The sequence below is a fragment of the Ornithodoros turicata genome, chromosome 9, assembly GCF_037126465.1.
Source record: "Ornithodoros turicata isolate Travis chromosome 9, ASM3712646v1, whole genome shotgun sequence".
NCBI lineage: Eukaryota > Metazoa > Arthropoda > Arachnida > Ixodida > Argasidae > Ornithodoros > Ornithodoros turicata.
In genome coordinates, this window is record NC_088209.1 from 10,212,650 (window position 1) to 10,276,399 (window position 63,750).

The following is a 63,750-nucleotide window of genomic DNA, read 5'->3' on the forward strand; positions in this document are numbered from 1 at the left end:
AAGTGAGACAATCTTTTATTTTTGCCTGAGAGACGCGCAGCGATTTTTTTTTTTTTTTGTCAGGCAGGGTGCATGAGGCTGCGGCCTTGCGCGCCCCACCCACGAGCACGCGACCTTCAACCTCTTCTTTGCTACATGTGTCCCGCTGACGGAGAAATCAATGACCACACTGCGTGAGCTTGTTGTAGTGTCCCCGGAGCATCACTTTACGTTTACCCAATGGTCTCCCAGTTCCGTCAGGCTCATTCAAACCGTGGGAGAGTACATGGGTTGCCTGTGCGCCCTTGACGAGAAGCCCCAGATCGACGAACATGGGTCCTGTGGACGTTCATTTTCAACGTCACCCCTGGATGGATGTAGGAAATTTATGGATACTTTTGCATATCCAAGGAATATCCGCTGGGCATGCATCATGAATCTGGACGTTACGACCAAACTTAGATATCCCCGAGACGTTGATGGTTGTCTGGGATATGGAGGAAAAAAAAAAAGAGAGAAACAAGTTGAAACGAAACATCAGTATTATTATGTACATTATGTATTATGATTATTATGTACATATTTCTATTCACTTAAAACCAAATAAGTAAACTAGTGATTCTCCGATGAAATGTTTTTATTCAGATACTTCAACGACAATGTAACTGCCCTCTTCCACAGCTTAATTTCATATCCAGAATGATGTCCACAAAGCTTTCGACCAAGTGTGTGTACATGTTGTGGGCAGCGGAGAACTTTTATCTGCTTCCTTTCTTCACACAAGCAACATACTTCTACACATTTCTGGTCGTAAAAGCTATGACTGATATTCACCAGTGTCGGGCACATCCGTAGGCGTTGTGTTCCATTGCGTGTGGGAGTAACTCCATAGCGTCTTGGAAAGCCACTCTTGTGTCAAAGACGTAATGCGAGCAGTGATGAATTAGGCGGACACGAATGTGCGGAAACGTATACTTCTTGCTCAACTTCTCTGTGACGAATGTCCTTCGAAGCGAAGATGACGACTTCGTTAACTCGAAAGGTGCTATGGCGAGAAAGAATATGTGACACAGAAGGCAAAATAGAAAAAAAAAAACAGCCTATCCATTTCGCTCTTTTATTATGAAGTGCGAAAGACTTAGCATTGAGGATGACTTTATTTCTTATTGGTGATACAATTTTCTTATTCGCAAACAAATCGATTTTTCAAAGGTCCAGAGTAAATAAAGTTATATAATTTGCAGTTTAATGGAATTCATGCTTTATGGCGGCGTCAATAAAACACAGAGTCCTTGTAGCAAGTTGCATGGCATCGAAACGAGTCGAATAGTCAAATAGTACATCACTTATTTGGCGGGACTATTTGCTGTCATTTTGCCGTTAGTAAAACGAAGGATGAACGTTTTAAAAACGAATCATCTGTATGAAGCATGAAATATATTTCCTTTGCAGTTTGAATTCAGTTTCCCAGATGACTTGATTGGGAGGATTATTCGGTAGAGCTCGAAACAGCACAATTTGAAAAGCTTCCACTAACGGTGTCCTCTTGACTGTTGTTATCCCACAACTTGATAGCTGCTTCCAAGATGTATGTTTTTGATTACATGGCAGATGTCGCTGAAATATGTGGGACCTCGTATTCCATTTGCCGCATTCATCTTCTCCTTTTTCGGATTGCTCTGTTTCGTGGTCTCTGGACCATGAATCGCCAAGCTGAGTTTCAACATCACACCATGCTGCACTGGTCTTTTTTTTTTCAACTGAGGCAATTTTGTGCTATCCACTTGTCCGCACTTCCACTGAATCTGGCTAAATACTGGAGCTTTCCATTTCTAACTCTTCCTTTTATAATCTTCTCTACTTTTGGTACTTCTGCCAATGATATCTTCATTGCTAAGGTCACGCAGGAGGTATGAATTAGGATGACCTATAAATGACTGTATCTCTTTGTTAACTGGTGTCTATATTTGGCAATCCTAACAAGATTTCGAACGTTGTAACATAGTCCCTTTGGGGCTCCAGTTGGAGTGGGGTAAAGTCCTTATCAGAAAATGTGCTCGTTTTCTTTGGTTACATCCATAGGTCTCGCAGAGCGACTCTTGTGCACTCGATTATTGTACGCCTTGATTATTTGGGGTATAATCTTCACATAACGTTTATGACCCTAATAAGTAAAGATTCAGTAAAGTCAGTAAAGACCGTTGCGAGCGTTTCACATGAGCGGCTTTATAAACAGAATTAGAGCTATAATTAGATATGCCTTTTCTTTTCAAGAACTCTTACACTACCTTGACAGTTCTTTTCCTCGATCACTATGTATCAGACGTGGAGTACCGATCCTCTTCAATGCAACTTTAAGTGCTTGAAGAATCTCAGAAGGTTTTTATTGCGAATGGGTACAGCAAGGAGGAGACGGGAAAAAGCATATATACGGAAAAAGAAATAGCGACAAGCATCATTTTGACCTTTTAGAGTTTGCATGTCTTTGTGGTCGACTTGAAATGATTCTTGCTTTATCATTAATGACGATACATTCTTCAGAACGTGAGGTACATTCACTATTCCATACAATTGTTTGACTGTTTCAGACATAGATTCAGAAGTTACCCGTCAAAAGAACTCGTTACAAGTTAAGTTACCTTGTGAAAAATGTAATTAAGTTAATAATGAAGTTCTTCCGCCTGAAATGTAACTCGCAGTTACTGGGTTACTCAAAACAAAGAACGAGTTACGTCCAAGTTACTTGAGAGTTGGGACAATAAAGAGCATTACAAAGGCGCAGTGCGCGTGAGCAGTTGAGTTCGACCTTGAGTTGCCTGCGGGGGAGTGCAACACGCTTAGATCGTTTTCGTTTATGTCCTACAATAGACCTCTCCCTGTTTGTAAACAAATGACGTCATAGTGTTCGACAGCGCCACAAATTTGGCATAATTGAACTATATGCTCGAAGCTATAGAGGTGAACAAGGTCGCGCCCAAAAGCGGACAGCGTTCTGGAGGGAATTACGATACGGTCCCTTAAAGGGACGCGACCCTCGTTGCTGCTTTTCTTTCAATGGGAGGCAGCGAGGACAGGTCCCTGCCTCTCTCCAGGAGGAAGTGCACTACGCGGTCAAGTGTAGTATGAAGGCGACGCTGTAAAGCAGGCCACTGCTTTCCCTATGACCATTTGCGGATGTCATGCGCGTAGAGACTACTAAGTGCCCCTCGGGGCAAGAGAGGAGGCAAGGCAGTCATGACAGCATTGACAATACCCATAACTTAAAAACCCGAGACTAGGAGACAAAAAAAAAAACGACAACGCAGACAATGTCTCAAGCGTTGACAAGTTAAGGACTGAGTACGCTCCCCTCTGGTAGACGGACTGACAATGTATGTAGACTCGTATCGCCATCCGCTGTTCTCACAAACACAGACCAACCACTAAGAAAACCAGCGATGCAACGAAGAGCACGGCCAGTGATGTTGAAATGGTGTAGGTTGTGAGGGACATGGTTGTAGCTCGTCGTATCATATGCTCTCTTTATGTACAAGAAAACAGCCGCTGTAAGCTCACCACAAAATCTAGCTTCTTCAATGTGAGCGGCCAAGTTTGTGATGCAGTCTGTCGAGTTCCGGGCCTTTCTGAAACCTGCCATTTCGGGAGGCAGCAAACGCCGGAACTCTAAGAACCACTCTATCCGGCCCAAGATAATCCTTTCCGTGATTCTATACAAGCAACTTGTAAGCCTGAAGGGCCGAAATGACGTCAACTCTCTAGGTGATTTTCCAGGCTTCAGGACTGGCACAAGTTGCGACATCTTCCATGACGGGGGGACAAAATCATGACTCCAAGAGTCAAGATTCAAAATTAAAGTGCGCGACGACGGTCCCAAGCAGCCTATAGCTTTATATGAGGCTCAATCGGGTCCTTGAGCTGACCGCTTCGTGGACAGCTGAATGGCAGCCTCCAATTCCTATATAGTGAAGTCACTGTCCATATATGAGTCTTATGTCATATATAGTTTCAGTCATATATCAGTCAGATGGCCGTGTAAAGTCAACAGCCCCATATACAGCTTGTGACGAGTCCCAAAGGAGGACCCAATAGGAGAGTCTGAGGACCAAATAGAAAGCCTACATAACTCTTCCTAAATATATTCTCCTAAATTATTTTGCGATATTTTCCTAAATGTCTTCCCAAATATTTCTTTTCTGTCTTTTTTTCAAATAAATTTTTCTGTCGTTCAATGATGAACGGCCAGTGCTCCAAACGGCATCATTTGTTCAATCGGGGAGCTTAGGCCGTTGGTGATCCGTCAGACATGCCCCGTAGGTGTGAATGGAGATAATGTAGAGCAGACTGCTCTCCATCTCTGCTTGGCTAGACGTTGAAGATGAGTGCGAATTAGTAATCGTAGCCTGCAAACCCCGTGATACTCCACAAAGCAACCTGATCTTCGCAGTCTGCTTTCCGCCCGACGACGTATTATCCGAAACCTTTCGAACTCAGCATCTACGCTGTAATATTTGATCGGGCACGATATCCTTCTTGTTGCAGCTGAAATGCTAGAAGAGAGCGCCTTGTTGAATTCGTCGAAAGTGGTGACATTCTGTAGAAGCTTCTCCTTCTTCTGTTCAAATACGTTCCGGTCTCTGACTCTTTCTTGTCGTGATCCGTCAAACATTGGGGAGTGAGAGTTACGTATAGGTATGTGATCCTTTCCTAGCGTACCTATAAATCCGTCCTCCAGTGCATGGGAGACGCCAGATCGGGAGAGCAGACTGTAATACTGAGGCAGCTTCAATAAGAGGGACCACGGACGTATGTCGGTGAGCCGTCATTTAACGCCACATGCTTTTGAATTAATGTGTTGTCGCAAAGAATCATCGACGACCTCTCCGAATTTTCATGGTCATTACGGTGATGAACTAAGCTATCGCTCTTCCACGTTTTCGGAAATGTCTCTTACGTGTTCTGGCGGGACGCAAGGGGAAATGCAATGCCTCGCGATGGGAAAAAATCGATTCACACGTGTCATCATGTAGACATTTTGCCCGAGAACGACATTATTCCTTAGTTTCGTTGAACTGATGAGGCAAAAGCTGCATATATTACAAGACGTTAGGATATTTATTGAAGTGTGTTCTCATCAGTCTATGAATGGGCTTGTGATGTGGTTTGTGTGAGCCTAAGCAGTGCACAGCTTATGCGAAAGCAAGAAGAGAAAGTCTAGGCTATTTTTCAAAACATTAAACAACTTCTGGGGACAATGTTGCGTTTTATAGTTCGGAAGAACATCATTCTCAGCATTGAATTATCATTTTGAGTCTTGGTCCCCAGTCAGGCTGCGGGCTGGTAGGGGTAGCCATTCGTGCAGCCAATCCCATAGCATATGCCTCTGATTGCAGTGTCCGGTCTCTGAAACACACAACCACGGGGAAGGAAACGTTACGTATTGTTGAACGAATTTCGCATAGGGCTAATTCCAGTGAATTTCGACCACGCAAGAAACCTGACCATCTCAATTTTTTTTTTTTTTTTTTTGTGTGTGGGGGGTGGATATATTCTTCAGGGGACGGGAAACGATGAAAAATGCGCCTATATTTAAGCTCCAACCTTCAGTAATTTTCCAGGGAGAGTGGGAGAAAGAAACTGGTCGAAATGTGACCCAGTCTTTTAGGGCTATTTTGGTTGCTTCTCAATTAAGAACTGTGCGGTTCTAAGAGCCACTTTTCTCTCACCTGCTCTCTACCACATGGACAACGCACTGTCTTCTTCACACCTATTTGTAACTGAAAGGTTTTTCGTAAAAACTAAATGGCAAGGTCGTAAGAAAACGCGAAGAACGCCGTTTTTCGGAACTTTATCCTGTACTGACGCCGTTTATCGGAAGAATAATGAAACCTACACCATTCGTTTCATCATTGCATGCCCTATCTGTTGATCAGTTAGGAGCAGATTGTAACAGTCATACAGATGGCATCGAGATTTAGCTATATTTCGGCCGGCGCTAGCAAAAAATGGCCATCAACAAGTTGCCGCAATTTTTTTATATGTTGCGCAGAAGCTTGAGCAAGTTTTGCTCCGTTCACCCCAGCTGGGTTAGCATTAGTCTATGCAGAGAGGAATGCGAATGCACGTACTGGGCAAACTCTGACCTTACCACGACAGCTGCCATCAGGAATTCCGAAGAGGGTATACCAACGCGAAATATCACAAGCATGTGCATGAAGTGATGGAAACTCCGAAGAATGTCTTACTGGGGATTGCGAACAGTGTCCAGGTCCAGAAGCACTTACTGTAGAAAGTCTGGGCATCCAACATGACCAAGAAATTGATTTCGCAATATGAGAGGACAGAGGTCTGCTGTGGAGGCCATTACCTGCGCGCGACTTCATTGAAGTAATTAGAAAGTGGGTTAGATCCTATACCTGCCATGACCACATCAGGAAGGTCCAGATAAGCGATTCGAAAGGAGAAATGTTCTCTAAGCCAGGACACGTTGTATTTCATTTCGACTTTTCAGAGAATTGGACAGTTATCCTGCCCAAGGAAGTCCAGGGGTGCCACTGGCACAAAACTCAAGTTTCGATATTCACATGTGTGGTTTTTACTTCAACTTCAACTAGCTGTTATGCTGTTGTATCCGACGACACCGGGCACGACAGCGCAGTAGCATTGCTTTCTCATTTGCATTTCAAGAAGAACAGATGGAGGACCACGGACTCCTGTATGGAAGGGCTTTATACATCTCTGATGGAGTCAGTGCACATTTGAAAAACATATTTCAGCACTATGAGCTGGGACGCAACACATTTGTAAAGAGGTTGTTTTTCTCAGCTCCAGGTGATGGAAAGAACGCCTGTGACGGAGTCGGAGGTGTTGTCAAACATGCTGCCACAACTTTCAACTAGTGCCCTCCTGCAACGGAAGTAATAACAAGCGCGTGTGCGTTCACTAGCGCCGTGTCGAGACATGTCGAAAGCGTGACTTTATTGCACCTTCCCTCGGAATATGTGAAAACCTTCAGGCAACAAAAAGAAGATGAGTGGAAGAATGCACGCCCAGTGTTCGGCCTTCGTTCTCATTACGTGTGGGAAAAGGAAAGTGAGGCTCCCAACAGTGTAAAGTTGAAGAAGACTCAAGCAGATATCCCAGCATTGTAAACTAGCCTTCTCATCCCGTGTTTTCCAGAGTTATACAAATTAAAAGTGCATTGCTCTGAGCCGTAACCATGTTTTTAACTTGATTTCTTTGAATCGCGTCCGCGCTTGGCGACCGTAAGCCGACCAGCCAGAGAGTACCGCCTATATAGGGTCAGCGCGCGCGCGTTCACACCGTCACTTTAAAAAAAAAATCGTAGCGTCACCGAAAATGAAATACGAATCACAATTTTCTTTCTGTGTGTTAGGAAAGGGTTTCTGCGCAACATATAAAAAAAAATCGCTGGAACTTTTTGGTCGCCATTTTTTGCTAGCGCCGGCCGAAATACAGCTAAATCGCGATACCGCCTGTGGGATTGTTACAATCTCCTTCTAGCAGATTAACTCTAGAACAATGAAAATAGTATTAGCAGATAGGGCATGCAATGGCGAAACGAACGGTGTAGGTTTCATTATTCTCCGATAAACGGCGTCAGTACGGCAAGGCTCCGAAAAATGGCGTGTTTCGCGTTTTCGTGAGATTTTGCCATTTTTATACGAATAAAGTTTCACCTACAAATGGGTAGGAAGAAGGTAGTGTGTCGTCCACGAAGTAGTGAGCAGGTGAAAAAAATTTGTGGCTCTTAGAACCGCATAGTTCTCAATTCAGAACCCCTCAAATTAGTCCGAAACGCCCGGGTCACATTTCGACCAGTTTCTTTCTCCCCCTCTCCCTCGAAAATAGCTGAAGGTTTGGGCTTAAACATAGGCGTCTTTTTCATCATTTCCCGTCCCCGGAAGGACATATTTTTTTCAAAAAAATTGAGAAGGTCAGGGTCCTTGCTTGGTAGACATTCGCTGTAATTAGCTGTGCTGTTTCTAACATGCAATAACAACGTCCAGTATCCAACATGAAATATCAGAATAACCACCAACAGAACCACATGAAATCTTCTCGTGGAGTCCTGCGTCCCCCAGTGACGGCAATTCCTGTCCAGTGGTCGCGAAAATACTGGTCCACAAAACGGTGTGACCAGGCGTCCGTCTGACTCTAATGTCGAATTCGGGTGGTCATTTCGTGGCAACACGGCCTGGCACTCGGAAGGTCGGACGCTGAGCTGGATCACGTGACCGTTGCCGCCTAAACCCAAACTAAATTTCCCGCAAGTAAAAAATGTCTAAAGTCTTCCTCGATGGTGGCAAAAGTCTCCAGAAGTTAATTGCCAGGAGTCCCACAATACTCCGGCGTGTACGTCACCAGTTAGAATTTTTTATCACTTTAGGTGCAACACACTAAATACTATACGGAGCAGAGATGTAAAGTTGCGCGACATACGTGACTCGTAACCAGTCAGCTCCTGTGCAAGAAATATAACTAGGTTACTAACGGAGGCACACATAATGAAAATTAACTTCACGTTCCTAAGGTACTTCAGAAAAGTAAGGAGTTACTTTAACGTTACTTGTCTACGCAATATATGTACTTTTTAGTTCCTGATCTTTCCGCAGCTAATTCGGATCTTGGTCTGCATTAATGCGCTTGTTTAGGGAGGGATTTGATGATTTTGATCTCTTAATATATTCTTGAACGGAGCACAAAGCAAGTTTATGTTCTGTGAGTTGCGCTCGACGGACATATCGTAGAACTGTGACACTCCAACACAATGTGCTCTGTTATTGTAAATACAATGCTGGTCGCTAAGATCCTCCTAATGTACGGACCACGTGTAACTTGGAGGGTGTTCACTTGGAATGTTCAAGGGTGTGGAGCGCTCGCATACCGTGGGAGCGACCTCAGGAGCCAATGGGCTCGTGACGGTTGAGAACTCGCGCTTCGACGTAAAAATTATGAGTTTCATGACGTTTCATGACGCGACAAGCTCGCAGCGCCTCACTTTAGTCCACAAGGAAACCCACGAATTTCATCCCCTTGGCACGCACATGCGCTCGTACAAAATGCGATTTCAAAACGTTGTCGACCAATCGGAGCGCGCACATAATCTGGGTCAACGAGCTTGCAACGTTGTAGATTGGCGCAGTGGTACACATTCGACAGCCGCATTCTCAGGTACCTGAGGAAGGCTGACGGTGCGACGGCGCTTCCATGTTCCGACTGACACTCTCGCCTTGCCGTTTGAATCTGAATTCATAGCCGCACGCCGTACCGTGGCTTCCTCACAGTCAGAGCGTCGGCCATCGGCCTTTGCAATTGCCTTTTATTTTTTCTCTCCCCTTTTCTTTTTGAATTATTTAGCTTAGTTACTGTCATTTTGGAGATTACAGAGGGGGAAGCTGCCCAGCTTGGGATGTCAGGTGGGCTAACTGACCATTCTGGGAACAAACTGATACCTGTGAGGCTTCAGGTGGTAGTAATCCAGGAACCACCCGAGGGCAGAGGGACACCACTGATTTCACCAAAGTGGAACCAGCCACCCCGCTTGGGATACACATGGTTACCATTCACATCCAACCGGAACCTTTCCGGGACTATACAGATTCAACAGGAACCATACTGGGAACAGTCCAGATTTTTGCCTGGCTGGGGCCGAATTTCTTGGGAAGCAACTGTCTTGGAGAATGTAGAGAATGGAGAATTTGGAGAAACCGTTGTGTCACAGACTTCTCGTCCTTTTCAGTCTGTATCTGTCATGGAGGACGGGATATAAACTATTCGTTGTCCCTTCTCTTATTTTAGTTAGCTCTGCCACTCTGCAGCCTTCACACACTCAGCTCAGACATGTCCGCCACCACGCGTCACAGGTGAACGCCGGTTACGCTCCATGCCAACTGCAAATGTTCGCTTTACACTCTAGCCGACGTGCCAGTTGCGGTATGAAGTCCCCCATCTCCCACTTTTGTTTTCATCCTCAACCATCTTCAGTGCCACCTTCTCAATGGTGACGAAAAGCACCCAGTCGACGCCGTCAGCATATCTGGGTAATTAGTTCTAAAATGTAATTAAATTACATTACGCGTTACTCCAGCTAAGCTAAAATTCAATTACATTACAATTACTCGTTACTGCAATTGAAATGTACTAAAATTACATTACAATTACTACGAAAAAGTTATGACATTACAAAGTCATTACTGCGAGCTTAATCGTAACGATACTGAGGATGTGGAAATTCATTCTCAGCCAACACAAAAGACGCTGCAAAAACGAGACATACAGGGTGTTCAAAATTAAGCTTCCACTAGCACTTTTATAAATAGGCGAACAAAAGAACACTGGTGCTATTCTTCTGTTCCTAGAGTAAGAAACAGGTGCGACATAATTAGCAGCACCTGTTTCTTACAGAAGTAGCGTAAAGTTATCATCCGGCTTCCTGTCATCGCTGTGTTTGCGTAGTGCTCGTGAAAGCTTAATTTTGAACATCCTGTATTTTAATCTGTGCTGATAGAGTGCGTCACCATTCATAGTCGGTGTTAAATTCCTTTAACTGGTCATTCGGCAAGTCCGTTTCTGTCAAGTGCCAACACAGAACACACACTCGATTCTTTTTTATAAAGTAACGAGTAATAACATTAAAATTTCTGCCCAATATTAATTAAGCTACATTACAAATTACATAATGTCAAAAGTAATGCCTTACATTACGAATTACCACAAAAAGTAATTCTTTTATGTAATTTCATTATACTAATGACATTACTACCCAGTCGACGCAGTGTACTGGACGGCGCCTTGCAATTTCACACTAATACGGGATTCGTACAACCGCTCTCACGCTTTAGGACTTCTTTGCGCCCCAAATACTGCAGTGGCCTTTCCTACAGCTTTTTAGATTGTTGCCATGCTGTACTGAGAACGAACTAGGCGAATGTGAAAATAGTTGAAAAGTGTAGATGTTAACTCTGCTTACCAAGCAAGGGTAGCCGTCAGTACGATTAGCGATTCTGTGAGGTTTTTCAGAGCAGTAAAAGTGGCAGCCAAAAGCTCCACGGTCGTTCTGCATGCAAGTGAATGTTCGTTAGCTGTGATATATCACGCTTCTGCGACCTGCACAAAGAAACACAAAAGAGATAGTGGTCCCTTTGCACTGCAATTTGACATCTCCTGATTGGATTTTCAGAAGAAAACAAACTACCTAATCTAAGTAGATTGGTAGAAATCCAGCGAACCGGTAGAGATGTAGGAAGAGAGTTGCCTCAGGACAGAAGCCGCCGATATTTCGAACAGAGACTGTTCTTCTTCTGGGCACCGTCCTCATCATCGGCATGGTATTTAAAGGGTTAGGTGTGACGTGTTTAAAGGTTCATGCGGATTGTGGGTCAACAGCCCGGAGGGAAGAAAGGTTCCGTACGGGCTTCTACGGCCGGAGTGAATGGCTGCTTTGTTAGAGTGTGGAGGGGATTATGTGAACGTAGTGATCTAGGCTACAGACTGGTTACAGAAAAATGGAAGGTTCACGAACACGTGGACGAAACGGGGCAACAGGCAAGAATTGGCAAGCATAGCGAAAGATAAGGAGGTTAGTGGTTGCGAGGGGAAAATTCCAGAACCAGCAAAGCTTTTTTTTTTAATACAAAGTTGTGGCATGCAATAAAGAAAGCAGAAAGCAGTGGCCATGCAGAACATAACTGATGATAATGGAGGTAGAAGGGAAAAGCTTATTTTATTTGTGAAGTGTTTCTAGGGTGCCTTGTGATTTGTTGATACCGGACGGGTGAAGAGCGTTGAACTTGTATATGAGATAAGACTCCCTATCACGTCTGTCACGTGTGGATCTAAACCCGGTTTCTAGAATATATAGTTTAATGTTGTCAAAATTGTGACCAGGAACGTTAAAGTGTTCGGAGACTGCTTTGTGGAGTTTGTTGGACGCGTCGGTTCTGTGTCCGGTAAGGCGGTTGTTCATTTGTTGGCCGGTTTCACCAATGTATTGCATAGAGCAGTCGCCGCATTCAATGCAGTATATGACATTGGAGCTTGTGCATGTGAATGCGTATACTTAACGGGGTGGGTGTAATTGCTCGCAGTGCTTTTGATGGAGTTAGCGTATTGAACGTGCTTGCATGTTTTGCAGCGCGGGAGGTTGCTGGGTCCTGTTCCCGTGTACGGGGTGCTCGTTTTGCTGATTTTGGCATTGACAAGGAGTCTGCCAGGTTTCTTGCGCGTCGGTATGTCACCTGTATGGGATTTGTGAATATGTTGCTAAGTCGGTCACTGCTTTGGAGGAGGGGCTCGTGCTTCTGTAGAATGGCTTGGATGTTTGGAAGTGCGTTGGAATATCTTGTGATGAAGCTTATTTGGCACGCGTCAGGCTTTTTTCGGTTTTCCAGAACCTCGTTTCGATCGAGTGTGAGTGCCTTGCGACGGGATTCGGTTAGGAGGGAGTCTGGATAGTCCCTTTGGGCAAGTGTACTGCAGAGTTCGTCAAGCTTCTCAGCGTAATCTGTGCCGTTTGAACAAATTCTGCGTAGTCTTACACTCTGCCCATTAGGAATTCCAACCTTATACAGTGACGCGGGTGGTGACTCTTGAAGTGAAGGTATTGTTGTTTGTCAGTTGGCTTTTTGTACAGGGTTGTGATGAGGTTACCGTTGTCTAGTGATATCGTGGTGTCGAGGAAGTTAATTAAGTGAGTTGACTGTTGTGATGTGAACCTTATGTTGCTATGCGCGGTGTTCAGTAGATCTACGAACTTTTGAAATTCATGTTCCCCGTGTTCCCATATTATCAGTATATCATCGATGTATCGAAGGTACACCGTGGGTTTTAATGAGAGGGCGCAGAGAACATTGTTTTCTAAGAACCACATGAAGATATTTGCGTATGTGGGTGCAACAGGTGTGCCCATACTTGTACCGTGTACTTGTAGGTAGTATTCGCCATTGAACTCGAAGTAGTTCAGTTTAAGGACCAAGTCCATTAGAGCGAGTATGGTTTCCGTGTCTTTTCTGGTGTTTGTTGTAGAAAGGGTATTGCAGAGGGCTGCGATTCCGTCGTTGTGTGGATGTTAGTATACAGTGATGTCACATCCAGCGTGGCTAGTATTGTGTTCCTACCAAATGTACGGGTGTTGTTTATATCCCTGATTATTCTGAGGAGGTGGGGTGTGCCTTGTACATGCGATGGCAGTGTTGTCGGAATATGGTTTAAATAGTGGTCCAGGAATTTCGAGAGTCTTTCTGTTGGTGTATTGTTCTTAGATACAATTGGCCTGCCGGGGATGTCAGCCGTATAGAGCTCGTTGGCGTGTACCTCGTGGATTTTGGGCAGTAACTAGAAACCACCTGCGCCTGTGTTTGATGGGGTGAGATATCTGAGGTCATTACGTGTGATGAGCTTTTGTTCGTGGAGGTCCTGTATTGTATGGGTTATTAGCGCCGTGTACTCCTTTGTTGGGTCATGGTCCTCTTTGAGGTAGTGTTGCGTATTGTTGTGTTGTCTATGAGCTTCAGAAATATATTTATCTGTGGGCCAGATGACGATACTCCCACCCTTATCTGCGGGCTTGATAATGATATCATCTCTGTCAGCTAGCGCTTTGATGATGTCACGCTGTGTTTTAGTGAGGTTGTGACCACGCGAGCTTTGGGAAATACCGCGAAGGATGTCGTTGCTTACTTGATTAATGTACAGGTCTAATGCGGGTTCTCGGCCGTGATTTGGTGTCCAGGTTGATGGTAGTCGGAGGTCGTTGTTGTTTTCTTGTGTTGTATGAGCGAAGAATTCTCTAAGGCGTAGCCGTCTCGCAAAGTCTGATATGTCTTAGTGGATTTCGTATTCGTTAACAGAATTGAGTGTAGGGCAGAATGTTAACCCCCTAGAGAGGACTTGTAGTTCGTCGCTGGTTAGTGAGCGTGATATATCTATTACGGTGCTTGCGTCAGCGTTTTCTCGGGGTGGCTCAGCGATGTTGCGGAGAGTTGTGGTTGTGGTGCTGGAAACGATTTGTTCGGCTGCTGCGTGTGTCGTGTTAGTGGGTCCGGTATCCGTGTCGTTGTTGGAATTAGGTTTTCCGAGTTTTGAGTGGTCCTTGTTAGCTAGCTCGCGGTGGAGTTGTTGAATGTGTAGTTCGAGAGTGTTTGCCTCCGCGTCGGTGAGACTGGTATTGTTCATATGGGCCTGGATCGTAGCGAGCTGCCCGTGGCACTGTTTCTTTAATATTTCAAGAAACGTACGGGCTGTGTTGTTAAGGGCTGATGTCCACTCTAGCTCAAGTTCAGGTGTCAGTTTTCCTAATGCAGGAACTGTTCTAGGGGTGAGGCCTTTAGGTACTGTGTTGTGAGCCAGGTGGTGGGTGTAGATCCGTAGATGATGTAGGTATCGACTACGTTTCTCCATGAGTTTTCGCATTCGTAGAAAGTTCGTTGACTGCATGGTAGGCTGGTGATTAGATAGTCAACGGTATTTTCTGCGTGATGTGCGCGTGCGTCGTATCTGTCAGGTCGGTGGCTGTGGGGTCAGTGGCTGTGGAGACTTGCTGTGTCCCTCGATGTCATATGTCTGTGTTTGCGTGCTTCCAACGCACTTCCAAACATCAAAGCCATTCTACAGAAGCACGAGCCTCTCCTCCAAAGCAGTGACCGACTTAGCAACATATTCACAAATCCCATACAGGTGACATACCGACGCGCAAGAAACCTGGCAGACTCCTTGGTCAATGCCAAAATCAGCAAAACGAGCACCCCGTATACACGGGAACACGACCCTGCAACCTCCCGCGCTGCAAAACATGCAAGCACGTTCAACACGCTAACTCCATCAAAAGCACTGCGAGCAATTACACCCACCCTGTTAAGCACGCATTCACATGCACAAGCTCCAATGTCATATACTGCATTGAATGCGGCGACTGCCCTATGCAATACATTGGTGAAACCGCCCAACAAATAAACAACCGCCTTACCGGACACAGAACCGACGCGTCCAACAAACTCCCCAAAGCAGTCGCCGAACACTTTAACGTTCCTGGTCACAATTTTAACAACATTAAACTATATATTCTAGAAACCGGGTTTAGATCCACACGTGGCAGACGTGATAGCGAGTCTTATCTCATATACAAGTTCAACGCTCTTCACCCGTCCGGTATCAACAAATCACAAGGCATCCTAGAAACACTTCAAAAATAAAATGTGCTTTTCCCTTCTACCTCCATTATCATCTGTTATGTTCTGCATGGCCACTGCTTTCTGCTTTCTTTATTGCATGCCAGAACTTTGTATTAAAAAAAGAAAAACCTTTGCTCGTTCTGGAATTTTCCCCACGCAACCACTAGCCTCCTTATCTTTCGCTATGCTTGCCAATTCTTGCCTGTTGTCCCGTTTCGTCCACGTGTTCGTGAACCTTCCATTTTTCTGCAACCGGTCTGTAGCCTAGATCACTACGTTCACATAATCCCCTCCACACTCTAAGGGTACATTTATGCTGCAGCATCGCTGCTCGCTGCAGCTTCAAGCACATCGCTGCTCGCATAACCGCTAGGGTGCGTTTACCCTGCAGATTGCTCAAGATGCTGCTCGCTTTCGCTATATCAGTCGCCTAGCAGCGTTCACTGTGGAAGGATGGAAACGAGGAAAAGTGGGAAGGAGGAAACCGACTTCATCACAACCAATCGCAGGTCGGATTTCAAGACGCCAGTCATCAATGATACCAGGAAGACAAACATGTTTACATTCCTAGGTGCAGCGAGCAGAGCGGCAAGCAGCGGCGAGGATAAGCGAGCAGCCAGGCTGCAGGGTAAATGCACCAACAGAAAGCTCTGTGTTTGACCTGTCATCGCCAGAAGTCAGGTAGTCCCCGGGCATGTTCAAACATGTTTGGCAGCATTGTTGTGGCGATGATCATGGCGTGCATCTTTGGCAAGCAGCGATGCTGCAGCATGAACGCGCCCACAGAGATACATGTGTTTGTTTCGTCATCGCCAAACAGCGATGTGCCATGTGCCAGCAGCGATGCTGCAGCATAAATGTACCCTAACAAAGCCCGTACGGAACCTTTCTTCCCTCCGGGCTGTTGACCCAAAATCTGCATGAACCTTTAAACACGTCACACCTAACCCTTTAAACACCATGCCAATGATGAGGACGGTGCCCAGAAGAAGAACAGTCTCTGTTCGAAATATCGGCGGCTTCTGTCCTGAGGCAACTCCCTTCCTATACCTAATCTAAGTGTATTATATCAATTGCTTTCACTTTAGTGACACTGTACTTGTAGTGTTTCCTAATCCAGGGTGGAAAATGATTCGGAAAGAATTAAAATTGCATTAAATGGGGTAGGCAAGACGAATTTACTATAAGAGTCACAGAGATATCGACAACATGACCTTCGAAGGCGATTGTTCTCGGAGTCAGGTATATACACTTCGGTTTTGCTCCGTTCGCCGTCTTACCAACGAATCACAATGTGTGTTCCCGGTGAAATCGAAAATAAAAGAACATAAAATAGAAAATGAAACGGTAATAACGGACGCTAAATATCTCCTTGACATAGCAAATTTATTTGCTGTCTGTAAACATCTGTACGCTATTCAATGCCATAGTTGCTTCGCGGTGCTAAAAGGGCAATAAAAAATCCTAGAAAATTAGCCGTTTACATTTGAATACTTACATACAAGTAATCGTGTCCATGCCGGCACTGCCTCCTGGTGTTGGGCGCTGCAAAATAAATGAATATTCGTAAAGACGCATGGAGCGTTTTCCCGACGTTTTCGGGATCCGCGCGCGCGCGCTCGGCGGCGTGTGACTTCGTCAAAAAACAGTTTTTCAACGCTTGCGCGGAGGGCGTACGCAGGAATCTGTCGACCACAGACATTCGCGCGCGTCTGGGCGCATTTTTTCCGACAAGTAGACAGAACCATGGTAGTCGTGCGACAGACAAGGTTGCGCATGAGCAGCTCGAATAAATTTTTGTGACATTATTCACCACACTAAATTTACGTGAACACGTTAATGGTATCTGGAATCAAGGAACGCAGGAACATACAGGGAAGAAGAGCATCTGCACTTTCTAACAGATATTTGTGGTCAACGAATATAGTAACAGTGGCCCGCGTCACTGGGTTCCGTACGCGTCCCATGCGTGTCGCATCTCTTCTCCCACAAAACGCGTCTTGCGGGTCCGATGCGAGTAACGCGTCTGCACGTGTTGACGCACGGGGTTGAAATTCCCACCCGCACGACACTCTACTTATAAAGAAATACGTGCAGCCAGGGTTACGCTAATACACTTTTGTCGTTCAGGAATCCAAGCGGGTCATATTTTCATATATATTTCGAAGGCATTCCTCGTTCCGTTCTGCTGCTACACCTAGAGCCACTAAATAAGCTACGCTTCAGCGCATCGGCAATCAGGCAAAAGGCAGGGTTGGAGCCGCCATGTTGTTTCTGTTTGACCTCCAGCACCACCTGTACTTCGGTAGTAGAAATCGATGAAGGTGAAGTTCGGCAGTGGAGGTCAAACGGAAACAACATGGCGGCTCCAACGCGCCCTCTTGCCTCTGAAGCGTAGCTTACTTAGTGGCTCCAGATAAAGCTACGTAATGGCAGCAATGGCCAACATATGCCGACTTTGCATGGAATGCTTCTTAGCCGATCGCTATCGCTCGCAGTGCCTACGTTTCTACGCTTACGGCTCAAATGATATACCAGCGCACTGTCTCAATGAGATTCATTACCTCGATGGCTCTCACAGTAGGGGACCGAGAGACACGGAACAAGAAGGATGGACGACGATGGCTCTGTTTTCTCAACTGCATGTTTCTTTGCTTATATTTGTGCTACTTCACGGAAAATTAGGTACAGTTCTGACATGACTATTCTCCAATCAGAGCCTCTTCTATGGAGGAGGAATTAGGGTTATCGGCCCTAATTGGGTATTGCCTATCGGTTAGGGTCATCGGCCTATCTATAAGGTCCTCAATAGCCTCCTCTGTAGCGGAGGCTATAGAGGAGGCTATAAAGTGATCATCAAGGTTGGAAGGTATGAAGTTTCACTACCTTGGACAACGAAAAAAGACGAGTTACCTTCAAATCTAGAAGTAGCAAAGACAAGAATCTGATCGCTAACGAAAAGCCTCATGAGAGATAGTGGGGTAATTGAAGAGTACGACGCTGCTATTGGCCTCTACGAACAAAACAGACATGCGGAGAAGATACTCGGCTAACACTCAGTATTACCTTCCTCATCGACCCGTGATTCGATGTGAAAGGGACACCACGAAAATAAGAATTCCATTTGATGATTCGTCTAGTGTCGCGAACCCTCTCTCAACGATGTTCTTGATGCTGGACCAAATCTTAATCCTGTGGTCCTTCACGTTATGCTCCATTTTCGTGATTACACAGTCGCACTGATCGCGGATATTGAGAAAGCCCTTCTACAGATTTCTGACCGCGACCATCCCCACTATCCCCTTCTTCCCGGATAAACCTAGCCTCCTGATAAACACGTTTCCCACTTCCCTGTCCATCAAACAGAACTTGGGTTCCGCGATAATCTGGGGGCTGTTTTTTGCAAACTTCGCAGAACACAAGTTGTGTTTCACGGACAGGGAAGAGGGAAACTTCTTGATCAGGAGGCTAGGTTTATCCGAGAAGAAGGGGGTGGTTGTGTCAGTAAAGCATCTATTGATTATGCAAAGAAAATCGAACAATTTATCAGCACTCGAAACAACAGATGGGGGGGAGGGGGGGGGGCAGAAGTTAAGAACATGTTTTGATGCAACGCGCTCTCATTGGTTGTTCCTATGGGGGTGAGAGGGATGTCTGCATGAGCATGCTCTAAAATAAAAACATTCCACTTGGTTGCAGTTCAGTGCCGGTTCTTGTCGTTTTTATCCTTCGTCCTCGTCCTACCCATGCAGCACTGGGGTTTTTTAAACATTTTTAATTTAAACATGTACCAACCAGCCCAAACACTTTCTCTGTTAGTGAAATCAACGTTGTGGGCAAAGATTGTCATAACTTATCGTTCTCTCGGTACGTTCGTCGCCGACCCTGTACGGGGGCGTGTCTCGTTGTCTGGACTTGTTTTGTGGCACGAAGGGAGCGCCCACAAAGTGCTTAAAAAGCGACGCTGCTGTCACGTAGTGGCTTTTTCCTCCTTGTAGGCTCGGCGGTGCGGAACGGGACATTCTGTTTGGTAGGGACCACTGTTGTTTGCATTGTATTCCTTGTATTGTACCTCTTTGGCCGTGAAACCGGCGGTGGTCCTGGTGAGTGGATCTCGCCTGCTTTTGGAGGGCAGTAGATCCCCACAACGTCAAGTCCAAGAGACTTCCACCCATATTTAGACTCGAATAGACTTCTACGCATAAAGGGAAGATTACAACGAAGCAACGAAAACGAAGAAGTAAAGCATCCACTGATATTACCAAAGCAGCACACTTACACGCGACTACTTATTGAAAAGACGCATCAACGCTTACTGCATACTGGAGTGCGTGACACGCTCGTTGAGCTAAAAGAACATTATTGGATTATCCAAGGTCGTCAAGCTGTGAAAAGTTCACTGTACAAGTGCGTGTGCTGCAAGCGGCAATGCGCTCAACCGACGTTCCAAGACATTGCCCCCCTTCCTCCTGATAGGATAAACAGGACCGGACCTTTCGAGGCAACTGGAACATACTTTGCGGGACCTCTCTTCCACAAGACTGTAGGCAACAACTTGACGAAATGCTATCGCTCTTTTTACTTGTGCTCTAGCAAGAGCGGTACACCGAGAAATTGTCGGCGATCTCACAGCAAACCAATTCGTCATGGCATTTTGCCGGAAGGGAAATATGTAATTATTATTTATTCCAACAATGCGTTTGCTTATAAGCAAGCTTCTAAGGAAACAAGGGAAAGGGTGGAGGCTAGCTGGTATAGATCCATGAAGAAGACCGAGAGACACGGACACAGAAGACGACACACGTAGGTTCTCAGTGTGAACCTACGTGTGTCGTCTTCTGTGTTCGTGTCTCTCGGTCTTCTTCATGGAGCTTCTAAGGATTTGAAGATCCTCTTGAACAATATACGTAACCCTGGGATACTCGCCTACTTTCCCAAAAAAATATATCCACTAGAAATTTATCAGCGAGCAAGCAGCATGGTGGGGCGGGTTGTGGGAGAGGATGGTGTGATCAGTGAAGAATACTCTCGGACGATCACCGTCAAAGGCTTTACTGCATCACGACGAACTCATAACAATTCTGACCGGAATTGAAGCGATAGTAAATTCTAGACCGCTCACCACTGTTCATGATACCCCAGCGGATTCTTCAGTGCTAACTCCTGCTCATTTCCTGGTGGGCGAGAGACGACGTTACCAGCTGACACGGTGACGTCCACATCGTCAGACTAGAGCTCGCTGAACAAAAGTTACCGACGTCGTGAACAGCTGCTCAACTCTTTCTGGACCCGATGGAGGAATGTCTATCTACTACAACGTGGGTCTCATCACACAGCGAAACGTTTAAATGCACTGACTTGGAAGCCCGGAGATTTGGTGCTGCTCATGCAAGATCGCTTACCGAGACATCTGTGGATGACGTGTCGTGTAGACACCATTACTCCCAGAGCTGACGGAAGACTAAGAGCGTGCACAGTGCGACTACCACGCGGAACGTTGTTACGTCGACATGTGCAACTTATTTGTCCACTAGAGATTGTGTAATCAAGTGAGCAATTACTCAGTGCGGGAGAGGATATGTTGGGGAACCGAACATAGGTTTACCTTCTTATGTGTGTGTGTTGAATGGGTTTGGGAATCTACCGATGAATTACGTGTTCTTGAGCTTACTTCTCAACGGGGAGTGCCGAAGAAAAGCTAACAGCGTCAGACAGACTTCAGTCCCATACCCCGCTTATCTGACTGATATGAGACCTTTCTCTTTTATAATCGCACGGACAAAACACAATTAATCACACAGTACCCCGGTACTGCATGCTTTCCACTTTTTCTTCAGCACTCCCCGTTGCGAAGTAAGCTCAAGAAGACGTAATTCACCGGTGGATAAGGGAGTGGAACAGCGTCCTTTTGTGCCTCACCGCGACCAGCCCCGGCAAAAAATATGCAAACCAAACCAATTAATTATATTACAAGTAATGACCCCCTTCGGTGGGAGATTTTCTCTAAAAGGTGTTCACCCCAACTTCCCAAACCGGGTAGTACCCATTTCAATGCCAACGGCGCCCTGCCTTCGAAGCTGTTTTTCACCAAACACATTTGAATTTTTATTTAATTAATGACTGCTTATCACTAGAGTCATATCACTAGGGCTTATCACTTAGCTAGAAATTATCACAAAGTCATAGAAATTTTACACCACGACTCACTAATTGTGAAGAAGGTAAAAATGTTTGGAGCTATAATTCGCTTTGGTGGCCGGCACAGAAACTGTAAAATTTTGCACAATGTTTATTTTGAGCTACAAGTTGGGGAAAAAAGTGCAGCGTACACAGAAGACCTTCCGAAATACGAACATCCGCACCGTGTCCATTGTGTAGATATCTCAGAAGCATTACTGAGCCTAGGATATACAATTACCTTTTTTCGCGGCCAGTTCGTCATACTTTTCTGGGGCATAACATACTCCTCCGTAGCACTTTCCTAACTTAGCTTCATCAAAAATCTGAAAAGAAGTAATGTGATAACAATGTTATATTGATCAATACAGTTACACAAGTATGTTGCTCTTTGAGAATATTAATGACTAAATGCCAATGTCACAAACTTGACACTACTACAGAAAAAAAAAGTGTTTTTCTTTAACTCCGGTGGGATTTAGCGGTAAATGCGAGAAAAATGCGTCAGCATTAGGCGCCTTTTCCGGTCCATACTAAACTTGCAGGCATCCACTTGCGGTCTAAACACAACTTCCGGATGTCCACTTCAAGTGCATACTTGACTTCGGGTATGCACTTCTGGTCGAACTCGACTTCTGGTTCTCCAGTTCCGGTTTAACCTGACTAATCCATCCTGTTGTCCATCTGCGGTCTATACTTGACTTACGGTGCGACACTTTGAATTACTATACGTAAGTCAATTTAATGAAGCTTTAATTAGCCTCAAGTGCTTTTAATGTAGATACCCAAAGCAACCGCAACTCAATTGAGGTAGTCTTTAATTCCATTTAATTCTTTTCAAATAGGTTTACGTGATTTAATTACCCTTAATTCCCCTTCAATTGAAGTCAATTACCTTTAATAATATGAATTACCTTCAATTTCTCTTACATAGTACTCTTAATTACCTTTGACTACTTCAATTTCAAATCATTTTCCTCCTTTTACATACATCCTCTTATATTCCCTCTATATGTCCACTTATACCTCAGCCTCAGTAAGGCTTCACCATGACATTCCTAATGCTAACGCATTAAAAGTTTGTCATGACGACGCTGAGTTACTGAAATGAAAACTTGATTTTGTTATTAAGAGTTCGCCCAAAGTAAGGTGTGAACACTGCACTGCAGTACCTAGTATGACGATATGCCTCGGAGCTCCAATGCTTTTGATATACACCCGAACCCGCTTTCTTTGTCAGTAACTGTTATATACTCCGGTAGGCATACCTGGGTAAATCAGTTCTTAAATGTAATTCAATTACATTACTCCAGTTAGAAGTGTTTTGTTTTGTTTGTTTGTCTGTCTGTCTGGCTGTCTGTCTGTGTCTGTCACGCTGGTAGCTGTGCCCAAGCTTAGTTTTCTTGGCAAAAATTCATACTTTATAGTTACTATGCTGTCCGAGTAGAAGTCACTTTTACTTCTCTCTTAAGGGATCGAAGTCATAAGGCAGCACAGCGCGACGACCCAACGTCGGTACGCTGGCGGCGACCGACCCGACCATAGTCCGACATACGGTTTGCAACACGGGGATGTTAATGGTCCGTTATCGGCAGACTGTATCGTATCCCAACGATTTCCCAAGATGCAGCCAATGCACACTTACGGGTACCTCCTGCCCCCCAAACGAGAGTTAATCTGCGCGATTTTTAAAAACAAAATCAACGTGTCACTGTTGAAAATTCTTTATTGCATCATAGTCACAAAATACATGGGTTCTTTATGGCATCACTTCACCAGGAATAAGAAAAAGGGTGTTACATTGAAAGTATACAATCACCAGTCCCGCATATGTACTATTTACTTCACAAATGTTCACTTAAGAGAGGTAATATGGAAGAGAAATAGAAGTTGGAACTCGTTGCCAGTTAAGTTAGACTGTTGAAAGACAGAAGTCACTGAAAAGGTTAGCCAGAACATAATTGTAGGCCGGTTCCTCGTTATTTCAGACAGGGAGGTCCCATGAACCTCCTTGATTTTCATTACTTTCATATACATTTAGAAGCTCATCGTACATGATGATCAACATTGGTAAAATTAATCATTCCTACTGAATACTTTCCGTGCAAAAAAAAAAAAAAAAATATCGAGAAATCCAGCCCTGAATTCGATTCTTGCGGTTTTGCCGTGTTTGCACGTGTATACATCCTGAGTTTTAAATGATATTGTTGTGAAATCTTTTTATGCTTTAGAATGCCTAACTACGAGCAGTCCGAGCGCAAATTTTTGCGCACAGGTGCCACACTGTGCTGTATAAAAAGCGGCGAACATGCTCTGTCACGCCGTTTTGTTCCAACTTCGACCCTTCTTGCTCTGGCTGTAGGTATCTCCACAACGTCCGTACGCAGTAGGGCCGCGTTTTAAAGCGCTCATCACCAGTATACGCCTTTGAAGAAGAATTTTTTGCGTTATATGAAAGGCCTAACATCGGGCCATATCCTGGCAAAATATAAACGAAATCAAGTGTGACCTTTTTGAAAAGTACACGCGCAGAATCCATGTTTTCTTGTTGTTTTTTTTTTTTTTTTTTTTTGAAGATATCCCCAAACATTTCCCTATTTCAGCACATGCCACTAGGGAGTATATGCAGGACAGATATATCAGATGAAATAGCATTAAAAGCTGAGTGAGTTGATACCAAGTATGCCAATCAGGGACATCTATAGCAAGCGATATCACGCGTCGAAATTGGGACAAAGCTGCGCGAGAGGGAATGTTCGCCATTTTTATGGCACACAGCGTTGCACCTGCGCGCTAAAATTTGCTCTTTGACAGCTGGCCTGTAGGCATAATAAAGCATCAAAAAAAATTCACAACAGTATCTTTTAACACCCGGGAGATATACGTGTAGAAATACGGCAAGCCTGAAACACCCGAATTCAGGGCTGGATTTTCTAGTTTTTTTTTCTTTTCTTTTTTTTTTGCACGAAAGCTACTCGGCAAAAATGATTCATTTGATCGCTGTTGATCATAATACACGATAAGCTTATAAATATAAAAGAATACTAAAAATCCAGTTGGCCGATGGGACCTCCCTGCCTGAACTGACGTGAAATCGTCCCGTAACTAAATTTCAAACGCTTTTACACGTAATGAAAATTGACGTGAAGTTCCTAAGCTACTTTAGAAACGTAATAAGTTACCTTCAAGGTATTTGCTACGCAATATATATATACCTTTTAGTTCTTGACCTGTCTATATGGTTAATTCAGAGCTTGTTGTCACAATGGGCGATTCAAGACGTTCCAAAATAGTCTTGATAAACAAACACGATACCAATTTCTGCTACGACAAAAGAAGCCTACATTTATAGTCCTCTTTAGGGAGGGATTTGATGATTTTAATCCCGTAATAAGGAACGTGAAAGGAGCACAAAGCAATTAAGTTTATGCTCTATGAGTTGTCCCCAACGCGCATATCGTAGAACCCTGCAAAGTTTTAACCCTGCTACCCAATGCCCTCTATCATTATCAATACATTGCTTATCGTTAAGATGCGCGATACCTCAGCTTCCTAATGCTCGACTAAAACATAATTTGTAACATTCACCATGCAACAACGGGAGTTAGACGTGTCTTGCACGTGTCACCTTTAACTCGTCATGGGGGGAGGGGGGGGGGGAGGACTCAGCCTGCGATGTTTGTAGACAAGAATCGAACAAATAGAATTTGGAACTTTCTCCAACTTACTTTGACAAACATACCCCCCCCCCCCCGCACACGCACACAAAAAGGGAAAAAAATACGAAAGAGAAATGATCGAAGTCCTCAAGAAGTTACTGGAGCTGAAAAGCAAAGGGCTATGCATAAAGTTACTGAAAATAGCTAAGCTGAATAGCCGGGTTACAGTATCGAGTTACTGGTAACGAGTTACCCCAACAACATGGAACACGTGAACAACTTGAGAATGCGTACTGCATGTGTTACGATCGTTCCTACTTTAAGAAAATAGAAGAAAGTATTTGCGCACCTTTGCTAATACGAGCGCAACATACATACAATTTGAGAACCACATTCTAAGAAAAAAGGATGTGATAAGTCCTTTTAAAAGAAAAAACAACACAGCATACCAGTTTGTATTCCTTTCAAGCAAACATCGCAGCGCGATAGGTGCATAGTGTTGTAACCGAAGTGCGGGGTGGGTTCTGAAAGTGGAATATAGCTTGAGGTCAGGGTTACACTGAGAAAAGTACACCGCACCACAAGACGCACACGTTCTTGAATACAGACCAAATAGCTAAACTTCCAGTTCTCAGCATCACATGACAGGATCCGCTAGAAAAATCTTGACCATCATCACTGGCTCTCAGAGATCTGGTGGTGGACATTTCAGTGATATCCCCATCAAGGCACTCTCTTTCTTTAAGCACGCTCTGGTAGCGATCCAGCATGACATTCTGAATGAAAGATCAGCATAGCTTTTATTCACTCACAATTTGAAAGAAACTGACATATCATCCGTCGATCATATTACGCAAACGGATTAAAGCGGAATAATTTATCCAATTCGAGAGTTTTTTTCTTTTTCTTTCATTCCGAATGACTACGAAAACGAACCTTGAGCTGAAGTCATTTACCATTCCAGTGTTGTAGGCTCGCAGGAGTTGGAAAGCACAGCTGCAGCATGCAGTCGTCCTGAGAAATGGTTATATTTCGTTTGATGTCAAATTCACAATATATGCGATTCCACACTTTCCTGAACCGTATTTTGACAAAAACGTAGTCCATTAACCTAAAAGCAATGCGTAAACCACAATGTATCACAGAACTCGAAACTATGCGATGCTGCTCTGCTAAGTGTCAAGAGAAGCCTTCTAGAAATGTGTCACTCATGTTGAAAAGCATCTACGAGTAACGTTTATCAATGTGAGGAATACCAAATATAAAAACGTAGTCCATTAACCTAAAAGCAATGCATAAACCACAATGGATCACTGAACTCGAAACTATGCGATGGTGCTCTGCTAAGTTTCAAGAGAAGCCTTCTAGAAATGTGTCACTCATGTTGAAAAGCATCTACGAGTAACGTTTATCAATGTGAGGAATACTACAGAAGAACTAGCACTTACCCCTCGATAAATCGCTTAAAAATGTCGGAATTCCTTGAAAGTTTCGGGAGCACGGCCGGATACGTTCGTTTCTCGCAGCGATGGCGACGGGGACACCGACAGTGCAAACACGGCTGGACGATCGAGGGACATCATTGGCCAGATTCGACACTGTCGGTCACGTGATTGCAACATTCGGCGCCTGGCAGTCTGGGAAGAGAAATGAGAAATCCCCCAAGCAGCACAACGTACTGAAAGTCGAATGCAGTAGGGGTGGACGGGTAGTTGGAAGACCTTGAATAGACTCTTGAAACTAAGGAACATTGATAAGACACATACCGTCCACCCCTATTGCGCTCGACCTTCAGTACATTGGGCTGCTTGGGCCGTTGCTGCACCCCGGTCATGTGACTGTTTATCGTGAAGTGATCAGATCAGCATCGGGGCGCGATCATATATTTTGGTCACGTGACCAAGGTCAGTCCAGACCGGGAAATGATCAGAGCAGCATCGGGGAGCGATCCTATATTATTGTTTACACGACCATAAGGAGACCAGACCGGGAAATCATCAGGGCACCGTCGGGGGACTACCTTATCTTCTCTTATGTTCTACCTCCCCCGTTCCCACACCGCTGGGAACTAGTCAGGGAACTATCGCCCGTTCAGAAGCCGAAGCCCCCATTGCGTTCCAATTCATTTCCCGAGGGTTTGTGCTGCCTGGGCTGGGTCTGTCCTTTCTTTACGTAGGGATTACGCCACTGTGCATGTAGCATTATGCAAGAATTATCTGATAGCAGAAATTGGTGTCTTTCTGCCAGTTTATTAGCCTGTGCCTCGTTATTTTATTTTTCTGTTATAGATATACCAGAAAAAGTCCGTGTAATTTTTCACGGCTCTTTTCTTTTCTCTCTCTGCTTTTACGCAGAAGAAAGCCGCTTGGTAAAGCTGCATAGTGTTCTATCAATGGAAGCGTGTTTGTTTGTTTGCTTGTTTGAATTTGTTGGGCGCTCGCTACGTTGATGAAGTAAGCAGTGCTTAATTTTGCAGTTATGGGTGTTCGAGAAGAAATGCTGGTATCTGAGCACGGAGTAGAAATTCCAATGTCTCTGCTCCATAAGAAAATTTGTGAGTCTTTTTCTATGCAGGAAATAGCAGACTGCGTTTAGTTTACGCGAAATAGAAACATGAACTTGCGTGTCTGTTCTATGATTTTCTGTTGCAAGCTTAGGCCTTTTTCCACGATGACCAGTGTTTCGTATGCGATGTCGCATGTCTGGACTTGTTCAGTAGTGTCGTTCTGTCTGCCATTCTACCCTTCGCTAATACCTTGTTGTGAGGCCGCGATTATTCATGAGCGCTCCGTCTTAAACCTTTTCCCCGCCGTGTGTTGTATGCGCTGAACTATGTGTGTGTAATTGCTTAGCAGTGCCTTGCAATGTTCATCCGTAAAAATTCAGCGTATATCGCATTATGGTGCCCCGGTAGAAGTGATTCTACCTGTTCGTTTTGTGTATACCTTTGTCCTGTGCTTTCTTTACGCAGGGACAACGCATAATGCGATACACATATATGTGTATCGCATTCTGCAAAAGTTTTCGGATAGCAGAAGTGAGTGCCTTTTTCTCAGTTTATTAGCGTGCGCTACAGTTTCTTGCAGCTACAGCTATCGCAGCAAATGCGTTTTCACGGCGCTTTTCTTCATTCACTGCTTCTACTCAGAATGTAGATATGCGGAAACGGTCAGCATCCAGGTATAGAGCAGAACAAAGCCGCTTGGCAAAGGAGAGTACATAAGAACTGAATTTCTTTGTTAGATGTTGTTGAGTGGCAGTATTCACTTTGCTCGATGTGTTGATAGAGTAAGCTGTTTGCAGTTGTTTGTGTATTCGTTCAGAAATGCTGGTATCTGAGCGTGGAGTAGAAATTCCTATAAAGCACGTCTCCTTGTGCATTCCTGAGCTGCTGTCTGTGTGTGCGCGTGTTTCCCTGATTTGTGACGTCATCATGACATGTCTGGACTTGTTTAGCAGTGTTGCAATTTTATCCGCCGCTAGTATCTTGTTGTTATCATCTTGTGTTAGCCGTTGAGTTTCGTAGTGATGTGCAGTGACCGCGATTATTCCTGAGCCCTTCGTCTTAAGTATTTTCTCTGCTCGCGTGAATGAATTTTTGTGCCCTTGTCCTGTGGATCCTTTACGCAGGGACAATGCGGCTGTGTATGTAGCATTACGGAAGAATTATCTGATAGCAGAAATGTGTGTCAGTTTCTTAGTTTATTAGCGTTTGCTTCGGTTTTTGAAGTGATAGCACTTCCAGCACAAATGCGACCAATATTTCGGTGCTCTTTCCTCGTTTTCACTGCTTTTACGCAGAAGACAGCCGCTTTGTAAAGCTGAATTCATGAGGCGTGGGTTTGTTAGATGTTGCTGCTCGGTAAGTTGAAGAAGTCAGCTGTATAGGTATTTGTGCAGAAATGCTTGCATCTAAGCGCAGGACAGAAATTCCTAGCACACCACCCTCAGTGTAAATTATTAGTTAGTATATCATTAAATTAGTCTGCTTCACTGCATAACAGGACCTAGTAGCCTGAAATGGCAAGCGAGAGAATCTCGGAGCGCTTGGCTGCTAGTAATCCAAGTAAATGCGCAATTATAGTTTCCATAGAAAGTAGAATTTTAAGCCACCTAAGATTATACTTGAGAGTAGTACGTGCTTTTGTGATAGTTTTTCTAAACTGCAACTCAAGAATGAAAATGTTAATATAGTAGGAATTCCATCATATTATATATACATATCTTTGCGCGACTGGAACTCTTTGCCACCTGATTTTCTATTGCCAATCAATGTAAGTGCTTTCGAAAGGTTGTGCATTGAGTTGTACCTATTTTGAGGTATATAGTGTTTGTATATATTGTCTCCCCCCTTATGTAATGCCTTAGGGCCCTCTAAGGTATTAAAATGAAATGAAATGAAATGAAATATCTTTTCCCGTTAAGGCGTTCTGTCTTATGCTGAGCGTATATAAGCGTATCGTGCGCGAATGGAACTTTGCCCCCGGGCTTTCCCGCCGTTTTGCTCACAGGTGTAGCCTCAGATAACGAGTACATGAGCGTAGAAAAGGTTGTTCGCAATGTATTACATAAGCCTTGTGATGATGTTTAGTGTTTCAGGGTCTCATTTTTTTTTATTTATTTATGCGTATACGCTACACCGCCTTACGGCATTACAGTAGCGGGGTACAATAACCAACAAATCAAGAAAGTAACAATATTGACATAAGCACAAACACCTGTACAATACTACGCGAACACAGCAAACCGACCTCCCCGGTCAGCACTCAAGACGATTCCACTCGCCTATCGTTTTCGGGAAAACCGAGTAAAGAAACACATCTGTTCTGCACCTATATGGCTTGATTTTCTTGTAATGATCTGATCTTGGAGAAATATACAGAGGGGGTTTCAGATATCTTTCCTTCCTCATGCCCGTCTTATCATTTACGATATTTCCTAAAAATTCCAATCTAAGTTTCCTTCTTCGGGTTGTTAAGTCTTCCCACCCTAGCCTTGACTTTAAATCACTTACACTAACAATAGATCCCATACAACTAAACACCAGGCGAGCCGCAATATTTTGAACCCTCTCAAGTCTTTGAATTAGTAACATTTCGGGCGGGTCCCAAACCGTACACCCATATTCCAAGATTGGCCGGATCATAGTAATATATGCATCACTTTTAGCATTTAAACCAGCCTGTCTAATGTTGCGAAAAATAAACTAGAGCGTTCTTATTGCTTTCGCAGAAACGTAATTTACGTGGTGGGTCCATCTAAGATCGCTGCTAAAGAAAACACAAATATATTTGTACTCAGAAACTGTATCCAAGTATAAAGAATGAAGCTTATAAAAAAACTTGATTACACTAGATTTTCTTGCAACATGCATTACCTTACATTTGCTAGTATTTAAGCTCATGCCCCATTTGTCACACCCAGAAACGATTCGACTTATATCTGCCTGGAGAAGTTGAGCATCTGAAAGATTCAAAATGTCTTTATATAAAACGCAATCGTCTGTGAACAGCCTAATTTTGGAGTTGATTGACTGTGTTATGTCATTAATAAAAATAAGAAATAAGAGAGGTCCCAGAACTGATCCCTGTGGGACACCAGACCGCACGCAACTTGCCGATGATACTTTACCTTCGACTACTACACGTTGAACCCTGTTACTTAGGTAATCGGCAAGCCACTGTAAAACATCCCTATATATGCCAAGGAAGAAAAGTTTGTGTAAAACATAGGCGTGTGGAACCATATCAAATGCCTTCCGAAAATCTACAAAAACAACGTCTGTTTGTACACCCTTATCAAAAGAGGAGACGAGATCATGATGGAATTGAGTAAGTTGAGTTGTACATGAATAAGTCTGACGAAAACCATGCTGTACTTCAGAAAAATAATTATTGTCACTCAAATGCTGGAAAATACCCGAATAAATTATGTGCTCTAATATCTTAGATGAAACAGAGAGAAGAGAAATAGGGCGATAATTAACAACATCATGCCTAGAACCAGACTTAAAAATTGGGACAACATTGGCCGATTTCCATTCGTTAGGTATAACATGGCTGCATAAGGACTTGTTGTACAAAATAAGAAGATAAGACGCAATAACATTAGCACACCGTTGCATAATCACTGGGGATATTCCATCAGGTCCCACTGCTTTTTTAATATTTACATTCTGCAATAGGTTCAGTATGCCCTCATAACTAACCCATAGACGAGGCATTGAAACCCTAATACATTGGGTGACATCAGGGAGGGAACAGGGCTCAAGCACTTGGAACACAGATGAAAAATAAGTAGTGAACAATTCAGCTTTTTCAGCGCTATCTGATACAATCATACCTTGATTTGAAAGGTCAGGAATGCCTGCTGTATCATTTCTTACTATTTAAAATTACTATTTTAAAGGGCAGTCGTAGTTTACTGGTGGATCAGTCCAGGCCAAATCACCCAAAGGTCGTGCTCGACCCCCCTCAGTTTTGCTTCCAAAAATTATATGGAAATTATTTGCTTCCAAAAAAGATATTTTCCCCAGTTCTACTGGACAATGTTAAGCCGTTGTTGATTTAGGCCGGGTCAAAGTTCGTTCGAATCGCGAAAGCCATGCTACGAAAAAAGTTACCTACTGAGCACGGTGTTGCGACTAGGTGGACTTTAGTGACATAGAATAGAAGAGCGTGACCCTAACATATGCCAATATCAAGTTCTTCCCTCGTGTTTCATTTTCAAGTCTCAAGTCGTTGTGTTGAACAATGGCCGAAGTAGGAACGTCTGCAAATGCGCGCGTGCACAATGAAGGATTGCGGTATGAAAGTGCGTGGCACGCACGGAAACTCCAGTCGGAGCAGCGTTCAAGACCTATATTTCCCCCGTACACAGTAAACTGTAGTGGTCACTTCTAGTGAGACACCCTAAAAATGGTCGCCTTTACTTTATAACGTTTCAAACGAAAGTATGAAATAATAATGAAACCGTTGTGGCATTCATTTATGTGGGTATCTTTTTGCTCTTACTTCAAACTGTTACAATCGCAAAAATAAAATAAGTAGAATGTCTGAATTGCAAATGAACTGTTGTTATCATTCCAGCCTGCTTGGGTGATCATCAGCAGCCAGCTGTTCAGTGTGGATAGATTAGCAAGCGCCACATGAACGTCTCGGGCTAGTACGCGGTAGTAGCATGGTAGTAGTATAGATGTGACCTAGCTGAATATAATGTATGTTCTGGTCCTCCGTAACGGATTGGAAAACTTCACCACACGGAAAAACGTTTTCCGAACCAAGCCTCGCGACCCAACAGTGCGCTGTTCAGCGTAATTATATGTAGAGTGGGTGGGATATAAAAAATATTTTCTCGCCCTTATCAAAAAGTACCTTCTCAATTTTTTTATATCCTTTAGTACAGATATTGATCTGTCATCTCCATCGATTTGGATTGTTCTCGGCCGACCGCTTCATTTCCAAAAATGGCGTTGAAAATGGCCAACTTTACCAAAAGTACGGCATTTGGGGTTAAATGGGGCAAAAAGTATTGTGTGGTCGGCCTTCAAACCATGTGCTTTTGAAGTATGCAAGGCACAGAATGCGTTGAATTTATTTGTCCCTTCCAGCTCGTGCCAAAAGTGCCCTTAGCAAGGAGCAAAGTTGTAAGAAATAACGCCAAAAGGCAGCCCTGTTTCGCCGGCCGAAAATGAAACACGAGGGAAGAACTTTATATTGGCAGAATGTTAGTGCCACGCTCTTTCATTCTATGTCACTAAAGTCCACCTAGACTCAAAACCCTGCTCAGTAGGTATCTTTTTTTCGTAGCATGGTTTTCGCGATTCTGACGAACTTTGACCCCGCCTAAATCGACAACGGTTCAACATTGTCCAGTAAAACTCTGAAAAATATATTTATTTGCAGTAAGGAGTTCATGTTATTTTTTGCCAGCGAAACTGGGGGAGGTCGAGCATGGCCTTTTGGGTGATTTGGCATGGAATGACCCTGGTGTTGTGATTCTAATGATTGAAGGTGCCATGATAAGCCTTTTGGGGTGAAAACACCTAAGATCAGCGTTCATACACGCTGCTTTTTCTGTTGAATTTTAACGTAGGAATGAACGTCATTAAAAGCAGGAAAAAAAGAAATAACCTTGCGAATCAATAACTAGTAGGAGGGTTTGTCTTTGCCGCTGCCTTCTTCAGACAGGATGTGATGGCGGCATGCAGTGTATCAGGTATCTATAGCAATTCCTTGATCGTTAGTGGGGAAAAAGAGTAGCAATAGAAAAATGGGAAGTTGGTAGATGGTGTGCATTTTCCTAGACGGATACTTTGAGGTGTGCATGCTTCTCCTAAATGTGTACCATCAATGGTAGCCATAATCAATGGTAGACAGATTTTGTTACACGTTGTGTTCTTGGGACACCTTTGTAGTAGAAACAGACCTTTGATTTTTTGTTGTATTGTTGACTGATTAGATGAGTCGCAAACCTTAATGAGTATACGTCCTAATTAGCTTTAGCAACGGAATAACGAGCAAAGCGCGCTGGTTGAATGTTGCACATTCAGGCATGCATGTTGCAAACCAGGATCCATTATTTATGCATTCGATCCCGTGAAGTACTTGGTTCTCCAGCACCCTCACGAGGCTCCAAAAGCTGTGCGTAGTTGAGAACGCTTAGAGAAAAAGGAACAGGACAGCTCAAATTCCGTGTTAGTGCTGTGGTGCCACGCTTGTGCTGTCCTGTGTGTTTTTCTTTTCTTTTTTCACTCTCCGTCTCTCTCTGATGTCTTCAACTATGCACAGCTTTTAGTGCCTCGCGAGGGTACTGAGGAACCAACTCCATTAACGCGCTGACATCCCTCACTCATCCCGAGGATGTCATTGCGGGGCAGCAGTGACATCTTGGGAATATCCCCACATGATTCTCAATTTGTTAGAAAAGTGTTAGAATGAGACTCCAGAGATGTTCCTAGGGATAACATATGGGGACAAGACTGGGATACTTTCGGAGCACTATAGGATCATGTAATATCCACCAGTAAATCTGCTTTCATTTCTCGCTTCTAGAAGTGTGCAACGTTTACAGTGGAAACGAACTCTCTTGCAGTTTTCAACATCGGCCACCAGCTTGTCATTTTCCGTCTCTAATTTTTGACTGTTTTTCGATGACTAACAATGGGAGCCGTGGTATAAAAAAGGTCATGTCGCACAAAAGGTCATGTACCACTAAGTGTAAGACTAAGACAGCCGACTTTGAAAGGAATATCCAACAGTGGCATTCTGTATTGCCAACTGTAGGATGGGACAAGCGTAAGCTTGCCCACATCACGGTTCAAACATAGTACTGCCCTCGCCCTAAAAACGAAGAGCAGGCGTGCACTACATTGTCTCCCTCCACGGCGATCATTAGAACGCCGATCTGAAGGGAGACTGCCGTTTCGAGCTTCTTGGCTCTCATCGGCACAGCGGCATTTCCTTCCACAGTGGCATTTCCTTTCGCAGATAAAACATATACTATATATGGCTTATCTTGCAAACTCCCGCATGTGCTAGAGTCCTCCTACCATCGCAGTCAAAACCAACGGTGAGGTACCTAAGTTTAATTCACTTTCATGTATAAGCAACACACCAGTGACGAATTCCTTGGAGGATAACGATACAACCAAGGTAACGTTCGTGTTTCTTACTTAGTTTATTTAGAACATCCACCGAAAGTCAAGCACGCGCTGTAATATGCCATCACTTTTCTGTATCATCCACAGAAATGCTCCGTGCAGCATCCCATCACGGACGTTGCACGGATGTTCATGGCAACAAGATCACAATGAAAGGTCATGCAAGCTATATTTTATCGCACATTGAACCCAGTGCATGGAGTATCCGTTGAAGTCATTCAATTTGTATTTGTGTCACTGTATTTTTTGTATTTTCTCGTTGTAGTATTTTTGTGGTTTATAAATGATCACTGATGATTTGGTTGAATTTGGTTATGACATCGAAACCGAAACATTCATTAATGGGTACAGGCGTAGAAATGCACATCCCATTATTAAACTAATTTCCTTCCCCTATATATGTCCTCCGGATGGCGGCCGCAGGATGTACGCAAATGACTATCACTGGAAGGTCACATGATGACACTCTCCGGATCTCCTCCGGACACCCCATCACGAACGAGTACGCGATGACACTTTGAGGACGTCCTGACGATCGTGAGTGTCCTTGGGGAAGTCCATCACGAGATTGAATGCATGAGACATTGTAATGCTCAATAGTGGAGAATCACAAAATCACCAGGGATCCTGGTGTGCAACACCAAAGCACACACATCAGGGATCCCGATGAGGAACATCAGAGAAAAGACATTAGGAACATCAGCGCAAGGAGAGCAAGGGCATTTTTTAGTAGTAGTACTTTTGTAACCTTTAATGTAAGAATGAAAATCAGTGATAGCGCAGTAAAGACAATGATATTGTTATGTAAATTCAATTAATACCCAGGGACTCCTCATCAGGGACTCATGAAGGACTCATGTCTGGCGCGCATTTCTCAGCCCTGATAACAAGAACGAACTCTGAAACGTTGACGGTTGGGGCGGTGGTTGGATGCGCACAGGAGCAGCCTCAGACACTGGGCGGAAATCATGACATCAAACAGCGCTTTGCCTGGTGGACCAGTGCTTCATTCTCGCAAGGGAAGCTAGGGCAATTGTTGTGGTGTAGGTGCGCACCCCTCTGGATTTGGCTTTAATGGAGTATTTCCAAAAACAGTGGCGTCATAATTGAATGTATTAAATGAGTAACAGAGAGGGATTTGCCAAGCTCCCCTGTCTGGACGAACTTTGGAATGGATGACGTCATGACCAATTACACTGCAGAGCTCCTGATGCCCTGGCCGAAAAATCAACGGACGCTTCATTGCCTCGGGTGGATCTCTGAGTGGGTTGGTGCTCTCCTCGCCACGGATTTCGTGACGAGCGACTGTAGGACGAAGGCTGTTTTTGACAGAGTGATGTGCGTGGAAATACTTCGGTGCCGGTGAGTGTCTCCCCACTTTGTTAGAATGCATTTCTTTAAGGCCTAGTTATCTTTACTTTGTGCATGCTTTCTTTTGTTGAACTGCCTAGCAGCCATGTGAGTGCTCGCGCTGTGTCTGTGTGTTTTTCCTCGTGCGACAGAATCTGTTTGAGCAGTGCTATTCTTGCCCTCACCAGCCCAGGCCTGTCGTCACCCACTTAAGCCTAGCCTTCCAAATTCGTTGAGTCTTCTCTGTGTATGCTTTACCTTGTTGACTCGCCCAGGCCTTGAGCAATACTAATACCCGCAATTTGAAGTGGTTTAGTGCGTTTACGGTGACAGTATTCATTATTAGCAGTAGATGTTTAGAAGTGTACGGGCGCCGTTAGCAGTGTGTGGCCATGGCGAATATCTTGTGTGTGTGCCTGTTTTCGCGCGTATTTTTCCCTCGTTAGCTCTTTTTTTTTCTGCATTTCATGGAAGTAGCCACGATGACAGCGGTGCTGCCCCCTGACGTGGTGCTTTTCAACCTACCTGGTGTGACGCTTTGCACCCCGTAATCGCAGATTGCAAAATTGGGGGTGGAAGGGGGTGACAGAGAATGAAGGTATCTTACTCGTTAATTTGTATTATTTAATAAACTACTAACGTATCTGGCAATCGCACTACAGCATGCACTGCAACTCAACAAGTCAACTTTACACTTGCTGCAAACGGCCCCCATCTTGCTTCGCAATGCCAATTGGTGTAACCGACTGAGAGCGTGGTCGTCTGAGCGAAGTCACGCGTCCTACAACTAATGCGCATGCGCGACACTCGGATCGGATGTTTCATTCGGACTAAAATGTCGATACTTTCCCTAATGACACCGGAAACTGCAGATCAAGTAAACAACAAAATGTTTGATAGGAAGAGATGACTCTTCTGTAATGTTATGTGCTTTGAAGTTCCGAACATGCTTCGCTTCGTTGTACCCCAGGAGCAGTTTGGAAGCTGCTGAGTGATATATAGTAGTGCAATCCCTATGAAGGTTTGTGAGGGATGTTGATGACAATACAAGGGATGTTTTGGGATGTGTATGGGCAAGTTTGCGCTTGTCCCATCCTACAGTTGGCAATACGATATTTTTGGGACTGCCCGAATCCTTACAGGACTGGCGTCCCTTACAAGACAGGCACGGCACCTGTCCTTTGTTTTTAGAACGCGGCAGTGTTTCTTTTTTAAAGTGATGCAACGTGGACCATTTAAAAGGTCGACAAAATAAATAAAAAAAACGACATAAGTATTATTACCGTTAGTAGTGGATATTATACCGTATTATGCTTTATTATTACCCAGATTCATCGTTTGCGTTATCAGAAAAAATGTCGCGCTCTATGGGCAATGTGTGCTTGCGAATATAGGCAGCCAATATCGATCCAATATTGGAGTGCTCCGTGGGCAACAGTTTGTTTTCACTAACCAACGCAAGGTAAGGTGTACAAGTGCAGCGCCCAATTGTGGCGCCACTCCACTGAAGGTTGGGACGAATATTTTTGATAAGCTAGTTATTTATATATTTTTTCCTTGAGGACCACGCGGGCCGCATAGCAGTCTCAAACGTGTCGCATGCGACCCACGGATAGCCACTACGAAGCCCCTGATCCAGATCAAGTACGTTGCGTAGGACGTTAAGTTGCATAGTTGAAAATGTAAGGATTTATTTCCTTTGCAACATAAACGAAAAAGATGAGAGAAAAGAAAGACAACGTTTTTATCTGAATGTGCCTCACGTTACGTACGTAAACCAGACAAATTGTGAATGCTAGACTCACACGCCCTGACCAAAAACTATAACATTGCAGAGAATGTCTACGTACAAGGCAAGGCTCACGTTGCCACACGTTAACGAAGCATGATGTCGATTGGTCGGGGTAGCACCTGCGCTTGCAGGTAAGCATGGCTCCCTGGAACTGTAAAACACACAAAAAATGTGTCACGAACAATCCGGCATTGTATGGTACTTGCACTCCATACACGATAGCACGGAGTCAGAATCGCAACCAATTTATGCCATTGCAGTTTTCCGCATCGAACATCTTATCCCCACTATATGTTGTTCCTGCATGTGATGTAGGAGTGACAAAAACTTATTTTACAGCGACATCTGGTAATTGCAAACCAATATTCCGAGACTCAATGAATCAGACGGCATAGACTATTAGCAGTCTGACGGTTGGCAGGCTATGGGCCCGACAGGACAGTGCGTGTTCCCACAATGACCACTGTAAGAATGTCGGCTAGTTTTGGGTTCATTTATTATGACTGCGAAATCCCAATGCAAGAAAGCACGAGAGGACAAGACTACGACAGGAAAGGACGTCGTTCCCAAGTTGTCTTTTGCAGTCCTATGCTTTACTGTTATTTTGCATTTCTGGTCGTTTAAGGTATTTCACACATCTGATGTCCGATTGGGGTCTACTAATCTACTATGAAGCGTCATCTGTTGGACCGCCAAGCCTCGCTGACGGAGCATTGGGTTATCTTGTGGGGTCACTAAACCCACCTGATAGACTGTTAGGTACACTTTGTCGGACCGCGAGGGGCCCTGTCGTCAGCCAGACCTTCTTGCGGGTCGTTAAGCCCAGCTGGCGGAGTGTGGGCCGTCAAGTTGGCTTGATGGTTCATCAAAATATTCTGATGGACCATTAAAATTCCTAATCGATTTTTCGATAGGATCGGACGGATAGCAACATCGCTTTTAACGTCGATGCCGGGTCTAAGAATGCTCCCTATGTTATCATTACATGAAGCATGCACTAGTAATGTGGAACCGTAGATGTGCACTCCTATACGAAACACAGCGCACTAGTATTCACAATATTTTGTCCCATTGTGGAGTCAAAAAAAAAAAAAAACACAAGGGTCTCTCTCATGGCAGAATGTACACGTGGAGTAATACTTACCCTGATATAGGGGTAGCCCGGGCACGCCGCCGGATTGTTACAAAGTGCTCCTCCTCTGCATGCTGCCGTTGCTGCAAGGAGCGTTTCACTTGGTAAATATTGAAGCGAACGGTAGCCGTTTATATGTGAGACCGCTTTGTAAGGGTTTGACACTCCCAACGTCAAGTGGAGACTTTCGCACTCCGAGTTTCGTACAGCGAACACGCTGTTGACGCCCCTTCACGTGGCCTCTTCCCTCCTATCCAAGAAAAGTGAAGGGAAAGAACGCAGCACGTGCGGCGGCAACATAGCGCGGTGAGTAGAAAACGCCGAAAGAGGAAAATGGCAGCACAGCGAGCTTGATCCACCGTCCTGGTTGTTGGGCGCCATCGCGCCACCACCACCCTATCGGAAGAAACGCTTATCGCGAGTCGCGATTCATGGGGACGTGACGGCACCTGCAGTGTTATCAGCTCATCCGAAGCACGCCTTTAAAACGAAGAAGCCGGAGGATGCGAGAGAGTCAGGAGGCAGCAGCGGACCAGTCGGTGCGATCCTTTTTGATGTAAGGAAATAAACCTCATTTCTCCTCGTTCATTACTGTGTTCCCGTTCTTCGGGGTTTCGGCGGGTCGGACACGGAACCACCCCGTGTTTATGGGCCGCAGTTCCCACAAGGTACTGTTTAATAACTCCCCCAGGAACACAATACGCGGAGCGCCCGAGAAGGATAAAGAATACAACTACTTAAAGGGACAGTCGCATCTGAGGCTACGGAACTGTCACCATCATGTTCACCATCCTCCGACAACCTATGTTGCCAATTTTCTCTCCCGATAAGTGCCTGGTATTTTGTAAATATATTTTATATATGACGTGACGGACGAATCAGAGGGCAGTAGTCCCACGAGCTGTTCCGTCGACTATTGTGTCCGAGACACTTCGTGACGTACGTCCATATTTCAAGTGTTTTGCTGTGACGCTTTCTCCCAACGGAGATTGAATCATGACGACGAGTACAGGAAAGTGATGTTATGTCACTGGTTGCACGAATTTGTCCGTGGCCAAGCCGGAACTCACCGGGCGAGGGACATTGAAACAAAACGAAAATGGGAGGCGGAAATCACAGCAGGTATCCTACAGTGGAGAAAGGGCGTCGTGTTCCGCATATCTGTTCCTCACATTCCGTTGAAGAAGCTTATCTGGAGAGGGACATTATGCAAGTTCGCCTCGGGTCCGTTCCAAAACGAAGGCAGCTAAGGCTTACACTGTTAAAACAGAATTTTGCCACATAGCACGCTCCTAATGATCATCCGAATCATATCATTCCCAATTATATCTCTCTGTGCACCGATTTGATCAAAATGGGAGCAGGAGCCTATCTGAGACACATTATGCATGTCCGGGATAGGCGCCTCCCGGCTTGTTTTGCACAAATCAGGACAGAGAAAGATATCATTCGGAATGACAGTTGGCTAGGAGCGTGCTATGTGGTGAAGTTCTGTTTTAACAGCGTACGTCTACGTTGTTCCCGGAACAAGTGGAAATCCATGACGTGCCTAGACGAGGTAAGCGTTTCAGTCCGCTTCGACTGGTAGCAACAAAAGTAGGTATAGTGGTATCGTGTGCAGCAGCACGTCGTGGTTCTCTTCTAATAGAATTATCGAAAAGCCAAACCAAAACCAAAGCGAGACTGAATAGATGTCGCCTGCTCTCTCGGTGGCCCTTGTAACGCTCTTCAGTTTGTCTTTGTAGGCATGTTCAGAACATGTTACAAGGTACAGGATTTCGTCTCCATCGCTCTTTGCTGGCGCCTATTGAAGATGAACAGCCCCTCACATAGGCGCCTGTAAAGTTTCTGCTTCGACTGCTTCTTTCGAATAACGCCCAGGAGCGTAAATATCCACCATATCACGTATATCATTTTCTCAATATAAAATACCGTGTTTCTATAACAGTGCCAGTCAAAGCAGCATGACGGAGCCTGCTTCAAGTGATGAGTTCAACATCATCTCTCTAGCATTGGTAGCGTGTGAGTATAGTTGTCTGCTACCAGAGTATTAGCATTAGTAAACTCTCTAGTATAAGTAGTAATAGTGTATTCTGCAATATGTGTGGCAATAAATATTTTCCCTAATGAGGCAATGAAGATGTCTCAGGGCTCACACGATATTGAAACTGTTGGGACTTGTGCAGCCAACTGATACGGGTAATATTATACTCTTGCATCGTAGAAGCAGGAGGAGTACGCCGTCCATAAAAGTGGTACTAGCGCACGTTCCGTCTCACAGCACGTGACACCAACAACATTACTAGAAAATGCTATGAACACGACATGATTATATATAGCTGAGTCACATTCCAGTTCAAACATCCCAGTGGTGTTGCGCGACTAACGTCGATTTCCGATTAAAAAATATACGATGTTGGGACATGCGTAAAAATGCGCCAAAAATAATATATATATATATATATATGAGTATATATATGAGTGTATGAGTGTATGTATGAGTATATGAGTATATGAGTATATATATATATATATACTCATGGAACGATGCGACAGCACCAGAGGACACGTGTTTCGCCGTGTTTGCGGCTCGTCGGCCCTGGGTAGCTGCGCATCGTTCGGGATTGGCAAACCAGGGGTCACTCAGCGAGCGATATACACCTGGGAGGGTGACTGAGCACTCCTCAATGCCACAGTGCAAGCCAGTGAATTATAAAGAGAGGAAAAAAGCCATTAAAATATTATTAAAAAATATTATTTTTATTATTTATTTTTATTTATTTTTTTATTTTATTATTATTATTTTTTATATCATTTTTCTTATTTTTAATGGCTTTTTTCCTCTCTTTATATATATATATATATATATATATATTTTCCCAACGCAGTGTAGAACGGCCGTACAGTCTTAAAAAAAGCGCATACTTTAACTCCTTTTTCCTGCCACTTATAACTCCCTTTCGGAGAGTACAATTATTCTCAAAAAAGGAAGTCTCCTCGCTCCCTTTAGGGTGTGGGATTACGCTTTAACTCCCTACTTGAGAGTATACTATTACTCTCTGACAGGGAGTAAGGGAGTAACGTTACTCTCTTGAGGGAGTAAAGGAGACTCTTTTTTTAGGATAATTGTACTCTACGAAAGGGAGTTATAAGTGGCAGGAAAAAGGAGTTAAAGTATACGCTTTTTTTAAGAGTGTATAGGGCGGGATGGAATGTCGGCTCCAGGCCAAAAACCAAGGTGCGCTTTGTCGCTTGTAGAGAGGGAACGCTGATATATGTAAGCAGAAAAAATCGAATTAGGTCGTTTTGAGGAAGGATAATTTCATCTCTCAAAGCTTCCGTACCTCAAGCGATCAGCGTATTAAAACACACTGGACAAGCAAAGTCAGCGCACATTGGGATTTTTTTTTTTAATTTCTTTCTTTTCTTTTTTTTTTTTTTTTTGTTCACGGCGGTTGGGGCTCAAATCAGATCAGCCGACTATCTTTTTCTGCGGTAGTGAAGTTCCAATACATTTCTCATGAAGAAAATATTTTAGGCGATGTGACAAATGGTTTATTTTCTAAAAAAATCGAAGTTGGCCTTTTGAGCAAGTAGCGGCAAATCCGGCGCGCAAAAAAAGGGCATTGGTGGACGAGTGAAGGAGCCGAATTTTACGCCGAGGTACGCATCATTATCCCGGCTACCAATACTCAAAGTATCTCTACGACCTTCTTTTTTTTTTTTCGTTTATCGCGTGGGGCGAATTTGTAAAGTTGCCATAGCACGAGAAACATGAAATAGGTGCGGAGCATTGCTTTCGCGACAGGCAGCGGGGTCACGGGTCTTTCTTTTGTTTCTTTTTCTTTTATTTACTGTCGAAAAGAATGAGAGCACCAAACCAAGTTTTCACTTGTAACGGGCAACATTTGTAGATCACTAGCCCCGTAGCATTGCACGCGGCAATGGTTTGCGCCAAGGAAATCCGTTTATGGTTCCAAGCGTAAGCGGCTTTGATCTTTTTCGTGATGATCGCGTGGCGTCAGCTCTGTCCTTCTGATAATTGCACCCTAATGCACCGCAATAACAATGGAAGTTGTCACACGATGTTACACGCAACGTCAGCCTATAGTGTTCTGGTGGCATGTTGCACATGCCGCAGGGTAGGACTGTGGATAATTTCAACCACACGGGGTTCTTTTGACGTGCGTCGGACATCAACTACACACGGTACTGGAAGCAATGTTTACCTCCCCCACATCGCTACCGTCCTCAACCGGTATCGAAGCCGCGATCTTGATCTCAGCAAGCCCTTTTAGAACTCCGTAAAGAAGCGCGAGATAAAGGAAGAACGCTCTGGAGATACTTTCACTATCAGTAGCCGGGATAACGATGAGTACTTCGGTGCAAAATCCGAACCCGTAACTCGTCCTCCAATGCCCCCCTCCCTCTTTTCTTTTCTTTTTTTTTTGCCCGCCGAATTTGCCGATATTTGCTCAAGAGGCCAACTTGGCATCTTTTTTTAGCAAAATAAACCATTTGTCACATGACCTAACGTATTTTTCTGTGCAATGTATTTGTACTTTACTATATAGAAAAATATATAGAAAAACTATATACCTATATAGAAAAATACTCGTCTAATTTTAGCCAACCGTCGTTAAAGGTCACCTCCGGGGAAAAATTCACTGTCACAGATCACAACAAAAACGAGCAGGTAAAAAGGTTGGTGCATACTGGGTGCACCTCTAAAATAGTTTGGCGAAACGGAGAGATCAAATTTTTGGTTTGCCGTCCGATCGTCCACTCATATCAGTGACGTCACAACAGACTTTCGCTTTTCTTTGGTTGCTGACTTACTCGCGGTTCGCAATCATCAGCCTGAAAGCGAAATCGAGAGTCGCCCGCACCACGAGCACCGTTCTCTTCGTCTAAATTTGATCATCATCGTTTTCCTTGATGAGCGTAAGCAGCCACGATGTTACACGCAACGTCAGCCTATAGTGTTGTGGCGGCATGTTGCACATGCCGCAGGGTGGGACTGCGGATAATTTCAACCACACGGGGTTCTTTTGACGAGCTGTACGCACTGTACACTGTACACACTGTACAACATGGACGCCATTCGACGACATAGACATCTCATTTTCATGCGGCGGTCGCTTGCTAGGCAAATGGTATTTCGTGATCGTCGAAACCCTTTCGGAGATATACAACGACGACGAGATGTATGAACGCTTTCGCTTCCACCGCCGCGGTGTTTCTGTGATTGTGGACTTGGTGCACGATGAAATGGAACGGAAAACAAAACGTAGCTGCGCGGTACCAGTGGAGCTGCAAGTCCTCGTTGCGCTGAAATTCCCCGCAAGTGGAAGTTCCATCATAACGTGTGGAGACACCGTACGTGCGCACGTGTCCACTGCGAGCCAGATTGTTCGTACCTTTGTGCTGGCGTTACCTCGCCACTTCCACAAGTACGCGCGGTAAGTGCACAGACTTAATTAAACGAACGGGATATGCGGGAAACGCGCTTTTTGGTGCATTGATTGTTACTGTATTGCAGGCCATGGGCATTAACCACATGCGGCTTGCCGCACTCGCCAACCACATTTCTATCCCATTGATTCTACTAATGATTTTGTTTTCCGAGTTCTATTAGATTCTGACAGTGTCCCGCTCTTCTTTCCTGAACTACATATGACATACGACAACATATGACTGTAAATGCACAAAGAGCCCCTTGTTACTGCGGCAACAATACTTCGCGCAGGTTCCCAACTGGTGACGAAGCAGGCTCTGCGGAGGAAACGTTCCTATGAAAAGGGGGTTTTCCTGGAACTGTGGGTGCTGTCGATAGCACTCACATTCGTATTGAAGCTCCTGAACAACATGAGGAAAACCACATCAACCGAAAAGGCTTTCATTCTGTGAATGTTCAAGTGGTAGTGAATGCCAATTAGTACATTACAAATGTTGTGGCTAAGTGGCCAGTCAGCGTTCATGACTCTGGAATCCTTCGAAGCAGCAGCATCGGAGAACGCTTTGAAACTGACCACATTCGAGGCATGCAGCTCATGCGACAGTGGGTACCCGTGCAGGCCGTGGCTTATGACACCCTTTCTGAGACCAAATGGGCATGCCCAGGAGATGTACACTGAGACACACAAAACGCCATGGTCAGTTTTGGAACGGGAAGCAATCTGCATCAGTTTGGTAACCACATTTAAGGATTATGCTATGTCCCTCTTTCAGAACAATTGGTCAGCTGAAAAGAAGGTTTGCTTGCCTCCATGGAGCACTTCGAATGGCACCAGAACGCTGCTGTGGCATTGTTGTTGCCTGCTGCATCATCCACAATCTGGCAAAGCAGCTGGGAATTCCTGAACTGAGTCAGAGCTTCGGGATGACGCTGATGAACAAGAGCCACAACGAGCACCACAAGACGGGGTGCACGTACGGAGCTTGATTGTCAGCGACATTTTACGTGAGGTAGGGAGCAAGTAAAATTCATGCCTAGATGTAGGACTGTCACAGAAGCCCCAAAATACACACATTCCTCCTTATGCGTGCAGCATTTATGCACTAGACAATTGGTACCCAGAAAACTGATACAATCGATATTTTATGCAAACATGTGATTGACATGCTCAGAGATGTATGTTCATCAACTTCCACATAAACAAACAAACGTATTGTGTCACAGGAATAATGTGCATATACTAAACATTTTGCAAGGATGTTTACTGACATGCTTACATGTACTTGCTAAAAAATATTTGCTCTTTCTTCTGTTTTTCTAACTGTCCTCTAAGAAATTCAGTCATGTAAAAAAAAAGGGTTCTGTGCCTGGAGCATTGTCTCTACTCTACTCTCTGTTCATAAAACATCTTTCTTTCTGGCAATGCTTCCATTTCCAGCTGCAGTTTTTGTTTTTCCAATTTCAGGACCTCATCATATAACTGTGCAGAAGGTCTTCAAGATATGTGATGGGTAATGCCACCCCCATATGTGATTTGTAGCATTACGTGCTACATTTCGTGTCATCTTGACTGATTTTCCAAATAAAGCTGAATACTATTGTACACAATGCCGTATCGTAACTTAGAGAAGTTCCTCTGGAATCTCTGCGCTATCAATCCCTTCAGCAATCCCAATTAAGCCTGCCGACTCTGCCCCTATGACGTCAAGGACAGAGGACATGACAGGCGGTATGTATACAACCTGGCCCTCTTCGCGTAAAAAGAAAAATCATGTTGCCAATCGCTCTTTCAAATAACTCTGCTACCTCAAAAATGGATTAGTTGTGCTCAACTCTCCCACTCGTCCACTAACTTTTCGTGAACGCATCCCCATGAAGGCATTTTTTTTCCTTCTTCTTCTTTTTTTTTTCATATCCACCTCCCTCAGATCAAAAGCGGGGAATTGTGACTCGGTGTTTATATGAAAACAATTCAACTCACGCGGTTTTAAGACTACTATAACCTCGACATAACGGCACATGAATTCAAGGTAAGGGTACTTCGTCATGGGTACTTCGTCGTGGGTACTTACCTGTCTTGTTCATGTTTTTTTTTTCGAATTTCGGAGTACTGCTTCCGCCCATTCGCGTGCATCCGTTGTCCCATCTCTTCTTGACGCCCTGCAGTCATCTGTGGTGGTGGGGAAACCTACTGTTCAAAACTAGCGCGACTTCTTCCCACGCTTTGCGGTTCGTTTGGGTTGTCACGTATTTCGAAAACGTTTTGTTTATGATATGTTTGCGCAGCTCGACCTCCTGCACCAGTTGTAGCGTTTCCTCTTCAGTCCAATTCGGTGCCTTGAGCTTTTTTGCTTCAGCGGTTGCTGGTAAATGCATGCTAAATACCTGGCAAATACACCAGCCTTTCTAGTTCACCATACCTGTACTGCCACGAGCGCTGTTACCTCCGGTCACCTGACTAGTTCCCGTAGGCGTTCTGTCTCAGCCTCTGCCTGTGAAGTCGTCTGTCAGGCATGGTTGTCCGCTTTCACCCTTACTGTTCGCTCTCTATATTGAACCACTGTGCAGAGCTATTCTGGGGGACCCACATGTCCGCGGCTTCAGGAGACACGAGTCTGAGGTCAAGGTTCTTGCCTACGCCGATGATGTCACTCTTTTTTGCTCAACAGTAGGTAGTGTTCATCGTGCTATTTGTCACGTACGGCGGTTCTGCGAAGCTAGCGGTGCGTGTGTTAGCTGGCCTAAATGCAGTGGATCGTGGCTAGGTAGGTGGGACAAGACGCCCAGCCTCATGGCAAACCTGTCCTGGTCCAACCAGCCCCCAAAATACCTAGGGAACGAGCTGCGCTGTTCTCGAGCATCTGGTCCTTTCTGGACGTCCTTCCTTGCCTGATTCAGACACCTCGTAGCTCCTTGGAAGCCTCTGAATTTCTCCATTTTGGCCGGTCCTACGTTGCAAACACGTTTTTTTGCGTCGCGGGTAAGCTACTAAGTGCAAGTGCTTGCGTGCGCTAAAATCGCATTCAGAGGTGCCTGTGCACCTTTATATGCAATTCCGCGTATGAGCCGATGCGTCGTGGCAACCTTTTTAGGCCGATCAAACTGGGTGGCCTAGGTGTGTCGTGCCTGTCCGGCAACTTGTTTGGCGTTTTTGTTTTGTACGCGAGCAACTGAATTCCTTCCTACAGCATTGTATCGTTACGATCCTTCGTGACGAAGTCCCTGAAGTCTTTGTGTCCACGGTTTATGACACACCAATGTCTGTCTGGGGCTTCTACAAGGAGGGTAGCCGCCTCTTTCCGTTTTCTGTTAGCTCGTTTTTCGAGAGAATATCTGTGCAAGACCACTCGGAAGGGGTTGTATCACGCCATCTTGGACTCCCTTTTTCCGCCACCAATGTATCGCACGATGTTTGAACCCCAGCCCGGGGGTGACATCCTTTTACGTGTGAGCCGCATGCCTATTAGCGCAAAAGTGAAAACATTCTTCTTCCCTCTTCACACAGAGACGTTGCCGCTACGTGCATGGCTTCGTGACAGGGGCTTCTGGGATCCCTGGAACAATTTCAACTGCCGTCTCTGCCCTGAGGAGGAAACAATAGAACATGCTTTTCTCGGCTGTAGGGGTGCCATCTTCTTCTGGGATGTCTTCCAGCGCACATTCAAGGAAGATATTTTCTTGTCTCCTCGTTCAATTCGCTATCTTCCTGTGCGGAGTGGTAACGCACTGCCGTGGAATATTTTAATCCTATTGGGATTATATGCGTTGTGGGTCGCACGTAGGATATATGACGCCAATGAACCGCTTGTAGGATCGTGGCCAATATTTCGGCGAATGCTGTTTTCACTGGGAGATTTTTTAATCTGCACGTCTTGTGAGGAGACATCGCAGAAGTGGCTGCACGTGATTGACCTCCTTCGGGAGGGACCCGTTGACTACTGAGACATTTTTGTGTTCTTTTTCCCTTTGTATTGCACCATCCCTCCCGCCCTTTTGGGTTGTGCTGTATGTTAGATGCCTGTTCGCGGAGTGTCACTGGCAACTATGGTGCTGTAATGTAGATAGTGCAAGGTATATTTAAACAGGTAGCGCAACTCCCATAGGCCTCTGTGTCTTCAGACTGACGCCATGATTGAGAGGGTCAGCGCCATCCATCCGTTGCGCGGACTACTACCATTGTAAATAAATGACGTCAGAGATGACGTCACTAGTATGAATAATAAGTAGTGCATAATTAGCCATGCACGTTTACATTGGCCCACTTCGCTTGCTTTGTATTCCCTTTTCAGCGCCCAGTCAACAATACCAGACGAGAACACAGAAAAATAAAGCATATCAGGTTTAATGAATCATATCAATTCCAAATACATACGGTTATCACAGATTTTGACAACTTCAAACAGAAAGGCATCGTGATGACCATACAGAAATTAGGAAGGCTCACATAAGGCCCATTTCTCACCTAGAGCTATACGTACACCGAGTGATTAGACATTTGGATTTATTCAATGAGTGGCCGTTATAGGTCCATTGGAAAAAAAAAACGACATCGTTGGTGCACAGTTGGTTCCTGCTAACACTCACACTATCATGGCCACTCGTCCCATGACGAAATCTTTTTTTTTTTTCGTGGGCCCAGCAACAGGGGATGCATTGTATTCACCTGTTTACACGTGTTAATCTTGGTCTTCGGTACGGAGATGTGAACGTCGATTCCTGTTTAACCCAAAGAGTGTACGAACTCCGTATTACAATGCACGGACACACGGTACGGATACAGAGACGCACGGATAAACACCCCCAACTGTGACACATGCGCAAAGGAGCAGGATACGGAAATGTACTCGAGTGGTAGATGATCTCGTATATGTGCACGAGCGGGGCAACAGAAAGCTTTTTCTACGTTGAAATTATGAATAACCTATTAGCACACACACAAGCGACGCCCATGTTGCAAAGTTTTTCTGTTTACAACAATACCTCTACTGTCAACACCCAGGATCGCTCGCGCCTCTTGCTGGTGGCTTTGCCGATGGGTCTGATTTGGTATTTTCGCTAGTTTTCGCTACCAGTTTAGATGTAAATTGGATAGTGTACATATCTATTGTTCTACACCGCATCTTGTATATACCATTGACACATTAAAATCAGTCTGATTGAAAAAAAAAGTTCCCGTAGCTCAGTGGTTAGCGTGCTCGCCATGTCACGTTGAGACTGGGAGGTACCTGGGTTCGAATCCCTGTGTCGTCTGTGCTGCCTGGGGTTTTTCCTGGGTTTCCTCAGACATATGTCGGCGCAGTTCCCTTGGAAGTCGGCCCAGGACGCACATTCCCCCAGGGCGTCAGTCGTGACGTTGCCCATCTTCGTGACTCCGACAACGGCGAGCCCTTTCACCAGCACCACCTTCGGTAACTTGGGGTTACCTTCGGTAATCCTTCATTTCATTCAGTCTCTCTCTTAATTACACATGCATTCATTACCTTTAAACTCAACCTTCTTGCTTATTTACCTTCCAATTACTCTTACTTCCTGCTGTTACTTACCTTCGACTACGTCAATTTCGAATCATCTACCTCCATTTACATTTACCCTCTTATATTCTCTTTACGCAACCACTTATACTTGTGTCTCGGAGAGGCTTTACATCTCGTACACGGATACACACACACACACACACACATACATAGAGCTACTTTCCATTTGGACACTTTCCTAATGCTAACGCATTAATATGTTCGGGGAAGAAATACTACCCCGCTCCCACGTTACGAAAGCCGAAAACGACGAAGTTACACGTCGGCAACACACCCGTGGAGTTGTTCTGCCAACGGTCCACCCTCTTCCAACCACGTGATACTTTGGTGTGACGTGGCACGATAGGTGGTCTGGTTCACACATCCGCAAGTTTATCCACATATCAAATTCCATTTCAGGCAAGCAATGATATTTAACGCTCCCATGGTATACCTTCCCCTTTGTTTTATTTTTGCACCAAACATACCTCCCGCATCATATCAGGAACGAGGTATGGCGGACAATCGACTCGGAAAATGTTTTCTTCTGGGTAACACCCATACTTCACCTTGCATAACAAGGGGCTTATTCAGATAAATCTCAAGTTATTTTTTGTTTATTCTTTTTTTTTGCGTTCGTCACACACACACACAAAAAAAAAACACACACACAAAAACGGACGCGTGAATAGTTACAGTCGTGTGCATGAGTACCTGCCGCATACAGGTCGAGACAAAACTTTACTGAACTGGGGAGCTGTGCATTTTCTCCTCGGTGGTGCACCCTAGCGGCGGCCGGAGGCAAACGAGTTTACTCGCTCAGGCGGGAGACGACTGCGCCGGTAACGACACCAATCCAGTCCTCCTCAGGTACCCGCGGACGCGGCTATAGAGTATGCACTCCTGCACCCACACACCATGTTGGAAGCCCATTGGCCGAGACTGTGCCCGCGCTCCGATTGGTCGAGAATGTTTTGAAATTGCATTTTGTACGCGCGCATGTGCGTGCAGCGTCTCGGCCCTTTCAGCTGTTTCAGCATAGTTTCGAAATAGCACGGCCGGCATGTCGTCCTTCCGTGCTCAGTGGTGTCAATCATGGAGGAAGGAAACACAGGAGCGGCTGTTTCGAACAGATTTCCGTGGGACCACTCTGGCGGTCGCTCCTGTCAAATCCGCCATTACTTCCTGTCCAACCCGTGATCATCTCTAAAGTTCCGGTTTGGCAACGCTTTGTTGCTCGCGTTGCTTTCCGTGCGTTTGTGCATTTCCAACGTCATTTATTCTTAAAATTTGAGCACTATTGCAGAAAGAATATTATGTTAACGTGTTCTTAACAGGGCTGCGTCTGTCGTTCAACAGAAAGCAGCTCTGTCACGGGAATAACGTTTAATTCGTAAGTACCCACTTGATCGGTTGTTTCGTACCTCTGTCTGTGAGAGAGTCATTATGAATCCTTCATTTGCAAGCTGGCGCTGTGCTTCAGCTGCAGATTCCTCTGATTCCCTTCATTGTTGTACAAGTTTGGTTACTGGCATGCTTCTTATAACACTCAACAAACGCAACAAACTCAAAACGTGGCCACGTCATCACACGAACGTCGCTGCCACGAATGATGTTTTTAGTCCTGCGTGCTTGTCCTCCAGTCCGTGACTGGTCTTTTAGTAGCAGTGTAAACCAAGAGCAAACCTCCGAACACATACAAATAAAACTGGACGCGCGGCGTTTATCACGATGCAGATATCTGAGCTTCAAGACAATCACGACTCACGTCCTCTGCACTGTCAGTTGGCCTGCGCATGCTCTTGGGGTCACGTGAGCGGTCCCATGGTAGACAGGAGCATCCCAGAATGCAATGCGAGGGCAATGGCACGCCCGTCCCAATGGCAAGAAGTTGGAAGGTCCGCTCTTGTGTTTCCTTCTCTATGGTGTCAATCGACAGAACAGTTTGCAGGAATATGTTCGCGGGCTTATTCGTCCGTCATTGTGGGTCTACACGTGTTGTGCTGCTTATGGACAGAACTATTATCTCGCGAACAATCCATCAACTGCGGTACTGGAATGCTTCATGAGTTGGAGCGTGAAGAACAAGTTCGGGCACCGTTGGGTTTCATGGTCTGTCAACAAAGACAGGACCACACCAGGGCTTTTCGCTTCGCTATAATGGATGCACCGTAAACAGCGAAGGAAGATGCTCATCATGAAATGGTACGCATTCATGAGACTGGCTGGGTATTAGGGGTTGAAGAGTGTGTTCGGTCTGCTTCGTCTTCGAACTTTGTCCCAGTGTGTCATCAACGCAATGGGCATTGTACGCACAGTGCATCCATGTATCAGATCTTTGAATCAGTGGCTGAATGGATTGAATCAGTGTAGCAAATAAATCTTTATTTTACCTAACATTGCTTTCGTTAGGTTGCATACCGAATAACGGTGGCAGGCCTGAAATCCAGTAGAAGCCGATGGTAGCCAGGACCGACCGAAAGGCCAGCCAGACATTGAGGCTCCTGATTGGCCGGCTGGTTGTGCATAATATCCGCCACGTCGCAATTTCATTGGCCGTGGATTTCGTTGGTCGTTCGTCTTGTTGTTCGTTTCGTCTTGGTCGTTCTGTTTCGTGAATTGTCTCAAACTATGGGAGACGACGACGAAGCCGGATCGTACGGACGTACGATTTTGTTGCTCCCGATTTCTGCGAGTTATTAATATAGTTATTGTCAAGGAACTATTTCGTGCATCCTCTATATTGCAAGCCGACGCTGCGCATTGGACTCGGGCGAGTCCAATCCCCGCTCACCGCGGGGAATGTCTACTCCCCGGCGCACCCCTTGTCTTGAAGTCATGGATTCCTTTACTGAAGAGCCGAACAGCTCCGAACCTTGCTCTCCTGAGAGCAGCCACACTGTGGTCTATATAAAGAGAGGTGCCTCTTCAAGCGACCACTCCACTCTCGATTCGTCCGATGAGGATCAATCTTTCAAAGATGTTGTCAAACGGGCTGGAAAGGCGAGTAAGCGCAACATCGAACGCGTCACCACACTCGAGGGAACCACAGTCATCTTTGCGCCACTGGAGCGGGAATCGAACCTGGCTAAGCTCAATCAAGTGTGCCAGCTTTCACCTACTGACCATAGAAGTCCGCGAGTACCTACCGCGCATAGTTCAGTGCAACAACTGCCTTCGCTACGGTCATGTAGCTGCATGCTGTAGCCGACGGAAAACCTGCCCTAACTGCAGGTCCTCCCACGAGAGCCCGATGTGCCCTGAACCCGACCCTACCTGCATAAACTGCAAAGTGCACCATGTCGCCACTTTAAGGGATTGCCCATCCTTAAATTTTCAAAAACACATTGCCAGGGAACGCTCTCTCTCCAATAGCAGCTACCGAGAGGCAAAGGCTAAACTTCGGCTAACAAAGCGTCGCAATCAACCTAAGGCACTGGGTACACGAAAGTCTCAGGAGAAGCCTTCCCACAAGAGTGTACAACCCGCTCCTAAGAGCCTACAGGCGTCGCAAGAGCAGATAATTTGGACGGAAACCGAGTTTCCCCCACTAGGCCCTGTAGACCGTCCAGAGGAAAGGGATGCCTCTCCGCCACAACCCCATGGAAAGAAGAGCAATCCCCCGCTCCCACTCCACTCTCAGCCAGCCTACCGTAAGGTGTTAGACCGTCCAAAAGGAGCAGATCTGCCCATGGTCATCATCCGGCTTCTCTTTGCTGCACTGAAGGCTATAGTTTCGGCAGTTCGTGAATGTACTGCTCTAGCAGAAATACAATCGTTCCTTGAACTCGAAGCCATGATAGCACCCTTGCTTCTCCCCGGCAGCAGGTGTTAACCACACCTCCTTTCGTACATCGACCGGCGAATAATTATGACCTAACGTAGAAACAAGAGAGCGCAAGAGAGCAGGCCGATCTCAAACTCCTTTTACGGAACATGGACTTTGACGTATTAGCAATACAGGAGAGCCGCACCCAATCATCGTTCAAGATACCACCGTTTGTCTCCTACAGCGCCAAGGGCCACCATGCGGACGGCCTCCCGCGGGCATCGCTATTTGTCAAACGGTTCATTGCTCATATGTATGGTGCCTACTGAAGGCCGGCTTCAAGTCAGTCACCGTCATATCTGTATACCAGTGGGGTCATGCTCCGCCCAACATCGAATCTCTCAAGGCTTTGCGGCTTGCTTGTCCAGGTCCTCCAAATGTGTGCGGAGATTTCAATGCGAGCGACAGTCTCTGGGGTGGTCGACGAACTGCAGACGTGGTAATTCAATTATGAATTACCTCTCCTCCAGCGACTTCGTGGTGCTCAACACCGGCTCTCCTACTTATATGCGTTCGCCGCGCTACGTAAAGGGGCCGTAAACAGGCCACCAAACATTTCTGAAATAATGATACCACATGAAAGAACGCATCTCATAATACCCAAATATACATTTCGTTCGGCTCGTGCCAGCTCATTAAAGCTCAGCTCCGCCGATTTGCGACTGCGACAGAATGGAGCCATGCTTGGGCTGTGCGTTCGTTTCCGCACAGGGAGCATACATGTGAAAAATTTTCACCCATTTGTTTGTAGTTTTTAAGAAAAGATTTTTTTAAATTTCGCTGGCACGGCGGTCCTGTGGTCGGCAAACCCTGACCAATCCCGGCTTCGTCCTGGCTTAGCCGCGCTCGTGGCTTGGCTAACGCCAAATCGTCGATGCGATGGCGGAGATCTATGGGCGAAGGTTAATGTTTTTTGTGTGTTCCGTGATAATTGCTGTCGTTAATAGCCTCAAAGATAGTTTTGCCGGTCTTCTTTAACAAGCCTTACAGGATGGCCTCGTTGTGCAACGACGGCCGTCGTGAGCGGACATTCTGTGCCCGCACTGTGCTTCGTGCTACCAACAAGACCTAACTCCTAACGTGTGACGTACACTTACGCATTCTCAATAGCTTTGGCAGCGCACTATGCGCGGACTTGCTGCGCGTGCAGAAAGCACAACGAGACAACGAATTGAGAACGAGAACGTGCTCGAAGACGAAGTATTCCTTATAAGAAACATGATAAAACGGTGCAGTGGTCCCCGATAGCTCGTGACAGCTATTTCAGCACGATACAGCGGCCATGACGGAGTGTAAACACAAACTGGTTGCCAGGCAGCGCTGGCTAGGTGTGGCTATCCAATCCGCGCAGTTCCAAGTATGACGTCACAAGTGGAACCGCCGCCCGGTAGTTTTTCTCAAATTTCTCACGAAGGAGTATGGAAATTTGGAAAGCAATGTGCGTTTATGAATGAAGTTGGGACCACGGTTCTGAATATCACAACGTCTTCATACTTTCGGAACAGCAGCGGAGCTGCACTTTAACCCGTATAACTGCTTTCAAATATGAGTAACCAGCGAGCCTCTCTCCACAACGCATACGTCACATGGCTACGTAGCGTTTTACCGTCCAATCGGGCGGCCCAGCTGCGCACATGACGTTTCAAATTACCAGCCAATAAACATACTTCGTTATCAGCTGTGAGTCGGAGCGCTCAGTTTGCTTGTGTGAAACGACGTTTTGCGCTCCGTGGTTCCGAAATTCAACGACATGACATCTTCAGCATCTCCGGCTGGCGCAAACGTCAACAGCTGGGCTGCTATCACATGACGCGATTCGAACCCGGGTTCCTCCCAGTCACGACGTGACATGGCCAGCACGCTATCCACTGTACCAGGCGAGCTGGTGACGCGATGCCGCGTGGATCAAATCAAAGTACGGCCGCCCAGTTGTCGGAACCATTCGAAGATGACGAAGATGTTCCATCGCGCACCTGCCTAAGATTCCGGAACTGTAGTCCGGGATATTCATTCGCGCAGGTGGTGTGCTGCGTGCTATTGCCCAGAAAACGTAGTGCGCGTATGATACCTAAATTAAACGCATTTCTTTCTCAGTTTGGTGCTGTAACTGTTTAGATTTTGAATAGAAGAGGATTCACGCTCATCTAGTCCAATTCCACATTTGAAATAAAATCATACGTGGAACACTCAATCGTAATTGGTGGGGAAAGCGCTACGTCAAAATGACGTAAAATTAGAGCGCGGGGCGGAGCTAAAATGCGAAAGAGTACAGTGAATATTTTATCCGTATGCAAGCGCCTTTTGTTTTTGAGCGTTAGTAATTTCAAGGAGTTTTCCCTGACTAAGTTCCAATAATATAACACAAAGAAATGTGCACCTTTTGTACCTGTTTACGGCCCCTTTAAATGCCATCGATTTGACTCCGGTCTCTCCAGACATCACCCTAAAGTGGGAAGCCGAGCCTGACACATGGGGTTCAGATCATTTCCCTATCCTGCTTTCACTTCCAAGTCGCAGTAACTGCCCCAGGAAAAGGAAAACTATCACCAACTGGGTGAAGTTGAGGGAAGGACTGGTCGGCTCGACGGCATATACCTTGCTCGACTGTGTAAAGGTGTCCTTGGCTAATAGCTAAAAAGCAGTATCTTACCTGGCCAGTATGCCTGCCCCTGACCTCCGATACCTCAACCTCCGTGCTGCGCGGCGTCGAGCACAGTGACGAGCTTTGAGAACTGGCCTTCAGGGCGACTGGGTCGCTTACAGGCGTGTCTCTGCTCCCCATAGAAGGTATGGCTTGAAGTTAAGGTGGATTCAATGGAGACAATTCAGCTAGTCCCTTAATGCCCGCCCTGAAGTCCGCCATTCAAGGCTTAAAGCGGCGCAGTGCAGCTGGCCCGGACGGAATCTCTAACCAGGCCCTCAAGAACCTAGGTGATGACCAGCTCGACGCTCTGCTGCAACTATATAACAACGTCTGGACCTCTGGATGCATCCCATCTGATTTGAACATGCTCGAGTAATACCTGTCCTAAAGCCAGGGAGCCCACCGAGCCAACTGCCCTCCTACCGCCCCACTGCTCTAACCTCGTGCGTTGACAAATTATTGGAGCGTATCATTCACAAAAGCATGGCTTGGGTCCTGGAGCGAGGCAATTGCTTCGCCGATCACATTACAGCATTTCGGAAGGGCTGGAGTGCGTCTGACGCAATCGCTGAAGTGGCTACTAGCCTGAAGCAAGCGAGATAATCCAATGAGTTTGCTCTCGCTTCCTCCATTGATGTGAAGAAGGCATACGATTCGGTAACGCACTCGGCATGTTTAGCTGCGCTCGAAGCAGCTCGAGTCATTGGCCGCCTTCTGAGATATCTCTGTGACTTTCTATCTAACACAATGTTTGACGTCTCCGTCTGCGGGTGTATTAGTTCCATGAAGAAGTTTGAGCGAGGAGTTCCGCAAGTCAGTGTTTTTTCACCTATACTATTCAACCTAATCATGGCCGGGGTCCTCCGAAGAATCCGCCCTACACGGTATGCCCTTCATCTCACCATCTACGCGGACGACATCTGCCTCCGCATCGTAGGAACGGACAAGGAGAAAGTTCGTGACACAGCTGATATTGCCTTGAGCGGGCTCAACGCAGCGCTGCTTGCGAGAGGGCTGGAAGCGTCGCCAGAGAAGTCAAAGTGCATGGCCTGCATTCTCCGTGGAAAGTACGTGGGCAAAGGCTTCCCAAGCCTCAGCTTCAATAACACTCCCATCCCAAGATGCGCGTCATGTAAATAACTTGATGTCACCATCGATAGCGCATCGCGCTGGTCTAAGCAAGTGAACGAGACTATCTGCAAGGGGAAGAAAACGCTCCACCTGCTTCGCAGAATCAGCGGAAAATTATGGGGCTCCAATCCGCGGTCATTGCTCACCCTTCACAAAGCCCTCATTTTGTCACACCTTCTCTACTTGGCGCCGTACGTAGACCTTGCGCCTGCACAGTGGCAGGCTCTTGAGCGCCTTCATTGTGCCGGAATAAGAACTGCGCTTGGTCTGCCTACCTTTTCTAGCGTCACCCAAACGCACCTGGAACCTAACGAAAAGCCTGTCAGTGTCCACGCTGAGCTCAAAGGAGACCAGTTTCTGGATAATGTGGCAACATCTATCAACAAGCATTCCCTCTTCATAGACCTCGAACAAAGGACACACACATCCCTAGGACGCCTGGGTTGTGCCACCAGCTCTCTAGCCAACAAGGGGGCTCTTCCTCGGTTCCCAGTTAGTTCACCTGCGCCGCCATGGCGTGAGTTTGCGCCCGCAACAACACTTCACATCCCAGGTTTACGGAAGAAGGGCGAGTCCAGCCCCTGGTGGCCAGTGTGCCGGCTGGGAACCTGATTAGTGACGTCTATCATACGCATACTTTGGTGTTCACGAGTGGCTCCATTGACCACCATTCCGAGAGCGCTACTACTGCGTACTACATTCCGTCAATGAACATGACCTGGCAAGGGAAATCAGTTCGTTACTCTATCTCATCTACGACGGCTGAACTCCTGGCCTTGTTGCACGCAGCTGCTGCGGTTCAAGTCACCGAAATAACTAAGGCCGTTTTGCTTACGGACTCCATAAGTGCCCTCTGCAACGTGATGAACCCCATGTGTGGTAGCATCCTAGCCCGCTCTATAAGGAGGTCGTGTGCCCAGCATAGGCTAACCGGAGGTGAGCTTACTCTCCAATGGATCCCGGCTCATGTCGGCATCAGAGGCAACGAACGAGCGGACCAGCTAGCATCCTCAGCACATCACAGCTGTAGCCCACCCTTACCACTTCCGTCCGACACCGAAGGGCATGGTCGTCAAACAGGTAGTTGAGGTGCGTCATCCTGGCATACAGGACATCATGCAGAATCATCGACCCTCTCTTCCACGAAAGATCTTTCCCGTGTTATGCAGACAATGCTCTATCGGTTACGCACGGGATCTGCGTTTACGAACTCGCAACTGTTCAAGATGGGTTCCAGCGAGGATTCCAGTTGCGGTCACTGTAATCATCCGGAGACTATCGCGCATATCCTGACAGAATGCCGTGCATACCACACTCTGCGGGAAACTCATCTTCCCCACGCCAGGCCTGGCATACTGACGGACGTCCTCTTCCCCGAAGGTTCTTATGTGGAACGACTTTCAAAAACTCGCGGCCTCGTGCGCTTTCTTCAGGAAACGAGCCTTACGGAAAGGCCACTCTAGCGCAGTTCTCATATACAGTGTGCCTCCGTCCCATCAGTATCGATCATCCTGCCTTTGCCCCACTTTGAAATCGTGAACTCGCCTCTCACCCCTTTTTCTTTTGGCTATAGTCGTGATGATGCCCACTTGAGTGCGGCCAACAACGGCAAGCTACCACGCCCTCCCCCCGTCTCAAACTGTGGGTTCTATGGAGAGCCGTTGGAGCCATGTCCAATCCACGAGCTACCAATCCCAACCAGTTCGTGACAAGCTTCGCGAGCATATTTGTGCAACCAGGGCCATCTCCCACACCTGCGGACGAGAGACTGGAACTTGCAGACTTGAACATAGGGTTCAATGGACCAATCCCAGCATGCACCTTGTACTTGTTCATAGCCCCCCCCCCCCCCCCCCTAGAGAAAATCCTAGATCCGCTCATGGCCCTAGCCTCTGATCCGGTCTCTCCACTCTTTCCGGTCAACTCATGTTCTGGTACACACTAGGCGTGATGGATACAAGGATACACACCTGTTCTTTACCCACGTACTTGTTCTTACACGTAGAAGTTAAACGAGCGTGCTGGTTGGATTGCGAGAGTGCTGAGATTTCGAACGATGGCAACGGCACAAATGGACCTTTTTTCCAGTAGGCTACGCTGATGCGTGTGACCTTGAGGGGCCGGAGAGGACTATCTCCGTCTTCACTAGATGTCGCTGTATATGGGGACGACAGAAGAGGGCACCAGTGGGGAGACCTTGTCGGCTCCACACTGGACCTGTTTGGGCCCTTTGTGCTATCTACGTGGACTTGTTTTGACGGGCGCCGAGCATGGTTCGTTTGAGAGCCGCTAGGATACGACGCGTATGTGAAAAAGGTCCATTTATGTAGGCCCGTAAAAATGCAATATGTGACGGAGGAATAAATTTTTCTATCGTTCGACGTGAAGATGACGTTTATAGGCCGCTTGACCGCCCAGATTTTGTGGATTTTCCATAAAGGGGCGTGCCCTTCAAGACCCAGCATAACACGTGGCTGTCGGCGAGGCCAGAGCCGGGGCATTTCCCAGCTGCGTGCCAACTTTCATCTGATTTTAACAAGAAGCCAGCGATAAATGCAGCTCAGCGTGTTGGAATTTATGACGTGGCTCGTCACCACGTGCATAAGAGGGTATATGTAAAGATGACTGCGTCCTTTGTACACGGTGTTTCACGAAAATCCCCAGGAATTTTTGTGCATTTTTTTCTTGCAATATTTCTCGCTGAAGCTCCCGATGCGTAATACAGAGGTCCCGTAAGCGTGCGAAGTAAAATTTAAAAGTTAGGATGTTTATCTAATTATTGGGCGTATGCGAATGAGCTGCTCACTACTCAGTTCATGGCCGATGTACCAAGGATCTTTACCAAAAAGAAATTCCTCCGATGGCGCCACTTGTTCGCGAATTATTCAGCCTGGCGATTTTCGTGAAACACCCGGTATTGTCTGGTATAGGCAACATATTTCGCAAACGACGTGGCCGGCTTAAAGTAAATGACCACGCAATCATTCGAAGAGGAAAAACAGCAATTTTACTTACGGGACCACAGGCACGCGAAGATGAGCAACCCCTCCACGAACGTCGGATTCATTTTTCCTTCTAAGTGTATTATCTGCGCAGTTTAATTTGCAGCGCCGTTTACCTTATGCGTTGCATTGTCAATGAGAACATACCCTTCATCTAGCGTGATTGTTCCATTAATGAGAACCTTTTCAGTAAAGAGGTCAAATCAGGTAATGAAACAATAATCTCATATGTCAAAATACGTGTGACGTGTGACGTGGAAGCATTTGCATACTGAAGTGCAGTCCTTCCCTGTTACTTCATCTAGCGTTACTTCATTGCTCATTAAATTCTTGAACACAATGTGGGTCATCCCTCACGCAAGTCTGTTATTATTTATTAGTGATTTACTTAAGGAGCGGTAACTTCTGGTGGCCCATTTGTTATAATGAGAGGCGCAAAATATTGAAATTGTACGAAGGCTGTTGTGGCTAACATATTTCATCTCTGTATGTTATAATCTGACTGACTGACCTTATGGAAGCATACCTGAGATATTCCTTATATTTTATCTATACCTGCGGTACGCGTCCACGATTAATTTAAAGGAGCACTAAAATCCAAACACAACTTCCATTCAAATGGGAGTACGTGTTTCAATTAGCATAACACAAGCAAAATTGGTTCACAGAGCGCTACCGTTTGGAAGAAAAACTCAGTGAAAATAGAACCGTCTTTGTCGGAAAACGATAATGGGACCCAAAAGAAGCAAAGGTTGGCGGCATCCAATGAGACAGGAGGGCAAGTGCGCTCTTACCCTTCGCGGCCATGGGGATTTGGAACGGGTCTGATCGTTGTGTCCCGTACATACGCGGCATGATGCACGCCGCTTCATCTTTCATTATCGACTCACTATACTGCAGCATACAACAGTTCTCGCAGATAGGATTTAAGTGTGTACTCTGTAGTACTGTCAAACCACAAGTCTGAGCGTGCACATGAGCTCGAACCTGACCAACAAATTATATACAGTCGTGCACAGAGGCTTTCAACGTCCATGTTACGTTTGAAATAAAACTACATTACGATTGTTATTTCCTGCCAACAACTGTACTGACCGCGTTCGATAGTCAGTTGGACTAATAATTAACAGTTCAAGAACGCGATACCAAGGAGATCCGACGTCGCATGCCGGTGCTTTGGAGGATGAACTTAGAGAATGAGGTAGCGTACCCCCTGAAGAAATTCCAGGATCCAACAGTAGGGTCGTTACGATCATAAATGCGCCGGGCAAACCACAGAGCGAACAGACCCAGCAATACAAGAACGTCCCGCGGTTGCTCATTGTCAGGCTTCAGATGCAGGAAGCAGATATTATGCTCGGACAGAAATGGACATTCTTTTTGAAAGCTCGCTGGAAGACGTCCCAGAAGAACACTGCGTCACTAGAGACACTAGACACTGCGACACTAGAGAAAAGCATGTTCGATGCTCTCCTAATCTGGGCATAAACTACAATTGAAGCCTTTCAACGCAACAAAGAAGCCTCGCTCCCTTAACCATACGCGTACGGGTAGTGTGCCTGCATGCATACGAAAGAAAAAAAATTGTTCACCTTAGGTTCTACACTACTACTACTCGGACATAAGTAGAAATTCTTTTTGAAAGCTCGCTGGAAAACGTCCCAGAAGAACAGTGCGTCTCGACAGGAAAGAAAAGCATGTTTGATGCTCTCCTCCTATGAGCATGAACTACAATTGAAGTTGTTCAACACAACAAAGAAGCCTTGCTCCGTCAACCATATGCCTACGGGTAGCGTGCCTGTATGCAGACTAAAGAAAAAAAAATCACCTTAGGTACTACAGGCGTACGTTTCACGGGTACAAGCACATCCTGTGAGAGCCAATCTGTTCAATTCGGCCTCACCGTCATTGTCATGAGCCAGCAGTGGCGCCGCTACTTGCTTATAAGCGCGCGCCACGTGCTGTTCTCAGTTCTTTCATTGCACGACGTTCGTCAACATACGTCGTTAGTCTGTTGGATCTTCGCTTTAGCTCATTCGGCCCTTCATCACCCAAATTGCTAGGTATATCTTTATTGTATTTCATTGTATGTATCATACCAGAGTGTCAGTAAACTGTCTGTGTGTTATCCAAATGCCGTATTCCTGAATCTTACTTTTGAGTTTGGCAGATAGCCAGGGACATCGGGTCCATCACCCGCGTTAACACCTTTCTTCACCCCTTTCCCTTGGTCTATCTTGCCTCACATGGCGCAGTCGACAGGATACGGCAAGTGATTCTTCAGACTTTTCACTTCTGGTGGATACTGTATTAATTTTTGCAAGTACTTCGACTTCGAAGTCTTATGCTTTTGACGTAGTATGAAAGGCTTGTTCGATTTAGGCTTAGTCTCGTCATTCGAACGCATTGGATTGCAATTTTCTATCGGATTGCAACAGTTCTATCCCTTCGTAACATCTAGTTCTCTTTTTTGTCACGCATTAATTGCGTCTTCAGTTTTTCGTTGCATTTGTGCATTTTTCAGTTGTTCGCAATTTCGAACGCGACGTTCGACGTTCGTTAGGTTCAGCTGGTAACACCTATCTGGAGCATGGTGCAGTATTTTTTCAGTCTCTCGGTTTTCGTTGTGTCCTAACGACAAATATCGTCTTTTGAGTTTGTTCTTTCATGGACAGTCCAAAGGTGTTGAGACTTCTTTTGCGTCCAGCACAAGAGTTATTTGAAGAGTGCGTCTCACGTAATCTCACACTCCCAGAGAGCGCTGATCCTCGCCAAGCAGCAATTCTCATCATGGAAGACGACGAAAGGAGGAAACATGCATCTACGAGTGCTATTCCCACCAAAGACAACAACGAGGAATACCAAACATCGGAGGAATACGAATCATCCGAAGATGAACATCAGGATGAACAAGCCTCACCAACAAACAAAACAAGTAAGAAGACACCTACCGCGAGTTCATCTGCTCCGATCACCATCGATCAGTTAGCTGAGATTTTCAAACAGGTGGTTTCTACACCACAGAGGATAGTAACCACCCCCGATCTTAGTCAGACATTGAAGTTCTTTTATGGCCGGCCCAACGATGATTTTCGCGCATGGCTTTCATCAATTGAGGTGTTACGTATCCAGTACGGTTGGGACGATTATACCGCCTTAGCCATTGCAAAGAGTAAGCTTCGTGGTGCGGCCAAGGATTGGGACGATGGATCCGGAAGAAGTTGTGTCACATGGC

General features: G+C 45.5%; 1 protein-coding gene and 1 pseudogene across 3 annotated transcripts; one reads left to right on the plus strand and one right to left on the minus strand.

Annotated features, from left to right (window-relative positions):
• Window positions 1-5,219: 5,219 nt before the first annotated feature.
• LOC135369289 (uncharacterized) lies at window positions 5,220-60,619 on the minus strand. 3 transcript variants are annotated; one of them, XM_064602890.1, is made up of 7 exons: window positions 60,529-60,619; window positions 38,951-39,021; window positions 37,865-37,957; window positions 21,586-21,670; window positions 16,666-16,712; window positions 10,970-11,056; window positions 5,220-5,379 (listed from the first exon to the last, which is right to left on the minus strand). In XM_064602890.1, the coding sequence occupies exons 1-7, from the start codon at window positions 60,578-60,580 to the stop codon at window positions 5,302-5,304; spliced, it is 513 nt and encodes a 170-aa protein (XP_064458960.1). In that variant the 5' UTR covers window positions 60,581-60,619; the 3' UTR covers window positions 5,220-5,301. The 3 variants fall into 3 exon arrangements, with proteins under 3 accessions (XP_064458960.1, XP_064458961.1, XP_064458962.1); XM_064602891.1 differs by having other exon boundaries at window positions 5,356-5,379; window positions 16,670-16,712; XM_064602892.1 differs by lacking the exon at window positions 5,220-5,379 and having other exon boundaries at window positions 11,010-11,106.
• Window positions 44,737-45,383, plus strand: LOC135369089 (putative nuclease HARBI1; annotated as a pseudogene).
• Window positions 60,620-63,750: the final 3,131 nt, after the last annotated feature.

Coding starts and splice junctions, on each gene's coding strand:
- LOC135369289 (XM_064602890.1), bottom strand. CDS start 60,580: ATGAATCCGACGTTCGTGGAGGGGTTGCTCATCTTCGCGTGCCTGTGG. Junction 11,057..16,665: donor ATGGACACGATTACTTGTAT/GTAAGTATTCAA, acceptor ACTTGCATGCAG/AACGACCGTGGAGCTTTTGG. Junction 5,380..10,969: donor CTGACGGCTACCCTTGCTTG/GTAAGCAGAGTT, acceptor TGTGTGTTTCAG/AGACCGGACACTGCAATCAG.